General features: G+C 42.4%; 1 protein-coding gene across 1 annotated transcript; it reads right to left on the bottom strand.

Annotated features, from left to right (window-relative positions):
* Nucleotides 1-35306: 35306 nt before the first annotated feature.
* On the bottom strand, nucleotides 35307-62355 carry Qpct (glutaminyl-peptide cyclotransferase). The gene is made up of 7 exons (XM_006988339.4): nucleotides 62121-62355; nucleotides 54600-54746; nucleotides 49346-49624; nucleotides 42993-43169; nucleotides 41146-41245; nucleotides 39397-39513; nucleotides 35307-35944 (listed from the first exon to the last, which is right to left on the bottom strand). The coding sequence occupies exons 1-7, from the start codon at nucleotides 62250-62252 to the stop codon at nucleotides 35799-35801; spliced, it is 1098 nt and encodes a 365-aa protein (XP_006988401.1). The 5' UTR covers nucleotides 62253-62355; the 3' UTR covers nucleotides 35307-35798.
* Nucleotides 62356-72089: the final 9734 nt, after the last annotated feature.

Here is a 72089-nt window from a genome sequence, read left to right as displayed (position 1 = left end):
TGCCTCCTGCAGATAGAATATAGTGTCTTCAGAAGTAAGATCTTATTATGTAGCCAGCTCTCTATAATTTTTTAAGTATGACTGAAACTTTGCTATGTAAAGCAAACCTTAACAAATTCCCAAGATTCCATATATATTCTCTGTATGCCAGTATATAAAAGTATAATTTTCCAAAAATTTAAAAATATGACTCATAAAAATGTAGAATGAACATGAGCTAAAATGGCAACATGTAAAATGCTAAAGTTGGCTCTTAAAGCATTCAGAAACTGGGTATTAACAATCATTTCTTAATAGAATGTTATAATGGGATTGCTGGATTAGATGCAAAAATCATGAATGACCTATAGAGTGATAAAACTATAACTTTTTCCATTTTCTTTGCTGCTGAATAATATATATAAATTAGCACATAATAATGATGTGTGTGCTTTTTTAAAAAAAAGAATTACAGACCAATCTCCCTCATGAACATTGATGCAAAAATACTCAATAAAATACTGGCAAACTGAATCCAAGAACACATCAAAAAAAATCATCCACCATGATCAAGTAGGCTTCATCTCAGAGATGCAGGGATGGTTCCACATATAAAAATCTATTAATGCAACCCATCATATAAACAAACTGAAAAAAAACCCACATGATCATCTCATCAGATGCTGAAAAAGCCTTTGAAAAAATCCAACACCCCTTCATAATAAAGGTCTTGTAGAGATCAGGAATACAAGGAACATGCTTAAACCTAATAAAGGCAATTTAGAGCAAGCCAACAGCCAACATCAAATTAAATGGAGAGAAACGTGAAGCGATTCCACTAAAACCAGGAACAAGACAAGACTGTCCACTCTCCCCATATCTATTAAATATAGTACTTGAAGTTCTAACTAGAGCAAAAAGACAACAAAAGGAAATAAAGAGGATACAAATTGGAAAGGAAAAACTTTCACTGTTTGCAGATGATACGATAGTATATATATATATATATATATATATATATATATATATATATATATATATATATATATATGTGACATCAAAAATTCTACCAGGGAACTCCTACAGCTGATAAACACCTTCAGTAATATGTCAGGATACAAGATTTTAAAAAATCAGTAGCCCTCCTATATATGAATGATAAATGGTCTGAGAAAGAAATCAGAGAAACATCACCCTTTACAATAGCCACAAACAATATAAAATAACTAAACAAGTGAAAGACCTGTATGGCAAGAACTTTAAGTCCTTGAAGAAAGAAACTAAAAAGGATGTCAGAAAATGGAAAGATCTCCCATGCTCATGGGTAGGTAGAACCAACATAATAAAAATGGCAATCTTACCAAAAAGCAACCTACAGATTCAATGCAAACTCCAAAATCCCAACACAATTCTTCATAGACCTTGAAAGAATACTCAACTTCATAAGGAAAAACAGAAAACCTAGGATATCTAAAACAATCCTTTACAATAAAGCAACTTTAGGAGGCATCACCATCCCTGACCTCAAGCTCTACTATAGAGCTATAGTAATAAAAACAGCTTGATATTGGCATAAAAGCCAACATGTGGGCCAATGAAATTGAATTGAAGACCCTGACATTAATCCGCACACCTATGAACACCTGATTTTTGGCAAAGAAGCCAAAACTGTACCATTGAAAAAAGAAAGAATCTTCAACAAATGGTGTTGGCATAACTGGATGTCGACATGTAGAAGATTACAAATAGATCCATATCTATCACCATGCACAAAACTCAAATCCAAGTGGATCAAAGACCTCAATATAAATGCAGCTGCACTGAACCTAATAGAGGAGAAAGTAGGAAACAGCCTAGAAAGCATTGGCACAGGAGACCACTTCCTAAATATAGCACCAGAAGCATAGACACTGAGGGCAACAATTAATAAACAGGACCTCCTGAAACTTTGCTTCTGTAAAGCAAAGGACACAGTAAATAAGACAAAACAACAGCCTACAGAATGGGACAAGATCTTCACCAACCCCACATCTGACAGAGGGTTGATATGCAAAATATATAAAGAACTCAAAAAACTAGACAGCAAAATACCCAACAATCCAATTAAAAAATGGGCTACAGATCTAAACAGAGATTTCTCAACAGAAGAATACCAAATGGCCAAAAGACATTTAAGAAATTCCTCAACATCATTAGTCATCAGGGAAATGCAAATCAAAATAACTCTGAGATATCATCTTACACCTGTCAGAATGGCTAAGATATAAAAACCACTATGACGGCTTATGTTGGAGAGGACGAGCAACAAGGGGAACACTCCCCCACTGTTGGTGGGAATGTAAACTTGTACAGCCACTTTCAAAATTAGTATGGCGGTTTCTCAGAAAATTGGGAATCAATCTACCTCAAGACCCAATGATATCACTTTTGGGCATATACCCAAGGGATGCTCAGCCATACAACAAAGACACTTGCTCAACTATGTTCATAGCACCATTATCCATAATAGCCAGAACCTGGAAACAACCTAGATGCCCCTCAACTGAAGAATAAATAAAGAAAATGTGGTACATATACACAATGGAGTATTACTCAGATGTAAAAAACAATGACATCATGAAATTTGCAGGCAAATGGATGGAACTAGAAAATATCCTGAGTGAGGTAATCCACACTCAGAAAGACAAACATGATATGTACTCACTCATAAGTGGATACCAGATGTAAAGTGATTATACGTGATTACTAGATGTAATCAGACTACAACCCCCAGCTCCAGAGAAGCTAGGAAACAAGGAGGACTCTAAGAGGGACTTATGGATCACCTTGGGAAGGGGAAACAGAGGAGATCTCCATGAGTAAACTGGGAATGAGGGGGGTGGGCAATAGAGGGATAGGGATGGGGCATGAGAACATGAGGGATTGGAATGGTCGAGCTGGGGGAGGGAAGGAGTGGGAGAGCAATGAAAGAGATGTCTTGGTAGAGGGAGACATTATGGGGATAGGGAGAAACCTGGTGCCAGAAAAATTCCCAGGAATCCACAATGATGACCCCAGATTAGAGTACTAGCAATAGTGGAGAGGGTGCCTAAACTGACCTACCCCGGTAATCAGATTGGTGAATACCCTAACTGTCATCATAGAGCCTTCATCCAGTAACAGATGGAAGCAGATACAGAGATCCACACCAGGCCAAGCTCCGGGAGTCCAGTCAAAGAGAGGGTAGAGCATTGGGGGGGGGGCGGGCCAAGACCATGATGAGGAAATCTACCGAGACAACTGAACCAACCTCATAGGAACTTACGAACTTTAGATGGACAGCTGTGGAATCTGCATGGGACCGGACTAGACCCTCTGCATATGGGAGACAGTTGTGTAGCTGGGTCTGTTTGAGGGGCCCCTGGCAGTGTGGTCAGGATCTACCTCTGGTGCATGAGCTAGTTTTCTGGATCCCATTACCTATGGATGGACATTTTGCTCACTCTTGAGGCAGAGGGGAAGGACTTGGTCTTGCCTCAACTGAATGTACCAGGCTCTGCTGTTCCCCCATGGGAAAACTTACCCTCTTGGAGGAGGGGATGAGGGGTGAGTTGAGGGAATTAGGTGGGGGTGGGAGAGCAGGAGGAGGGATGAGAGGGGAATCTGTGGTTGATATGTAAAATGAACAAAAAAAATTTAAATAAAAAACAAAAAAACAATGATATGTGTGCTTTTGACCAAGAGAAAACAGGAAGTTAAATGCAGATGTGTTCCTCTAGAGCAGTGGTTCTCAACCTTCCTAACGCTGAGACCCTTTACTACAGTTCCTCATGTTGTGGACCATAAAATTATTTCTGCTACTTCATAACTGTAATTTCACTGCTATTATGAATCATAATATAAATTATCTGTGCTTTCTGATGGTCATAGGTAACTCCTGTGAAAGGGTCATTTGACCTGAAGGGGTCACGACCCACAGGTTGAGAACCACTGCTCTAGATGATCCGATAGTCCCTGACCATTAGACAATGCTGTGCTATGATATAAAGAGAACATGCTTCCTTTGCTCATCTTATTGCTAAGTTCCAGATCATTTTTCTTGACATGTGTTAGCTTTGTTGGTTTATATGGGATTTCTTCTAGGCAAGCGAACTTACAGTAGTGGGAATAAAATTAGAACCTTCAGTGAAAAAGAAAAGGCCCTCAGTTTCACTGTGGTATTGGCAATCCCATAGTCTAAACATTTTAAAAATAAACTATAGAAGATCTCCTCTGCTGTGAAGTAAACTCCTAGGCTCCCCTGGTTCTTGGTTAGTAGAAGGTTACACCCAAGCCCCCCATTACTTCAGCCTCAGCCCCACTGACCCACACACTCCTCACATCTGGAGCCAGTCATGCCTTAATTAAAGGCTTGCTGATATTGTCATCCTTTTTTATCATACATATTTATATGTCCTGTATCAGCTTGTCTTGCTGGTAGTATACAATCAATACCAGTTATCGATTGGGTAAGTGCACTTCAGAAAGTTGCCTAAGTATTGAGAGATCTACCCTAAACATGTTTTTCCCATAAGCCCTAGTATTTGGTGCGTAACGTTTTAGTGTGTAATGGCTATGGTGTGGAAGGCCTTCAGGAATATGCATCACATTGAAGGAGAAAGCCTTTATTATAGAACGTGCTAGAAATAGCGGAAGGCATTTTTAAGGTTGTGGCAAAATTTGTGCAAGGGTTCCCCCAAGACTCAGGGGACACTACAGAAGAGTAGACAGAAAGAATGGAGGAGCCGAAGGAGAGGGGCGTGCTTGGTGAAACACTGTTTTCCAGATACAACGTGGGCCACTGGACCCATGAGCTCCCAGTGGCGATGGTTACCTGCACGAGAGCTGACCAAGACTGGATCCATTAACATCCCAGCATGGCTGGTGGAGGGACTCGCAAGGCCCTATCACCAGCTGAGGAACCATTGACAAGTGATGGGTTGCCGAGGGAGAAGTCATTTTTCGCAGGGAAGTGTGGCCACGAGCAGGTCACCTGTGTTCTGAAGCCCGCCACCCACTCAGGTGCATATGGGCAGAACTAATTGGACTCTGTGTTATAAGAACTTTTTAAAAGAAAAAGGACATTGATGGCATAATAGTGCACACCTTTAGTTTCAGAGGTAAGTGGACTCTTGTGAGTTTGATGTCAGCATGGTCTACATAGAAAATTCCAGAAGAGCCAGGGCTACATAGTGAAACCCTGTCTCAAAAAAAAGAAAAGAAAAGAAAAGAAAAGAAAAAAGAAAGAAGGAAGGAAGGAAGGAAGGAAGGAAGGAAGGAAGGAAGGAAGGAAGAAAGAAAGAAAGAAAGAAAGAAAGAAAGAAAGAAAGAAAGAAAGAAAGAAAGAAAGAAAGAAAGAAAGACAACAAGAGAAGAGAAGGAGAGAGAATGAGAGAGGGAGGGAGGGAGGGGGAGGGAAGGAAGAGAAGGACATAAAGATGGGACAGAAATGTTTGGTGGGGGTCTAGACAGGGTGGGAAGAGGGAACTGGAGGAGGAAGGAATGGATATGATCAATATACATTGTACGCATGTATGAAATTGTTAAATAAAATGCCATTATTTTGCTGGGTGGTGGTGGTGGCGGCGGCGGCGGCGGCGGCGGCGGCGGCGGCAGCGCACGCCTTTAATCCCAGCAATCGGGAGGCAGAGGCAGGTGGATCTCTGTGAGTTCGAGGCCAGCCTGATCTACAGAGTGAGGTCCAGGACAGCCAGGGCTACACAGAGAAACCTTGTCTCAAAAAAAACAAAAAAAAGTGTCATTATTTTAAAAATTATGAGAGGTAAGGGATATACCTAACAAAAAGATGATAGGCATAGCAAACAACTGGTCTACTATTGTAGAAAAGACGGTGGCATTACAGGTATGGTTGTGGTAAAGAATGCTTAAGACTATAACTTAGAATAGAATTTTATTCCTTTAATGGGAGTGGAAACAAGAAGCTCCTTTGAGAACAGAAAGCTGCATCTATGGTGATATTTTATTTGTACTGAAATGTGATTTTATTTGTATGTTAATAAATAAAGTTGCCCGGGAGTCAGAGCTATTAGTAAGCCATAGGAAAGCTGGGCGGTGGTGGTGCACACCTTTAATCCCAGCACTTGGTAGGCAGAGCTAGGTAGATCTCTGTGTGTTCAAGGATTCAGCCAGCATTGGAGACACATGCCTTTAATCTCAATACCAACCATAGAAGACCTGGAGGTCTGTACAGACAGGCAGTGGTTGGGTTTACAACCAATGAGAAGGCAAAACAGAAAGTCTTTATAAAGACTTTATAAAGACAGACACACAGGAAGTAGCTCTCTTTTGGAGAGGTAGGACCACCGCGAGAGGAAGGGTAAGGTTTTTAGCTCAGCTCTGGTCTCTTGGTTTTTCTTCTTTGCATTGGTTCTATGTTTCTTATTTAATAAGACAGTTGGTTACATCTACATGCATCTATCTGTAGCTAAAAGGATACATATTTATAATACAGTTAAAGGGTATATTAATTTAGGAAAGCAGCAGTTTCTAGCGCCACTGACCTCTCCAACCACAGTACCAGGCATGATTCTGCCTATTAAGCGGGTCTTAAATTTAATTATGTACCTATTAGTTACCCCTAGATGCAAGTGCTACTATTTCATCACTGGGGATATCTTGATATCTTGTCACTGTTATGGTTTTATGCTTTTCAGCTGGGTAGAACTACTGATTGCTTTCCTTAGTTATCTCCTTCCAGTGCTATGAGAGCTTGTCCTTAGGAAGAAGGCTTCTGAGTCAGTTATAGCCAGATTCCTCCAGGTCCTGTTTCCTAAGTGTGCACTGTCTTATGCAATAGGGTCTTACCTTCAAGATCCAGGAGGTAGCCAAGGGCAACAGCAACAGCCTGTATTATTTTGGAGGTCTCCTAGATCCTCTCAACCAACAGCTCAGAAGGAGGTTCTCTTTCTTGGCACTGGGAGGCAAAACTATATTTTATGTGTAGAAAGTGCTAAGGAACTACCAACAATTTGAGTTGGAAGTTCCCTACATATTCCTATTTTGAACATTCATTCCCCAGCTTGTGCCAATGTTTTGAAGGCTGCAGAGTCTTTAGGAGATGTGGTCTAGGTGATAGTAACTCCCCAAGGACAGGCCTTCAAAGGTTATGCCTCCGCCACAAGCTCCTTCTGCCAGTCACCTTGTCTTGTCCACTATAATGGCTGAAATCCCTCCGAAACTATGAGTTATGATCCATCTTTTCTCCATATGTTGTCTATTAGGTATTCTATCACAACAATGCAAAAGTAAACTAGTCAAAACATTTGTGTCAGAGAAAAGGACAGACCTATGTGGTTCTTGGGCTTTGGGGGAACTGGTTTGTGGAAGGATTGCAGAAGAGTTTGGAGACATTGACGAACAAAGCTATAGAATGTCGTTAGCAGAGCCTGAAGGGCCATTCTTCTGAGAGGCTGGAAGAGAATAATAAGGACAGTAAAGACTATGTTCTTGAGATTTTAAAGAGAAGCAAGAATTCCAGAAAGAACTGGACTTGATGGGGGACATTTGTGTTGCCTACTGGCCAAGAATCTAGCTACACTTTGTCCGTGTCCTGAAATTTTGCATAAGCCTGAAATGAAAGTAGTAGCCCTTTTTTGGCAGAGGGAATTTCAGGTAGCATAGCACTGACTTGTGATGTCTGGTTATTGCTCGCTGCTTTTAGCCAGATTTTTTTTTTTTTTTTTTTTTTTTTTTTTTTTTTTTTTGGTTTTTCGAGACAGGGTTTCTCTGTGTAGCTTTGCGCCTTTCCTGGAGCTCACTTGGTAGCCCAGGCTGGCCTCGAACTCACAGAGATCCGCCTGGCTCTGCCTCCCGAGTGCTGGGATTAAAGGCGTGCGCCACCATCGCCCGGCTTAGCCAGATTTATAACAAGAATTCAGAGCAAAAAGTTAGCCAGAAGAGAGAATGTGAAGGGAGGTTGAGATACAAACATAGTTAAAGGTGTAGATAAAGTTCTAAATCAAGTGGCCCAAGGCTGTCACCCCAGATACTTGGAAGGCAACATTTGAATGCTTACACAGTGTGCATGAAGCCCTTGGTTCAAACCCCAGAACTCAAAATCTCCTTTTTTTTTTTATTAAAAACATAAGGTGTAGAGTGAGTGCTAAAAACAAAGCAGGGTTACTTGTTAAAGAGACCGGTGCTATTAGAGGGTAACCCAACACTGCGCACTGAGATAATAGTAAAGAGCAAGACCCTCTCTATCAAAGGTTGAAGGATGCAAAAATGCAAGCTCACATATAAGACTTTGATTTGAAAAGAAAGTGCCTTAAAAAAAAAATGCCTGGCTCAAGAGAGCCTTCATCATGCCCTGTTGTAACAAGACTACTTTGGGGAGTATTTTTTTGTGTTCCACTAACTAGGCATTCAGAGGCAAGCAAAGCCATGGCAAAAGAGGGCCTGGGAACTGCCCAAACTGTCAGCAGAACTTATTATCATCTGCACGGGTGCAAGTTTTGCAGACACACAGAATGCAAGAGCTACAGGTTCATGGGAGTTACACCAAGGCTCACAGGGGGAAAAGCCAATGAGCCAGACAATATGTAGCAGGGTCAGATTCTCTGCAGAGAGTCTCTGAAAGGCCAGTGAGTTGAGCTAATAGAAGTGACTCTTAAGCTGAAAGGGAGATCTGGGATGTGTGAGATGCCCGGAACGTGGAACATCTGATGCTGAGGAATGCTGCTTACCAAGTGAATCCGGCCCAAGAAAGAGGCCATGTGTGCTGCAAATGACAGAACTGTAGAACTGGTGTTGGGATGGGAATGTTTGCTCTGTGCTATTGTGGATTTGAATTGTATAACCATAATTATTAAAATAACAAAGCTCTAAATAAAATATAGGGGTAATGTTTATAACCTTGAATTTGGTAATAGATTCTCAGGGCACTGCATGAGTTACTTCTCCATTGTGATAAAATACCATGCCCAAGGCAACTGATAGAAGAGGAGCCAGAGTGTATCATAGCAGGAAGGCACACCAGCAAGTGGCCGACATAGCAGCGGGAACAGGGAGTAGAGAGTTTCTGTCTTCGATAGCCATCATAAAGCAGATAGAGATAACTGGATATAGGACAAGGCTTTAAGCTCTCAAGGCCTAATTTCAGTGACATGCTTCCTTCAGCAAGACTTCATCTCCTAAACCTCTCAAAGCAATGCCATGAGGTGGGCACCAAGTATTCAAATACAGGAGCCTTTAGGGGCCATTTCTCATTTAAACCACCAAAGGCACTAAAATCGCAAACAAGAAAAATACGTAGGTTAGCCTTCAGATTCAAATTTAAAAACCTTATTATTTCAAGTATTAGCCATAAGGTGAAAGGGGGTTGGCTGGGGAGTGACTCGGTTGGTAAAGTGCTTTGCCTGCAAGCATGAAAACCTGAGTTCGATTCCCATCACCCACATCAAAAATGCTGGGCACAGTAACACATGACTATAATCTCAGTACTGGGGAAGCAGAGAGAGGAAGATCCCTAGGGCTTGCTGACCAGATAGTCTATCCAAATCACAAGTTCCAGGGTTAGTGAGAGATCCTATCTCAAAAAACATACAGTGAGAAATGATAAAGGAAGGCATGCACATCAACCTCTGGCCCCCATACCCCATTCACATGACACATACACACATACACCACACAAAAACAATTAATTATAATTGGGTAAAAAAAAATTCAAAGATGTGGGGAGTATTTGCAACTCATATCAGTTTCAGAAAATATATTCAGAGTAAATAAGGAACACATAACTGAACAATATAAAGACACATAGCCCAATTAAAACACAGGCAAATAGGTGCTGCGCATCTTTAATCCCATCATTCAGGAGGCAAAGGCAGGAGGATCTCTGTGAGTTTGAGTCTGTGGATATATGGAGAGTATCAGGACAGCCAGGGCTACATAGCAAGACCCTGTATCATAAATGGAGGAGGAGGAGGAGGAGGAGGAGGAGAAGGAAGGAAGGAAGGAAGGAAGGAAGGAAGGAAGGAAGGAAGGAAGGAAGGAAGGAAGGAAGGAAGGAAGGAAGAAAAAGAAAAAGAAAGAAACAGGCAAATAAATTAGGCAGTTTTACAAAGAAGATACGAACATATGAAGAATATGAAGACACCCGACAACCCGACATCACAGGGAAATACTATTCCTGATCCACTAGAACAGCTGTCACTAAAATGATAGATAAGAACAAGTGTTAATAAAAGTGTGGAGAAACTAAGATGTTGTGTGTTTGGAAAACAGTTTCTTAATTTCTCAAAAACTCTCAGCTATTAACCATATTATCCAGTAGTTTTAGGTATGTTCAAGAAAACTGAAAACATGTATTATGGAAAAACTCAGAGCAAATGTGCAGGACAATATTATTCATAATGGACAAAGAGTAAAAATTATCCAATGTCCGTCAACTGGTGAGTGGATAGACAATGTATTATATCCATACAAGGGGTCATTGTTCAACAATAAAAAGGAAAGAGCCACTGATCCATACTACAAAATGGACAAACCTTACAACCGTATGCTTAGTAGAGAAGTCAGACATTAAAGGCTGCATATTTTACCATCTTGTACATATGAAATGTCCAGAAATGGAATATCTTTGGAAACAGAAAAAAAAAAAGATCTGTTGTGTAAGGGATGACCATAAGTGATGACTGACTGACAGCAAACAGCAGAAGAGAACTCTTGGGGGTTATAGAAATGTCCCTAAAACAAGAATTGAGCTGCTTCTGGTGGCCTGTTTCCATCAGCCAGGCCCGACCGCCTACCTTCACAGCCTTCAAAACATGAGCCTGTGGGGCCATTTCAGAGTCAAACCACAACATTCCACCCCAGGGCCCCAAACCTCATGGCTACCTCATAATGGAAAATGCATTCAGTCTAACTCTAAAAGTATTAACAGCCCCGACATTGTTCAGAGAGTCCAGAGTCTTTTCTGAGACTCAAAGCAATCTCTTAGAGCCTGTTAAGGGCTCTGTGTCCTTGTAAAATCAAAAAGAAAGTTACACGCTTCAGATCTACAGTAGCATAGAGCAAGCATGCCCATTCTAAAGGCAGGAATGAGAGACTAAAAAGGAAAGATCAGACCACAGCACACTAGTTGCACAAATGAACAAAAATACACTAAGATATAAACTGTACAGCTGCCATGGGCGAACTTTGGCTATATATATAGATTATTTACAAATAGTTAGAAAGACATCTAGGTTTATAATAACATTGTCTCCTTGCTATTTAATTGAATGTTATTTTTTTTTCTGTCTGACACCAATTATGACACAGGATATATAGCCTACTGTTAACACCTCACATATTCAGTTCTGTGAAGGAGGTGTAGTTATACCCAGCTTTTGGAAGAAAAACTGAGGCATGAAGCTTAAGTAACCTGGTCAATCTCAAAGTAGAAGTCAATCCCAGGTCTGACTCACCCTAAAGCCCAGAGTTGGCTCTGAACCCCCTGCTGCTAGGCTAAAGAATCAACCAGGTATTGGCTAATAAAGTGTTTCAAGCACAAGAAAGAAGAGTGGTTGCCTAGCAACAAAGCTCCCAATTTCAAAACAAGTTGCCTGGTCTCTGTAAGGCTGGTCCCAGGGTTTGAAGACCTTTGTTGCTGTCACAGATGAGTAAAAACAAGTGACTTGGAGGACACTCATATCACACAGGTCAACCTACCCTCTCTAGCCATGGCACTGGGACCAGTCTGTCCCAGTGCAAATGAAATGCATTTTGTCCACAGTTAGTACTGCCCACGCAAGTCTCCAAGGAAGGTCTTATAAACACAGTTATTAGGACCCTTGTCCAGGTGGTTAGGAGGCTTCAGACAGAGTCTTAGTATCATAGTTTTGTCGTTGCTGTTGTTGTTTTGTTTTGTTTTTTAACAAAACATGGGGAAATTGTTAAAGTCACAGGCTTCAAAGATAAGTGTGCTTGGATCTGAATTCTGCTTCAACATAGTGCGTACTTGTTAACTGTCTCATTACTGTGACCAAATACCATAAAGAAACAAGTGAAGAGAGAAAAGATGTGTTGGACTCGGGGTTTCAGAGGTGGAGGTTCACCCTGGCAGGGAGGGCGTGGGAAAAGCAGAGTAGACACACTGTGGCAGGCCAGGAATGTCAGCCACAGCTTGGCTGGCTTCCTCTTCCTTCCTCCTTTACTCCTAGGCCACAGGATGATGTCACCCACGTTCAAGGTGCGCCGCTCCCTCCCCACTAAGCCCCCCTGGAAATGTCTTTGCAGACACACTCAGAGGTGTGCCTCAGTCTCCCTGGTGACTCTAAACCTAGTCAGATTGACAATGATGACTAACTGTCTCGCTAGTTGTACCATCTTAAGTTAACCTCTCCAAGTCTCGGTTTCCTTATCCAGAAAGGGCTTGTCTAAAATAAATATCTCTTAGGGTGCTTATGAACTTTTAATCATAGGGTGCTTCAAAAACTCACCCAATAAACAAGAGCTTGTATCTCCCCCACTGTGTGTGTGTGTGTGTGTATGTGTGTGTGTGTGTGTGTGTGTGTGTGAGAGAGAGAGAGAGAGAGAGAAAGAGAGAGAGAGAGAGAGAGAGAGAGAGAGAGAGAGAGAGGCATGTGCACAGTTCCTAAAGACTCTCAGATGATGGAGTCATGCTAGCTGTGCTGAATGACCATATTTCTCTCAGTATCAGGTCAGCAGCGAACACGCTCCTGGGTTGGATAAAATCAACATCACACAGGAAAGATAAATACCCAGGCCCTCCGGCACTGCGAGTTGTGACCCCTGGGAGAGACTTTAACATTTGGAAGTGAACTCTATCCCAGGCCTTCAAACACAATCCTGAGACTAAATGGGTAAGAAGCTGCAAGAGGAAACATGAAACAAAGATGCCACCTACTGGCAGCCTGAGGTCCCACGCAGAAGGCATTCCTCCCGTCGTTCAGTGGCCCTGACCCATATAAACCTCTGAAGCCCTGAAGCCTAGTACATCAACTGTCACCCACTTATGTATGTCACCCTCTTACACATGAAATCCTGTCAAGGAAACAGAGATCTGGACAAAGGCTTATAGGCAACATTTTTATCAAGTATTGCTTATTTATGAAATGCAGTGAGAGATCAAATAAACACATTTTGATACAGTCATACAATGGACTATCATGGAGCCATTAAAGGTTGTTTTCAAATCATTTTATTAACGTAAAAAATGTTCTTTAAAACAATTAAACAGAGCAAAGCATATTATGATTTCTATGAATAGTGAAAAATTATGCATGTACATAGTCACAGAAAGAAGTCTAAGAGGGCCAGAAGCTCAGTGGTAGACTGCTTGCTTGACATGCACAAGGCCTGGGTTCAATGTCCAGCACTACAAAAGAGAAGGAGAAGAAGAGAGGGAGGGAGGGAGGGAGAGAGAGAGAGAGAGAGAGAGAGAGAGAGAGAGAGAGAGAGAGAGAGAGAGACTATCTCTAATATTACTGTTGCTCATTTATGCACTTCTGTACTTTTTAACTCTGCTGTAGTAAGTGCATTGGATTAGAAAAACTTAAAAAGCAATCAAAACGAGCCTTTTTGTGAAGCAAATGATTTCAACGACTTAAAAAAAAAGAACAGTAGCCGTAAAATGACAATAAAGAGAATGTATTGGAGATCGGCAACGACTGCCGCAACTCAGGAAGCACATCAGAGAGACCCATGAGAAGCAGAATCTGGTCCTCATGGTGATGTTAACAGCATCAGCACCCAAAGCTGCAGGCCAGGAGGAACGAAAGAACAGCACCAAGAACAGAAGGATGGGGTGGCATCGTTCCTAGGAAGCAGGCGGCTGCGTAAGCATGCCCTGGTGATGTCCTCAGATGCAGACAACCGCCTCTCTACTGTGCCATCCGTGTGGAGGGTTTTCTTCTGGGCGCGGCTGTGATGCTAAAGCCTGCTCCACTGAGTAGCTATCTCTTGGCTTATTTCCTGAGTGATAGACTCGTTTCCCTCGGGGAGTGTGTCCAGGTTCTGGTTATTTCACACACCGGGAGATCACTCGACTCCTCCTCTGAGCTTTTCTCTTCTTGCTGTTAAATGTGACAAGAGCTTTGTAGCTGACCTTCTGCAACTGCCACTTTGAAAGTAACCCCATCCCGAACTACACTGTGATGGGGGAATGTCTTCCTGTGGGCTGTGAAAATATGTTGCTCTGATTGGTTGATAAATAGAGCCATTTGGCCTATGGCAAGGCAGCTTAGAGGCAGGCAAGAAATTCAAAGAGAGAGACAGGAAGAAGGGAGGGGGAGACACCAGTGAGTGGCTCAAGGAACAAAGTGTAATGGGACACAGGTAAAGCCACGGAACATGTGGTGGGCGATACATAGATTTCTTTTTTCCTTTTTCTTTTTTTCCCCAAGACAGGGTTTCTCTGTGTAGCTTTGAGCCTTTCCTGGAGCTCACTCTGTAGTCCAGGGTGGCCTCGAACTCACAGAGATCCGCCTGCCTCTGCCTCCTGAGTGCTGGGATTAAAGGCGTGCGCCACCACCTGCGGCGACAGCAATACATAGATTAATAGTTGTGGGCTATTTAAGATATAAGCGCTAGCTAGCCAAAGGCTTGAGCCATGGCCATGTAGTTGTAATTAATATATTAATTAAGCCTCGGTGTGTTTACTTAGGGGACGCGAGTGGGAGAGATTTGTTCTGACCACCGGCCACCGGCAGGCTGGGACGCGGGGAAAACTTCCAGCTACAAATGGCGCCAAATATAAGATAGATAAAATATTTTCTTTAATTTTACAAAATACAAATAGAGTAGATATTGTAACTGTAATTCTTGCTTGATATATGTAATTTTACTAGGTTAAAGTTAAAACCTTCCTTTTGTTTAGAAAAAAAGGGAAATGATGGGACAATGTCTTTTTGTACGCTTGTAAAAATGTGTTACTCTGATTGGTTAATAAATAAAGCTGTTTGGCCAGTGGTGAAGCAGAACAGGGTTAGGTGGGGCATTCTAACTAGAGAGGAGGAAGGAGAAAGACAGAGAGCTGAGGAGACGCTGCTAGCCGCTGCCATGAGAAGCAAGATGTAAAGATAGCAGTAAGCCACAAGCCACGTGGCAAAGTATGAATTTATAGAAATGGGTTAATTTAAGATGTAAGCTCTAGCTAGCGAGAATCCTGAGCCAACAGGCCATATAGTTCATAATTAATATAAGCCTCTGTGTGTTCATCTGGGTCTGAGTGGCAGCAGGACTGGGAGGAAGCGGGAGCCAGGTGGGCACAGGAACACTTTCAGCTACAACACTGAGATTCTATGTCACCCCTGTCTGAATGGTTATCATTAAAATAACTGTAGAACCTGGGAAGCATGGCAGACAGGGGACCCTTGTACATCAGTAGGGGGAATGTTAAGTGGTGTGGCTAATGTAGAAGTCAGGGTGGTGGTTCCTCCATAATTCCTAATACAGAATTAATGTATGATCCCAGCTGTGCTTTTGCTAGGAATACACCCAAAGAAATATAAATTAGCATACTACAGAAACACTTATTCATCAGTGTTTATTGCAACAGTATTTAGTACAGCCAAGTTATAGAACCAGTCTACCTGTGCACCAATAGGTGAATGTTTAAAAAAAATAGATGCCATACATATATACAGTTTTATTCAGCCATAAAGAATGCAGTCTTGACATTTTCAGAAAGAATGGGTGGAACTAGAGATCGTTATATTAAGTGAAATAAGTCAGTTGCAGAATCGTGATAAATATTGCATGTTCTCTATCATATTCAGAATTTGTATGTGTGGCAGGGAAGGGAGGAGAAAGAGAGAAAAGGCCAGGAGAGGGAAGGAGAGAGAGATAAAGAAGACAGTGGTAGATGAATAATGGCAAGGGATGTAATATACTTATAAAATTCACATTGAAACCTCTTGCTTTGTTATGACATGAAAATTAACAAAAAAGAAAAGAAAGTAGCCTCGTGCAAGGGCATCGCAACAAGCATCCTTCCTACATGATGAAGGGGCAGGTGCCTACACAAGCTGTTTTTAAAAATGTTACTTCACTTAATTAATAAGAATCCTGAGAGTAAATTCCCCAAATAGCCACACGAGAAAAATAAAATATAGCATGCTCAAATTTCAACATGGTTGGTGAGTGTGTGCGTGTGCACGTGTGTGCATGTGTGTGTGTGTGTGTGTGTGTATGTGTGTGTGTGTGTGTGTGTGTGTGTGTGTGGTTTTTTTTGGTGGTGGTGGTAGTTTTATTTTTGTTTCTTGATGTTCCAGACAGGATTTCTCTGTGTAGCCCTAGCTGTCCTGGAACTCACTCTGTATACCAGGCTGGCCTTGAACTCACAGAGATCCATGCTATGGGATGTTCTGTATGTCCTGTGGGAGCCCATTCTTGGGTTCCTCGTGGCTTTACCCAGCAGGTCCACATAGAGGATGATTAGGACCAAGGGCCTGAGTGCAGGTGTCTGAGATGGTCTGCACTTGGCTGTGCTGTGGGATGGTCTGTATGTCAAGTTGCTCTGATTGGTCAATAAATAAAACCTGATTGGTCAGTGGTTAGGCAGGAAGTATAGGCGGGACTAACAGAGAGGAGAAAAGAAAGAACAGGAAGGCAGAAAGAGTCACTGCCAGCCACCACCCTGACAAGCAGCATGAAAAGATACCAGTAAGCCACGAGCCGTGTGGCAGGGTATAGATTTGTGGAAATGGACTAATTTAAGCTATAAGAACAGTTAGCAAGAAGCCTGCCACGGCCATACTGTTTGTAAACAATATAAGTCTCTGTGTTTACTTGGTTGGGTTTGAGCAGCTGTGGGACTGGCGGGTGACAAAGATTTGTCCTGACTGTGGGCCAGGCAGGAAAACTCTAGCTACAGATCCACCTGCCGCTCCCTCCCAAGTGCTGGGATTAAAGGCGTGCGCCACCACACTCAGCCCGAGAATGTGTTTTATATTGCAGGATCCAGATTTGAATTCAGCCCCAAGTCCAAAGGTAAAGCCCTTGAACAATACCTCTGAGTGGCCACGTGGCTCTTAGGCTCACAGGAGCCCTGGAGATCCTGAGGCTGAGTCCTATGCCATTTGCATCTGAGGACAGAGAGACCCAGAAAACCACCATGATCAACCCAGACAACGAGCAAGAAACACCACAAACTTCACTTCCAAGGACAGTGAGATCCATTGTCCACTTGTTAAGTCAGTGTGGTTCCTGGTTCTGGGGACGGCACTGGGTTTCTGTTCCCACTTAACACCGCTTCCCCTTCTCTGGTAACCAGAAACTGGAAGTCCACCCTGTCATTCAATGGCCAAATTACATCTTCTGAGCTGTCCCTGGTGAACCTTTGAACTTCTGGGGAAAGTGAATGTCCACACAATCGAGTTTCCACCGCTGCAGGGAGCAGAGATGTGGGAGGCAGAGACATCTCATGTGTGATGAACACAAGATCATGAGATAAATCCCCAAGACACAGGCAGTCCCAACGTCACCGTCTTCACGAGAACTCCTGACCCCCCTTTTCTCCGCAGCCCCCATATCCGTAAGGCAAAATTTTACCTGAAACATGGAGATGGGGAAGTCAGCAGGGGGATAGAGTGGCCGGAATTTAAGTCAAAGAGTCTGAGACCAGAAGCAGAAAGATGAAGGCAAGTCTGATCGTTCCTGAAGGTTATAGTCTTGAAACCATCCGATGATAATCTCTGCACTGATAACTAAAAGCCCTGTCTCTGCTGCTGTCTCTGCCCATTGGTGGGAGTGTGTGTGTCTATGTGTATGTGTGTATGTGACCAGGCAAAGACCAGAATGAATTCGCCAACACATTTTTTTCACTTGACTCAGGCTGACTCCACCTCCCACTCAGCTTGGCTAAAATATTTCTCCTGGAACTTGTCACTTTTCCTTCCATTTTTCAAAAAAAAATGTCTGCATCAGTGGAAAATTCAAGTATCTTTCATTATGAACTCTGGTTATCCTCAATAACTAAGGCAAGGAAAAACAAAGCACACTAAGTCACGTCTAGTCACAAGGTCTACCTAAGAGGGTTTCTGACTGTCAGTCCGTGCAATTGCCTTTTTACCAATGACAACACCACAGACCCCAGAAGGATGCTGAACTGGCCATTATGGCCTACAGTGTCAGTTCCAAGTCAAATGCCCACATGCCTCTGTCATCCACCTTTCATTTGGACCCCCTTGTAAGAATGTCCCTGGTTCCATTGCAATTAATTCATTCATTGGGCAAAGCTCTCAAATGAGCAAAGCAAAGACTGCCTTCATTGTGTTTCCATTTTGAAAAAGGAAAGCAGATAATAAAAATTAGAAATAATTAAATAAATCACACAGCATTTTAGAGCATGATTAAAGAAAGGATACAACACAGTGAAATCAAGATTTTAGTTTTAAACAGAAGGCTCAATGAATATTTCACAGCAAGATTACAGTTTAATAATCAGAAGAAAAGAAATAAATAAATTAGTCAAAAAACTATCTTGCTGGGAAGGGGACTTCTCCAGGCAGAAGAAATAGCTTGTGCAAAGTGTTGCATCATGAGGAATGGAATCATTTTTATAGCGTGGTCTAGCAAAGTTTTTAAAGACACCACTTTGATGGTCTGAATAAATTCCCCAAACTGTGAATTTGATGACAGAGTATCTCCTAGCCTCCTATAATTATGGAATGTGAGTGGTTAGGGTGTGGACCCTGGAATTAGCTTTTGCTAAGAGGAAGAATTGAAAGCAGGATAGAGAACATAGCCAGCTGAACTAGCATGTCATCAGTCAGGTGGTAGGCTTAGGGACAATTGTTCCAGTTCACAGCATCCTCACGGAGGGCAGAGTAATTGCTCTTTGCCTCTCTGTTGTTTGAGACATTAGGATGTGGGTGTAGACTCTAAGATCCTCCTCAAGGCAAGAGAATCCATCTTCCTGTCGTGTGAGACACTAGGATTCATTTATCTCCCCTATAGATAAGGAGGATTTTTTGTTCTTGGTTTGGCCTACAGAGCCAGAGCTGGTCAGGTCTATACAGAGACAGGAGCAGCAGACCTTTGGCAAGTCTTATTTTCCCATGCATTCTTATCCTGAAATGAGGCTAGCATGCAACTTACCCTAGTTGGATTGTGCTTCATTCAAGGGAACCACTTGAGCTTGGGGGACATCCTGCCATGTAGGTGTATTATAAATTGAGCCCATTTTACTCAAGTATTTATTTTTATACCAGTTTTCTGATATACCTTATTTTGAATATTATTTTACATTAAACAAGCTTTAAGTTTACTTTAAACTTGTTTTGAGTTATTTGCTTCAGGCTTAACTTTGACAACATATATAGAAGAGTACAAGATATAAATTGGTCTCTCTCTCCAATCTTGTCTCTGAAAATGAATCATATTTGTATTTAGTATGGCTACATAGTTTTCAGTACATTAAAATTTTTGATCATTTATAAGGGGACTTGTGTGTCCTAACTATCTCTAATAGTTTACAATAAGTAATTTTTGCAAGAGTAGGATTTCATAATTTTGTTTCTTGAGCCAAGCATGGTGGTGCACATGTTTAATCCCAGCACTGAGGAAGCAGAGGCAGGTGGATTTCTGTGAGTTTGGAGCCAGCCTGGTCTATAGAGTGAGTTCTAGGACGGCCAGGACTGTTATACAGAGAAACCCTGTCTCAAAAAAACAAAGAAAAAATTAAAATTTTGGAAGAGTGGTGGTGGCGCATCCCTTTAATCCCAGCACTCAGGAGGCAGAGACAGGCAAATCTCTGAGTTCTAAGCCAGCCTGGTCTACAGAGCAAATTCCAGGACAAAAAAAAAAATTAACAATTTTGGACTGAGGCTCTTTTAGCATCAAAATAAACTTTAAACCATAGATAGAGTTTATGGGGAGACTTGGAACCTCATTTGTTTTATCTTTATAGTATATTTTTATAAACTATTACAGATTTATATATTATTTAGTTTTTCTAAATAGCTAAAGCTTAACAAAGTTAAAGATATAAATGATTAGACATACATCTGTAAGTCATATTTTGTTAACATGAACAGACCATTTTAACTTTAGGAATTTATACATGGCATGTGTAGAAAATTAAGATTGCCTATATATGGATTTTTAACTATTAACTCTTTTGTTGAACCAAGAAGGTGGGGATAGTATTTAGAGAGGTAGACACCCATAATTATATGTAGCCATTTTAACATCTCTCTTGACTAAAATAAATAAATAAATAATGCCAGGAGACATAACAGTAACAAATAAACATTATTTGTTGTAAGAAATTTTTCTAAAGGGTGGTGTTTAGGCAATATTTGGGGCCTTTACTCATACACAGAACAGTTTTCTATTGTTGTATAGGTGAACCTCCTCTCCATTTCTGTTTTTAGCCTGTATTCCCAGAAAACCTTGACATCTCATATAATTAGGGCCTAATTGCATACAAGGAGAGGCTGAATACTCAGGTGATGGTCCAATGACTCCTTGTGTGAAGGAGTATCATCATCTAACAAGTCCAGCTGTAATTGTTCTAAGGAGGTATGGCTGGAGTTTTGACGATGGTGATTATTTAGCTCAGAAGGTATTGTGCAACATCACTTTAGTAAGGGAGGATTGAGTCCAAATTACACACATAGAGTGGCACAACAAATTAATATTACCTGTGTACTGTGTACATACCTTAAAACCATTAGGCCTTGTAAGTTTCCAGGTAAACCTTATAGAAAACATAAGACAGCACTTATAACTTATGTAGCATGTAGAGGTAGGTTTTTTACATCATAATAATCATTTACATCATAATAAATTTATGTTTACATTATCTAACAGAATTTAGCCGAAAGGTCTCTGCTAAAACTATGATGTTGGAGTTCTTTTTTTTTTTTTTTTGGTTTTTTGAGACAGGGTTTCTCCGTGTAACTTTGTGCCTTTCCTGGATCTCGCTCTGTAGACCAGGCTGGCCTCAAACTCACAGAGATCTGCCTGGCTCTGCCTCCCGAGTGCTGGGATTAAAGGTGTGCGCCACCACCACCTGGCTGATATTGGAGTTCTTATTGAAAGATTTGGACAGAGGGTCCTTTTTAGCCTTCCCATGTATCAGTATCCTGCTGACTGGTTTTATTATAGACACCTTCATACCAGCAGATACATAGTAGTCTCTACTGGAAACGGTTTCCCTTTTAGCTGGTTTTAAGCACATGGTATCTTTTCTCCTGGGCTTTCCAGTGAATTAAAACAGACAATTTTTCAATATTATCCTTACCCGAAAGACATCTGAAACTCCGTAAGACTGAAGCCAGTGATCTACACATCAATAGCCACTCTGTGTGTGTCTGCAGATGGGGATACACAACCCAAAAATCCTGAGAGGTAAAGGAAAAGTCAAACTCAAAGCAAGAGTGGGGGATTGATGGGACAGAAACAATGGCAGACCAAAGGCATGAGGTAAAGAAGTCCCCCAAACTAAAAGTCTATCCTATCTCAGTCAGGGGAAGCAGGCTTGGCGACCTAATACAAACAGCAGGCACCAAGCTTGAGGTGTATAAGTAATGGCAGGCAGTCCAGTGTAGCTAGTGAAGAGGGAACAGTAAGAAAGGCTTGAAGTCAGAGCCCATGAAGGGACAGATCTCAAAGGGTCACGGAGGTCACTATAAGGACACTGGCATTTACTCTGAGCATATATGAACCTAGAGGCGGCAGTTGGGAGAGCTGCTGCTGTCTGTAAACACGTGGTGGTGCTGTTTCAAGACTCGAAGCCGAGGGAGTCTGATCAGATTGTACCCCCATGCAACACCATCAAAATGCATGCAGAACAGCAGAATGCTTCGGCATGCTGCTCTGACAAAATATAAGAGAGTCAGCAGTGTCGAGGAGCTCCGTCACATGTCAGAGATGAAGAGACCCGCACTCGACTCAGGGAAGAGACCTACAAATCACAATCTAGAGCATCCACCAATTTGAGATGAGAAGCCTATTGCCCTTAGACAGGTCCCGTCCTACCTCCATATGGGAGTTACTCTAAATGGGTTTCGATGTGTAGGAATCAAGAACACAGGAATAGCTTTAAAGTTTTCAGCTCTACAGTTCAACTTGTAAACTGGGATTTTAACATTATCAAACTTGAATCTCTTGATTAAAAAGTGGCTTGCTGTGGATATTAATCACTCTGTATGCTGTGAATGTGTTGCTCTGATTGATTGATAAATAAAATGCTGATTGGCCAGTAGCCAGGCAGGAAGGATAGTGTAAGCAGGATAGGGAGAGAGAATTCTGCAAAGTGGAAGGCTGAGTCAGGAGATGCTGCCAGCCGCTGCCCTGAGAAGTAAGATGTAAAGTACCGGTAAGCCACAAGCCATGTGGCAACTTATAGATTAATAGAAATGGGTTAATTTAAGATATAAGAACTGGATAGCAAGGAGCCTGCCACGGCCATACAGTTTAAATAATACAGGTCTCTGTGTGTTTACTTGGGTCTGAGTGGCGGCAGGAGCTGGGCGGACTGGAGAAAACTCCAGCTACAGTGGCTTTTAATTGGGCAGGATAGCATGTGCCTGCTATCCTGGTACTTGGGAGGCTAAAGAAGGAGGACCCTGTGGAGGTACACTGACTACAGAGGGTACTGTAGGCCTCGTCTCTGTTCTGTAGTGAGATCCTGGCTTTTTGTTTTTTGAGTTGGGAATTTTTTTTTAAATATGTATGGATGTTTTGCCTGTATGTATGACTGTGTACCACATACATTCCCTGGAACTGGAGTTATAGACTGTTGTGGGCCATCATGTGGGTGCTAAGGAACTGAACTCAAGTCCCCCGGAAGAGCAGCAAGCACTTTTATCCCTCCAATCTCAAGACCCTGCATTTGAAAGATGTTTTCAATATGACCTGTGATGCTTCCCTTTCAATTCCAAACAGATCTTTCTGGAAAAGGGAAGAGGAAGGCATGGAAGGGGATGATGAAGACAGAGAAAACCCACTTCCACTTCCATCCCACTCACAGGAAGGAAAATGGTCCAGAATCAGAAGGCGGACAACGTAGTCTCCACCCTGGGAGTTTCCTCACTGAGAGCTAGCTGTGGGAGGGAGGGAGGGAGATGAGTCAGAAAGCCTCCACTTGAGGTTTAACAGATGCCTACGCAAAGCTTCTTAGGCCGAGTTCTTCGCCACCAGAGGAAACGGTCTAAGCCCAAAGGCCTCGCTGATACGCAGAAGCCAAAAGGAGGCCAAGTGTGCCTTTGATGGGGAACTGAGGGCAGGATTCTTGCTCAGAGCCCGAAGATGCTTTGACTCCCCCCCCCACACACACACACAGGCACACTTCCTCCCTCCTCTGCGAACTTTTGACCTTTGGCTCCTACCCAAGTGTGTGTTTCATCCAGAAACTTCTCCAGCACTGAGCAGAAATCAGAACTGTGTTCTTCTTCGCATGCTGTCTTTGTTTGTTTGTTTGTTTGTTTGTTTGTTTGTTTGTTTGTTTTTAAACAGGTTCTTATGTAGCCCGGGTTAGCCACAAACTCAGTATGTGGCTAAGAATGACTTTGAACCCCCTATTCCTCCTTGTCTCCATTTCCCAAGTTCGGGGCTTACAGGTATGCACGACCATGCCCAATTCTACATTATTTCTTCACACAGATATTTTTCATCTCTCTTCCCTGACATTTCTTAAATTGCCATCCTCCTGAAAGAATGAGCTGAGAAGAGACAAGGGGAATACGTAGGGAATCCTCCACCTACCAAACCTTATGACCACCACTGTAAGTTAGATAGGTTTCTGCTGGAGGACTCCCAAACGCAATTCGAAACCGAAGGCCAGATCCAAAGCCTGGAGCTTGAAGTCAGGAGGTCAGGCAAAGTCACCTGACAACCCAACATTCTCTGCTGGGTAGCCTTGCTCTGTGGCTGCATCTGGTCCCTGGTACCTCATTTCAACCATGTTGGTGAACTTGACCTCTGTTGTTAGATGCTTCAAGCTTGGTCTGTCTAGTCAGAAGCCAAAATCTTGTTTCTTTTCATTTCTAAAAACTGTAGGTTATTTCTAATAACTTGTAATAACTGAAGCCCCAAAGTGAGTCAGTTTGATATGAAATGGAAATGCAAGACACAGTGAAAAAGGACCAACCTGGATGCAATTCTCCAAGCCTGATGTATGGTCCCAAGTCATCATATTATATAAATTTAGTTGAGTTTTTATGGTTCAATCTTGGCACAGGACAAGACTCCATTGAGGATAGAGACCATGACAATTGGAACTGGGTCAGATTGATGCCCAAGGCAGCTAGTAGACCAAAACAACAGAGAACAAGACATCTTCTAACAGATCATCAAAGGCCCAGACTAAGGATTGTGAATTTCTCATCAAGAGTTCAAAACCAGGAAAAAATTGTTATATTTTCTATAAGGTGACTTCTGATACTGGGCTGGGCCATTTTTAAAAGCCCTAAAGGCAACAAATTGGAAGCTAGATGAATACATGAATATTTGTTCAATCACCAAATATTATTAAACATCTGATATATACTCATATTTCTATAAGTCACAAGGAATAAGATAATGAATATAAGAATGGCCTTGTCCAGAGCTGGAGAGATGGCTCAGCCATTAAAGGCTAGGCTCACAACCAAAAATATAAAAATGACCTGTCCTCCTTGCTTTTATAATATGATGATTCTTGAGAAAGATTTCCCCAAAAAGTGAGGACAATTTGAAATAAATGTAAGAAAGGAAATGGCCTAAATGTCAAGAGATGCATATATATGCATGATATATATGCATAAGGACATATGAAAGAAGACTTCTGTGAAAAGACAAAGAAACTGAGTTGGGAGTGAAGGATAATTGTGTATACAGGACAACAATGTCCATAAACCTCACTGCATCAGGTCAGAGCTGAGCAAGTTCAAGAACAGCAAAGAAGCGTGTGGAGCTATAACGGATGGAGGATGGGAGAAAGTGATTTTTGAGTGAAACTATATTACAAAATCCCTATTAATTCTTAGTGCCGTTCAGTGGCATCAGGAATGCCAAGCAGAACAGTGATGAGGCTCTATGGCATTGGTGACTTTGAAAGTTGTCTCTGATTGTTGCATGGAGTGCAGATGAAGGAGGGCAGAGTGTCCACAAGTCCCGCTGGGAGGATGCTCTTGCTGCAGGTGACAGATGCAGAGAAAGAAAACAAGATCAAGGGCAGATCAAAAGCAAGACATGCCAGGATGATTGACACTAATAAGACCAAAGATTAGTGTGTCACTTACAAGTGGATCGTCCTGGTTAAAGGTCCAGGATTGGGAAAGACACATTTCCTCACATGTAAAATTCATCCAACAAGTATTTAATAAGTATCTATTATGTGCCAAGTGCTGAGCTGCTCACCAAGGCTTCAGAAGGCAATTCAACAAAGTCCCTGCTCTTCTTGTGAGCTTACATTCTAGAGGAGAAAGAAATACTATACGCCGAGTGGTGGTGGCTCATGCCTTTAATCCCAGCACTTGGGAGGCAGAGCCAGGTGGATCTCAGTGAGTTCAAGACCAGCCTGGTCTACAGAGCAAGATCCAGGACAGGCACTAAAACTACACGGAGAAACCCTGTCTCGAAAAACCAAAAAAAAAAAAAAAAAAAAAAAAAAAAAAAAAAAAAAAAAAAAAAAAAAGAGAGAGAGAGAAGAAAGAAAGAAAAGAAAAGAAAAAGAAAAAAGAAATACCATGCAAATTAGCAAAGAGATAACATCCACAAGTGTTATTTTTAAAAGAACAAGAAGGGACTCACTTGGCATGAGAAACCTCCATTTCAATTATTGATTAGGGTAGCCCAAGTGACTCCCAAAACAATATAGACTATTGCTGTTAGCCTTAGTTGCTTCTCAGAGGTTAAAGAAAGGGCCCTTTTGTTGAAGACACAATGCACTTTAGACCTAGGACTCTGAAGATTCAAGCTGGATTTATCCTGAAAGCCTCCTTTCCGTGTTCTAGCTTTCATAGACCAGAACATGCTGTGTAAGCTGCCCAGGGTGGGAGGCAATAGTCCTATCCAGCTGTGGCATAACAGCACAACACTGAAATCACAACAATGACCAGCATAGCAAGTTATCCCTAAAAGTGCAACAGTGGCACTCATAGCTTGGTGGTAACCAACAGCTATCTAATTGGACCTAAGACACACTCAATGGTAGGGAAATCATTCCAGATATTAGAAAGTTTTCCAACTGCATGTATCTTAGAGGAGGATCTACAACTACCACTTTAGTAGGCCAGCATTACTCCTAAGTGCATTCTAAAATTTAACCTTCTACCCACAGGTAAGTGTAACTCACTCCCATCAAAGAAGTTACTCCTTACAGCAAAACAGAAATCACTAGAGAAAACCACAACTAGTCATAAAGCAAAAAAAAAAAGATGGCCTGTAGGGACATCTACAACACAACTCCTAGACCTAAGGCTCTACCCCCACTCACAGAATGTGCAAGTGGGGTGGTAGAATGTTTATAAGAGCTAGAAGACCAGGAAGTCTGCTGTGAGCTCTTATCTCCTAGAAATGACAAGGAAAATATAACCATGATACCTCAATAACACGGCTCCTTAAATGAGACCTAAACAATGGCAATATCTATAGACATGCTAACAAAGAAAGGGAGAATCTCACAGGCTCCCACCCCTAGACAAAGAACTACAGAACTGCTAGTGACTGCTGACAGAGCAAGAGTTAACCTCTCCCAGGGATGAGTCCCCTAGTCGGTTATCCAGTACAAAGTGGTCAGCCCTGAAATTATAGACACACGAGCAATAAAAATGGACTCAGCGGGTTGTATGCATCTATTTACACACATGTATATCATTACATATGTAATTACTACATATATATAATAATCAAAGAGAAGGGCCCATTACTTTGAAAGGGAATGAAGGGGGACATGGGAGAGATTGGGGGAAGAAAGGAAAAGAAGGAAGTGATGTCCTTGTATTTTAGTTTTAAAAATAAGGAACTGGCTCACAGGTTTGGGTTTCCAAGAAACCAGAGCTTAAGAAAAACCCTTATGGCTAATGTTTTGTAAGAGGGGGTGCAATTTCAGGGAAGTAAAAATGAAGGGAGCAGGAAGCTGGGTAGGAAAGAGAGGAAGGCCAATGCAAGGGATGTCTCCAAGGTGACCAGCTTTGCATCCGATGACACCTGGCTCTCCAAACCTGTCTCTTCTAGAGACACCGCTTCTCAGAGGAGACCATGGGGGAGAGGTCAGTAGCTAAGCCCTGGTCTCTTTGTATAGCTCATCCTTTTAAGTGCTTTATACAAGGCCTGCATTTCTGAGTTGTGTCACCTGGACCCTCCAGGCAGCCTCTGAAGGAACCAGATCCTTCTTGAGTCCAGCTGGGTCAAACTTGGAGCACACTGTGTCACTGAGAATGTGAAATGAAAATGCCTAAAGCTGAAGACAAAATTCATGGTGTTGATGATTTCAGGGGTTTCTTTTATTAAATTTTTTATTTATTTTACATACCAACCACAGTTTCCCCTTCCTCCTCACATCCCATTCTCTCCCCCTACCTCCTTCCTATCCCCCCAACCCACTCCTCAGAAAGGGTAAGGCCTCCCATGGGAGTCAACAAAACATGGCATACCAAGTTAAGGCAGGACCAAGCCTCCCTGCATCAAGGCTGAGCAAGGCATCTCACTTTAGGGAGTAGGTTCCAAAAAGCCAACTCATGCACCAGGGTCAGATCCTGGTCCCGCTGCTAGGAGCCCCACAAATAAACCAAGCTACACAACTATCACCCACATGCAGAGGGCTTAGGTCGGTCCCATGCAGGCTCCCCAGCTGTCGGTCTAAAGTCCCTGAGCTCCCACAAGCTCAGTTCACCTGTCTCTGTGGGTTTCCCTGTCATGATCTTGACCTCCCTTGCTCACATAATCCCTCCTTTCTTTCTTCAACTTGATTCTTGGAGCTCGGTCCAGTGCTTGGCTATGGTGTTGATGATTTCTAAGGCCAGCTTTCAATTTCAACAATGCTCTGTTCATGCAGTGGTCTGACAATGACCTTGACAGACACTTATGACCTAGCTCACCCTTTACATTGGCCTGATAACAATTGTGGACATCTGAGGACTGGTATAAGAAGTAGATGTTTTTTGAGGTTAAGAGGCAAAGTAATGACTGAAATAGGATTTTGAGCAGAACTTCTGGACTAAAACACTCATAGTCTATAAGCCTTTCCCCCTCGAGTTGACCTCAGTCTTCAGCTTTCCAGTCTTCCTGACCTCAATGAACCAGATCTCCTCCATCACTGTGGCAGGGAAGTTCACCTTTCTGGGTACACTCTTGAGGGTCATAAATTTTTCTTGGTTCCTGATATGGTGTGATTTCTCCATCTTCTGTCAAATTGAAATGTTAATAAGTTTGACCTTCTTCCCTTAGATCAGTGGTTCTCAACCTTGTGGTGATATTGTGTTCCCCAAAATATTGTGAACCCTAATAAACTTATCTGGGGTCAGAGAACAGAACAGCCACTAGGAACTAGGCTGGTTAAGCTTTTAGGCTTTTGAGCAGCACAGTTCAGCTGAGAGGCATCCAGTCTGAGGAAACAGAATCAGCTGAGGAATTGGCAAGGTGAGGTGGTTGTGTCTTGTTCTGCTTCTCTGATCTTTCAGCATTCACCCCAATACCTGGCCCTGGGTTTGTTTTTATTAATAAGAACTTTTAAGATTCCTGCTACACAACCTTCCTGATGCTGTGAGCCTTTAATACAGTTCCTCTTGTTATGGTGAGCCCCAACCATAAAATTAATTTTGTTTCTACTTCATAACTGTAATTTTGCTAGTGTTAAGAATTGTAAGGTAAATATTTTTGGAGATAGAGATTTGTCAGTGGCCCACAGGTTAAGAACTTCTGCCTTTTGAAGCTTTTCAAGCTTTTCAAATTCTTTCAAGAGAAATGAGAAAGGAAATAATTATCTTGAAGACATGAGAGTCCCATTGATGCAACTCTGTTTTCCTTTAACAAACACATTTCACTCCAGGAAACGGAATGATGAATGCAGGCAACTGAATTTAGGAATCTCCAATCCATATTTGCAATGTTTAAGCCAGTGTGCCCTACAACTCCTGTGGTGTTCTTCTAACACTCTGACCTCATGTTTTATAAGCTTTGATGAAATATCAAGTATGGTCTTATTCTCAAAGACCACATTGTAATACCGCATTGTTTGTATGATAAGAGAAGGACAAGATGGTACCCCATACCTTAGGATCTGCAGTGAGTTACCCAACTTGCTTGCTCTGATGGACATTTTGCTCTTGTTTATAAAGCATCATTTCCCTACACCTTTGGAACCATATCTTCTCCCACCTTTATCATTGCAGTTTGGTACAGGCTCCTTCCTGAGATGTACCCAAGTTCAATCAGTGTGTTTCATCCCCCATCCAAGACTGGATCACCAAAGGCCCTGGAACTCATTTGAATCTACAGTGATCAAGCCTAAGACTTTGTGGAATGTTGTTCAGAGGACAGACTCTCCTCTCATTAAAACTGAAGTTATGGGAATATGAACCTGGGCTACTAGCTAGCATCTGTCTTGCCTATGGGAAGAACTTGGAGCACACTCAGCAAAGGGCAGAGCAGGTGGATAAGAAGAAAAAAGGTTCGGCTTCTCTTGTTTGCCTGCAGCTTCCTATTTTGGTCAGATAAATTAGAATTGGTTGGTTGGTTTTATTTATTTTTTTTTTGAAAGGTTGTTTTGGTTTGGTTTCATCACTTGGAATCAAAAGAACCTTGAATGCTCATATCTAAATGTTGATATTTAAACATCTAAAATTAGGATATTGAAAACTAGTCAACATTTCCCACTGATGACATCAGGGGGCATAAAGGTTGAAAATTTTCTTGTTGTGTAAATTGTCCTGAAATCAAGTACCCTCGTGTTCCAACACACACACACACACACACATACACACACACACACACACACACACAAATGTTCCCTAGCCAAGTAGTTCTATCTCACGATGGAAATCAATAAACTGGAAACCCAGCCTGAAAGTAGCTACGCCATATATTGATAATTAAAGTCCTTAGAATTCTATCTTAGCACCAACAGTGAATAATCTAATTTCTGTGTTCCTTTCCTTATGAAATGAGGATAATAGTATCAACATCATGGATAAGTCTATCAAAAAGTGTGTCAATAAATACTTGACATGACATAACTCTAACATAATTAAAATGGATCACTAACATTCTCAAAAGAGATATCCTAAATACTTAACTACCTTTGTCTTAAATAATTTGCCCAATTAGACAGGGAAATAATATCTGAAATTTTAAAGTGATTTTAGAACCTTTAATTCTCCTTTTTTTTAAAAAAATTAAAACTGCTCACCATTAGCTCAGGCTAACTACTGACTAGCTCTTACATTTAAACTCAGTCCATTTCTGTTAATCTATATGTTGTCACGTGTTCCATGGCTTTACCTGTGTGCCATTACACGCTGCTTCCTAGATGTCAGGTTGGCATCTCCCCACTCAGCCTTCCTCTTCCCAGAACTCTCCTTGTCTGCTTATCCCACCTATTCTTCCTGCCTGGCTACTGGCCAATCAGCATTTTATTATTATTTTTATTTTTTTATTAAGAGATTTTATATTCATTTTATATACCAACCACAGATTCCCCTGTCCTCTCTCCTCCACCCCCCAGCCTTCCCCCTGAACCCACCCCCCCCCCCATTCCTACCTTCTCCAAGGCAAGGTCTCCCATGGGGAGTCAGCAGAGCCTGGTACATTCAGTTGAGGCAGGTTCAAGCTCCTCCTCCCTGCACCAAGGCTGCACACAGTGTCTCGCCATAGGCACTAGGTTCTTAAAAGCTGGTTCATGCACTAGGGACGGGTCCCGATCCCACTGCCTGGGGGCCCCCTACACAGTTCTATCAATAAAAGATGAAAATGAGTTTCATATCTAATGCATACATCCATTATTTTTATAGACTGTCTTAACTAAGTCTCCAGCAAGAGCAGTTAGCTTGGAGGATAGATGTGGAATTCATTTTAACAAGAAAATGGGCCCAAGTGCTCCTGCAAGCCTCATCAGAACAGCAGTGAAATTGGTGGCTAGGAGTCAGCTCCCCTCATTCACATCTCTACATTGATCGCGCCAGCGACATAATTCACTACATGTCAGTCTTGCTTAGCCAAACCCACAAATATTAAATCCATGCACACCAAGGGCCTTTTGTAGCCACAGTGCTAAGTGGGTGAGAGATAGAAACATTTCCAGGGCTATTTGTAAGTAGTGTTATTTATACTTCATCGGTTTTCAACTTTTGTTACCTTTGTGCCGTTTGTGATGTTGAGTGTTTCGCTTTAAGCCACTTTGCTTTCTCTTCTTGGCAAGTGTGTGATCTTAGTATTAATTCTCAAAGAGTCTAAGCCCTCCACTGGCAAATTTGGAGACGGAGGGAGGTTGGACCGCGTTCCATGCATTGCCTTTGAAATATGAGCATAATGCGATGACTTCACTTTGCGTGAGCATGCAAACCAAGTTGAGGCTGAGAGATCCAGCCACGACACAGGCAGTCCTTTCATCCAGCGTGCTTCAAAACGGTCGTAAATTATGGCTGTTGGATGTACTGCCAGGATTCTGGAGCCAATTTTCATGGGTAAGAGGACTTGAGGAGTATCCGCTACCACCCTACTACTCAATTAGTTAACCAATATCACTCCTCTCTGCGATGGTGGCTTTCTACCATGGCTTCTGCCCCCCTACAGCAGAACAGTCATTTTGCTTTTTGAAGACTGAAAAAGATAAAAGTGTGGGTGTCAGAGAATTAATACTCAAGGCGGAAGTAAGGCAAACCACTTCAAAACTACTTTTAGAGTTTCAGGCTACGTGCACAGTAGCCCTGAAACTGAGAGAAACCTCGATTTTCTTACATTCATCTTTGAAAGCTAACGTAGGCAGGAAGAGTGCCTCTGAAGAATATCCATACCTTCATGGATAGAAAATTTAAGGAACGCCCCATATTAGCTTGGCTTTGGGTAAGTGAATAGCTACCTCGTCTTCTCTTTACTTCCATGATCCCCACGCCTTCATTCATCAGGTTTAGATCTTCCAAAGACACTGAGATGTTATATTTGTCAGAGCAGAATATGGTGAACTTTAGTAGCACCTCACTCAGTGCTCTTACAGCATGGAATAATCTAGAGTCCTGGCCGTACCTCCTTTGAAGTAATCTCCAGCTGGACTGGCTAGATGGGGCAAATGTTCAGCTTTTCACATGATTTTTTTTCCTGAGGAACCATAATCCATGTGTTTCTTTGGTGAACAAAAGAAGCTTCACAAAACACAGTGTTTAAGGAGCCGTAGCTAGGGCTACAAACATGGTCTGCTTTGTTCTTCTGGGAACTGGTTCCTGCCTAAACCATTTCTCCATTGTAAGGATCTGTCTTTTCTCCTCCAGCCACAGCCCTCAAGCTCCAATAACAGGCTCGTGACATTTTTTTTTAGATACCAAAGTTATGAATACTCTTTTATGAATATCTTCCTTTGAACTCACATCTTGAAGAAGAAAAATAGCCCTACACATTGCCGGGTTGACACTCGTAGGCAAAGCATACAAATTGTTCTCTTAGGGGCTGTAAAATGCTCCCAAATGCACAATGAAAAATTCCTGGTGCAGGATAATGTGTATGAGCCCTGCCTCTGCAGCTGTAATTCTAAATAAATAAATAAATAAATAAATAAATAAATAAATAAATAATGTTTCTGACTGGTGTGAATTACACAAAACGCATTTCAGAGCAAAATTCATGCTGCCCCCGAGTGTCTCCCTCCCCTTATGACATCATGATTGCTTCCTTCGGGTTCACACAGGCTCTTCATGATAGGAAACGTTGCCCTGATGCAAAGCAAGGAAGCCTTCGTTGTATTAAGCTGCTTATGTTTTCACTTTCCCCCCATATCCCATTTCAACACATCCTCCAACCTCCTCTAAAAATAATTCCACGAATGCCAACTCAACAGATTACAGCAGATCGCCTATTAACTTCACTCTCCCTCCCTCAAAAGGAGCTTATCGTTTCGGTTTATAATTCTGTCTACAGCACTGTCAAGCTGCAGTCAGATTCCTGACTTTCCTGCCACTTCTTATCACTTAAACCATGCATCATCAACACAGCTCCTTCTTTTCTGGTGTTAAAAGGAGTGTATCTTCCACAAACTTGTTTTAATTATTTTCTGTGTATACAAAAAAAAAAATTAATCTGGAAAACCTAGCTCCCTTTAATCCCACTTGGTGGCTTAGATTCTTTAGGCCTGGGGCCACTTGCGTTCATTTCTGTCATCCTCAGCCTGATGCAAAAAGAGCCTTTGGTAGAGCAGAGAAATTAATCTGCATAGAGGTGACGTGCTTTTGATCCCGAACACCGTGAAGTGAATCTTAGCGACAAAGGTTCGAGAATGTGACCCAGACTGAGGGAATGACCTGGGAAACGTTCAATATGCAGCTGTCACTTTGTTTTTAACATTAACAATATCACGGAAAGTTCTAGACCACAGAATATGTGTGAGCTTTAAGGCCAGACTCTAAAATTCTGGGTTCAGATTCCACTTTTGTCTTACATTGGTTACACGATTTTGAAGAATACAGTGAACTATTCTGTACGCCGTAAAATACGGGCAGCATATATACCACCTACCTCCTGAGGTGGTGTGAGGACTGCACTGGAAAAGAATATACAAGACACTTCTAGTATTGCCTGCACTCAGCATTATCGTTCAGTAAGTACTTGCTCTTGGAAGAGAGGTAGCTCAGCCCATAGAGTACTTGCCTAGCATGCATGAAGCCCTGGTGTTCCATCCCTGGGACCTCAGAAACTGCAGGCAATGGCATGTCTATAATCTCACATGGAAAAGGGATAACCAGAAGTTCAAAGTAGTCTCACCTACGTCATGAGTTCAAGGCCAGAATGGCATAAATGAGACTATGTTTCAAAAAAAGGAAAAAAAAAAGTTAAGTGGAGCTGGTGAGATGGCTCAGTGGTTATGAACACTTGTCCTTGCAGAGGACCCAGGTTTGGTTCCCAGCACCCACATGGTGGCTCACAACCCTCTGTTACAGTTCCAGATGTCTTCTTTTGACCTCCCAGGGCATCGGGCACATGCATGGTACGCATGTATACATACCGGCAAAACAGTCATACAGATAAAACAAAGCAAATGCGTGTTTAAAAAGCTTTAAAGTTAAGTTCCAAAGACACAACTTCCTTATACACTTAGAAACAGTATTGTAAAATAAGATGAAATCCTAGAACAATCTAATTGCATAAAATATGCCATTGCAATGTTTTATATAGTACAGTGACTATACCATTGTACATAATGATGCAATCACATCATTAAAATTAAATATTTTCCTTTTCCTGTCTAGAACTTACGTTTTAGCAAGTAAATTACATTCCATTGCTTCCACTGTTATTAAACTTAAAGCCAACAATGTTTTACAACTAGCCTGGCTTAGGTCACTCTCTACCTACCCTCAGAAAAATAACTGAATATTTACTTCATGTCTGTCCTGAACACAGAACCTATAGAGAGTAGTTGCTGTGGAATAATGCTTTTGTACACTGGTTTAACAAAACACTAATTGGCCAGTAGCAAGGCAGGAGGAAGAATAGGCAGGATAAACAGACAAGAAGAATTCTGGGAAGAAGAAGGCTGAGTCAGGAGACACCAGCCCACCATCCAGGGAGCAGCATGTAATGGCACACAGGTAAAGCCATGGAACACGTGGCAACACATAGATTCACAGAAATGAGCTGAGTTTAAGTGTAAGAGCTAGTCAGTAGTTAGCCTGAGCTAATGGTAAAGCCAATTTCCCTAAGTGTTCATTTGATCAAGATTGTTATTTATAGATAAGTGTTTCCTATCTCTAAAGATAATCCAGGATGCCTAAGTGTCTCCAGAAAAAATGCTATACTCTACCAAACCCAAGAAAATTATCAGTTTATGTGCTACTGTTATGATACCTCAACATCAGCTCTTGAGGATGCACTTAGGGGTCCTTTTCTGTCTTTATCTCAACCCAAGATCCAAACAGCAAATGTGTATCTTATAATTACATTAATGGGAAAGCCCTCCAAAATTAGAGATATGGTTTGATTATATTTATATAAGAAATATGTCCAATAAAAACTGAGACCCACTAAAGAGGCCATAGTGATTCTGTTAATATAATGTGATTATATTTTTGTATCCTTTTTCAATTGTTTTGTTACCGACCATATCACTTTTACAAAAAAAAAAAATTTAAGGTGTAAAACTCTAGAAAACTGGATCATGCATTAAAACACACACTTTCTCACTTATGGACATGGAAAACAAACTCACTATATAACATTTAATTCAAACTTTAATTTCCAAGAAATAAACTCCACAAATCTTTCTTGAAGAAATTTAAGGGCTGTCAAAATACATGTCTGGTTATACTACATAACATAGTATATAAGACACTATATAACATAACATATAAAACTACAGCTATATATTGTACACCATCATCATGTTTAAGTAGTATATAAACATCCATGATTTTGATAAGTAAATCTAGTGTCATTTTAAAGTTTTCATCTAAAAGAGTTTCAAAAGTTATTTATTTTTTATTTCTTTGCATGTTCCTTTCTCATCTCTAGATGAAAACTAATGAGCAATTAAAGGCATCATAGAATTCTATGGTTCACTGATCACATATTCAAAAACACCTACAGGATGAACCTATAGGATGGAAGTTTTACAAACAACATTTATCTGGAATCAGATTATTTAAACACCAATTTGACTTTTGAATTTGATACAGAAGCAATCACCACGAACTAAACTCAGATATTTACAAATGAAGGTATTCCAACACGAAGACTTGAATGATTTTGTTTAGGTTGTCAATGGTTGACTCATTCAGATTTTCTTCATTGTCATCCATGGTGTGCCAGACTTCAGGGAAAGGAGAAGCTATCAAATGAAGAACTGGAACACCTAGTACGAGAGAAGCAACTTGTAAGTTAGTGCAAGTTTCCAGTGGTCAACTAGAAAGTGATATTTGTAAGCAAAGAAAGCTCCGTATCTTATAAGACACTTGATAATTCATTGTCTTGCACGCACATCTTTATGTCTTACTTCAAGACGTCTTTTATGAATACTTCAAGGCTTGTCAAACAAACGTCAATCAATACAATAAGGGATGATAAGCCACCTATTGCCTGCAAGCTCTTGTTCTAGGAGTGAAAAGGCAAGACCTTGCCTATGTGGAGTTTCTATCCTAGTGGAGAAACAAGCAGGCACATATAAGATGCAATCGTAAGCAGGGCTAAAGCTTTTCAACAATAACTAATCAAGGTATGGGAATTAAGGATGGGGGGGCAGGGGGACTGAACGAAGAGCTATTTAAAGCCAAAGACTTTCTCCAGAAGCTAATATTTAAATAGAAGCACAAAAGCCAAGAGAAAGCAAGCCAGGCAAAGATCTAGAAATGAGTACTGTGGGCAACAATATTCCCAAGTGCAAAGGTCATGAGGCTTGCCCTGAGCAGGGAACAGCAAGACGCCCGGTGTGGCCAAATCACAGAAAGAAGTGAGAAGAGAAGTCGGAGATGATTTGGAAACAGAATCAGAAAATGCAAGCCCTTCTAGGCCACGATAAAGACTTTCCATCTTACTTTATAAGACACCAAACCACGGGCCCTTTAAAACAGAAAGTATTAGCATAATTTGATTTACATTTTTAAAAGATGGTCCTATTTTATGTGCAAAAAAAAAAAAAAAATTGAGAAGCATTAGTGAAATTCAGAGACCCGTGGGGAGGCGACTTAAGAGTCACTGAGTTGATTTAGCTTTGTCACCTCTTGACACAGTAGATCTTTCTTATTAGTCAGGCCACATCAAAGTTGCACAAAGGGCAAGAACATAGCTTAACTTTATACAAGACAAGGCAGGATGTCAGTGGGTGCTGGGTTGTTTTTTTTTAAATGTATTATGGGTTAGGAGAAACAAAGACATCATCAAGAACTTAGAATGTCTTTCATGAGAAAAAAAAAGAAGCCATGAATGAATGACATAATGGCTGAACTAATCGATTTATTATATCTGGTGACTCAATCACTTTTAGATTGTTTCAGATCAGGGGAAATGGGAATTAGTGTGTAAGTTCAGTGCTGTATATAAGGGTCGACTTAGATATCGTCTTGAAGATTTAAACACACGTGTGTGTAAGATAGAGAGGCGGAACTCAGACAAAGGGCAGAAGTAAGGACAGCCTCCAGCACTCGGACTTGAGCAACTGGATAAATGTAGATCATTTACTGAAAAGGGCTAGAACATTCCATACAACTCATTCTTCCATGTCAATGAACAATAATGGGCTCTATCATTTCATCTGATAATCCAAGAGAGAGGACTGGCCAAGGGAAGGTCTTCTTGTTTCATTTTCTTTCATCTGTATTTACTGTCTTTAATTTTCTCCATACAATATGTTTTGATCATATTCTTTCCCCTTCCCCAGCATCACCAAGATCTTCCCCACCTCCCTGCTCTCCCAATTTCATGTTCTTTCCTCTCTCTAAAAAAAAAAAAAACCAAAACAAATAAACAAAAAGCCAAAAAATATACCAAAACAAAACAAGCAAACAAAAAGCACACACACACACACACACACACACACACACACACACACACACACACACACACCAAAACAAAAAAAAAAAAAAAAATGGAGTCCATTTTATGTTGACCAATAGTGCCTGCCCTGGAGTACAGTTAACATACTGTCACTCTGTTGATGGAAAAAAATATTTTCCCTCTCCCAGTGGGTAAAAATTAATAGCGGGCTGGAGAGATGGCTCAGAGGTTAAGAGCACTGACTGCTCTTCTAGAGGTCCTGAGTTCAATTCCCAGCAACCACACGGTGGCTCACAACCATCTGTAATGAGATCTGGTGCCCTCCTCTGTATACATAATAAAAATAAATAAATAAATAAATAAATAAATAAATAAATAAATAAATAAATAAATAAAATTGCAAATAGCTTTTCAGTTATGGGTGAGACTATGTGTCCAATTACCTGGTAAGGGGATGTCAAACTATTACAAGCTGCATCTAAATAGTACCCGGCATCAATATAGACCAGGTGAGAGTGTGTCTAGATGTCTCCTTATCATTTATTTTGGTTTAATTATCTAACGTCTATCTTGTAGCTATATAACCTGAAGACACATGTTGGTCAAAAATCTTTTATAGCAAAATATGTATGTTTCCTTTTAAAGATAAACTCTCAAATTAATTTTAATGGCTATTTTAGATCTTTTAAAACATTTTTATATTTGTCAAAACATTAATATATAAATTTAATTTGATCACCCTAGAGGAAGCATGGGCTTAGTGATTCAAAGTGCACCAATCTTACTCACATTTAATTTGTTTCTCAAATATATGCAGTAGTTGGAGACCTGGAAACCTTCACCTTTAAAGAAAAGCTATTTAGCCAGGTGACTGTGGCCCATGCCTTTAATCCCAGCACTCGGGAGGCAGAGGCAGGTGGATCTCTGTGAGTTTGAGGCCAGCCTGGTCTACAGAGCGAGTTCTAAGAAAGGCTCCAAAGCTACGCAGAGAAACCCTGTCTCAAAACAAACAAAAACAAACAAAGCTATTTAATGGCACCAGGTAGCTAAAATAAAGTTTGGGAGGATAGGGAGGTTCTTTTTTGCATTAGGCAACCGTAACTGCAGAGACCCATAACTGGTTAAGATGAGGAGAATAAATGACTGTTGAACGTTAAGCCATCGATTAGACATCTCTATCATCTAAGGCTCAGTGACCATCAAAGATGAGGGGTGGGAAGGTTGGCGGACACAGGGAGGAACGGTATGAAATGCAAGCACGGTATGGTCACTCGACTCTTGAGCTCACGACATCTGTGACCATTCCAAGATCTTCCTAAGATTGAGCCCACAACATCATGTCATGGAAGATGGAAGATCCCAAGAGGTCTCACCCCTCTCTCAGGTCTTACACATATTTATAGTGGTTGCTAGGGGAGGGAGAGACAGATACATTAGTGGTGTAGGTACTGGTAAGATGCCGGCAAATAACCTCTCTTCCTCTCTCTTGAAAGAAACCCTAACAAAACCCACTGGGTCATTCAAAAATACATGAAAGGGGAAGGGTGATTAACTGGAAAAGGGGAAGGGAGTCACAAGAGAGGGAAGGGACAAGAGAGGGCAAAAGGAAGTGAATATGATCAAACTACATTTATACATATATGAAAATGTCATAATGAAACACACTACATACAATTAACATATAACAAAAATAAAAGATAAAAAAGAATGTATAAGTGATGTTGTTTTAAAATTTCAAAATGCACATAAAATATAATAAATATGGTAGGCACAGAAGGGAAAATGCACATGCACAATAATACACACACAGTTTACCTTTTCTTAAAAATGGAATATGGTCATCCTGGATAATATTTCCATAGCCAAAATTCTGGAAATACTTCCTCTCCAAAGAATGATCCTTGAGCAAACCCAGTTCATAGAGTTCTTGTTCTGCAGACAACAACCAGACAGTAGATGAACATCTAGTTTTATCTCTTTGAGTCTCAGAATACATCCTTATTTAGGGAGCTTGAAATCTTATCACACATGGAATTCGTCTTTAGACACATAAGAGCGAACACAGCCACATCTATGACAGTAAATGTCTAGGCGTCACCTATGTAGACTTTGGAGTAGAGATTAGAGACAAGGAGTCACACGTGACTCTGGCTTTGCTGGTGAGGACCTCTTTAAGGGTAGAAGCTCAACAGAACAGTAAGAGATTGAGAAGGAGAAAATGAGTCAAAGGTGTTGGGAAAAATCAGGTGCAGATGCAAACAGGTCCAGATGGTGCATGGGGAATACCTACAGAGAGATGTTGGCCTTAAAAGTGGAATATTCAAAGAGAGTAGAATGAAGTATATCAGCTGGCCACTCTGAGGAAAAGACAGCTACTGTGACCTTATATCGGTGATTTCCAAGGTGTGGTTCCTGATCAGTGACCACCTGGGACTGACTTGAGAGATGCAAGTTAGCTGGTACTATCTCGGGTTTAATGAATCAGAATTTCTGGGATACAGCCCTGTAATCTATGCCTTAGCATGCCCTCGGGGGATTCTGATCTTCACTAAAGTTTGAGAACCACTGACCTACATAACCCATCACTCTTGTTATCTTGTAACATATTCATAACCCATGTGCTGTTTGTTACAAGATGATAAGAGATTATGAGATTATAAAACAAGGAAAAAGGGCTCTCTAGGATAGCTGTTCATTTTTGTGATTGTTAAATTTACAAGGGTAAAACTGTACCAACTAGTAAGCAAGCCTGTGCAGTGAGATTTTAAGAACATTGGGCAAAGTGTCCCAGCATAGGCCCCAGGCTCCAAAAAGCCAGCCCAGCCTTGGTTCTGAACCTGCCTCAGCTGAGTCTACCAGGCTGGGCTGACTCCCCAGGGGAGACCTTGGCTTGGAGAAGGTAGGAATGGGGAGGGTGGGTTGGGGGGAAGAGCTGGGGGGTGGGAGGAGGGAGGAGGGGGGAGTCTGTGGCTGATATGTGAAATTAAGATAATTATAAAATAAAAATACTATTAAAAAAGAACATCGAGAAAGCCCCAACTACCATCCAAAATAATATTCCTATTTATCAATATTTAGATTTTCTTAACCATAGGGTACATTTTTTCTTATACAATTAAAGACATAGTTAAAGATGCAAATCCCATGAAGGAGAACAGCACAGTGGATTTCAGTCTCAATATTGTACAATTTATTGATATGTGCACTTTGGAAAAGGAAAGAAGGGAAGCACACAGAGTCCTCGAAAATAAGACAAAGGAAGAAAATAGGAGACAAAAAGAGATGGAAAATTAAATTCAAGAGTATCTTTTGACATCATTTCTAAGAATCTAGAAATGTAGTGTTTTGATGTTTGCATTTCAAAATAGAATCCCATGCAGGAAAATAAATCAGGACTGTTGACAAATTAAGAACAATAAACTAATTGGTAGGGTAAGACAAAAGCCAGCCAAGTGTGTTAAATATTTAAAGAGCACACTTAAATCATAAATTCTGAATTTTAAAGCCTACTGCTTTTCAGTAGGAAGAAACAACATTTTGCTCTTTATTTACTGTGGTGCTTACCAATTGCTTGGAGTCTATTAAACCATCTGGTGGTTTTGGGGAAAAAATTGGGAAATGTTGGATTTGCAGCTCCAATTAAATCTAGTAAGACCAGCAGATCCTAAGGAAGAAAAAATATTACTTAATCACGGTCATCAAAGAATGTTTTAGAACCATTTATAGAGGAAAAGAGTCAAAACTAAATAATTTTAATACCTGAAAATCACAAGGAGAGCTATATAAATGAACAAAGGGTTTAGTAACATTATTTGCTAACTATTTTAGAGAACTTTTTAGATCTTGCTTATGCAACACGGATAAATGGTGATGTATTATACACCCAATGGACATAACTAAGGACAGGTCAGAAAGGCAGGTTTGACGCATATCTTATGAATTGAAAAAGGATATATTTGCTTTGCTTTCAGATGGGAGTTCAAGCATGTCTGGTCTTCTGTGCCATTATAGTTAGGCATCTTAACTTTAATCTGTAATGATAGGGGTGCATGTGGACAGAAGCTGTGACTCACGCAAGCATGCAAGAAAAATTCCTCCAAAGGAAACTGTATACATCATGCTGCTGGTTCGCCATTTCCTTGTGTAGCAAACAAGGTGCTCAACCCAGCTACTCTCTAAGGTCTCCTGATTCTAACCTTCCATAGTAAACCAGTGTTCGTTAGCTTATTTGAGCCGTAAAACATCAGCGAGCTTGAGGACTCCCTGAAGACCACATCTAGATTAAGTCCTCCCAATTTAGATAAGTGAAATAATGTGTGGGTAACTACCTAGAGTGAAACCTACCATATACTGAATAAATATTTTCAAACTTCACGATTCCAAAGACACAGTATGCCCAAGTGATACATACCTACACACACATATAACTGATATTCATTCATTTGAAAAAACTGCTTGTTTGAAATAGGAACATATTCGTGAGATTGGATAAGTCTCTGTCTGAGAAGTCAATGGTCCTTTCCATCACTGTGGATCATATATCTGGATGGATAAATAACTACTAGTTATCTAGGTCTCTCCTCCTTTTCCTGAACCCTTCTGAGCCACTCAGGCACTAGTGAAGGAGTGGAGTCCTGACCGCATGTCTTTGACCCATGACAAACTGTCAATGTACCTGAGAAAGTCATGTTCACTTTGAGGGAAACTCAAAGATGACACTGATTGTTCATTTGATTCATAGGGTGAAGGTCGGTAACATGAGAAACAACGGGGATGCGTGCCGGCAGAGTGGAGGGGTCAGGGAGAGTGTCGGGGATTTGTGGAGAACCCTGGGAGGAAGGAGGTCCCAAGTGTAGAACAAGGTCTTAAGCGGGAGTCAGTGAGGATTGGTGACAAGTTGAAGATCAAGTATGGGAAGAGAGTCACAGGAGAGGATTTACTGGCAGAGCACAGAATGAGGATGAATTGAGGTTGGATGCTGAACCCACTACTTAGTAATAGCAGCGGGATTTTAAGGCAGCCTTAAAATGTCTCTTCTCTCATATCAAAAATGCCGCCCTCTGAGCTCCCTTCCCTGGGGTTCCGGTCCTCCTCTGCCTGAAAAAGGCTTTCCCTTTCCATACCACACAGTATTGGGGAGAGTGGGTGAGCTCTCATACTGAATCCAATGGTTCTTCAACCTGATTCTCACATCATTTTAATTAAGCCCGGCCGAACACAGCTCCTCACACAGAATCATTCTTTTTAGCTCTGGGATTCCTCAAAACTCCAGCGCTTGCCAAGGAATGTTCTACAATAAACAGTGCTCCGAGGATTTCGTGGCACTTTTAGGCCTTTACTTGGTCTTCTCGGCCTTGCCTTTCCTCTGGAGACAGGGACGGAGCTAGAGAGCCAAGGTGACTGAAACTAACCATGCCATGCAGTTGGTTAGTGCCTCTCGATCCAGGAGGGTGTGGGGTGGAAGCCATCTTCTGGGCCAAGTGCCGAGAGCCGTACAGAGAATCTTGAGGAGACCAGTGAAGAAAAGCCTCTTCTCCATCAAAGAAAATGAGCCGGAGCGAGAGATCTGGCTTGGAACCAGAGACATTCTGGTTAAAAAAAAAAAAAAAAAAAAAAAAGAACAATGTGAAAAATAAAACAAAACCAATGGAAACTCTAACTCCAACCAATCACAGACTCCCAGACTATGGTTTGTTTGTTTTTTTTTTTTTAAATCACTTAGTGAGGACATATTGACCTGGGATTGTCTTAGAGATATCTATGAAAACTCTATCTTCAAGATGGGTTCATGGTGATCATCGGGAGGGAGGGGGTGGGGGAGGGAGAAAGGGCAAAAATGCCACAGTCAATTAAAACCCCACATTCTTTCCTAGTAACTGAGCAAAAAAGATGTTCCATGAAGCGAAGATGTCCAAGCAAGTGAAGAGATGCCAAAAGTTACTTCACACCGCTTCCGCTCCAAACATCGTCATACCACGCGAATCCCACTCCTTCTAAAGCTAAATGTCTTACATTTGGTCTTACACCCTAGGACACAGTCAGACCGTGGGGCTGCTGTAATGAACACGGTGGCATGCCACAGAGCTCCTGTTCCGGTGCATGCGTTGCCCCAGCCGCAGCCTCTCCTGGGCTGCACCTCCTGGGAGTGTCCTATATCCCATGACTACCTTCTTGGGGCACAGGGGCCTCTCTACAGGGCTACCGCCTCCACAGCTGCCCAGATTGGCTGAGGCTGCAGCGGTAAAACCTGCATGGCGGCTCCATTGCTCACTTCCTAATCCCTTTTCATCCCTCTCCTTGTGAGCCAAGGCCACTCCCTACTCACTGACCTGAATGCTCCTCAGATGATGTCCCGCCTGGGAAGGTGCTTCCTGGATACCCAACCTAAAGCAACTGGGTACCTTCTTTTCACCTTACTGAAGTCTGAAATGTGTGACTGAATTTTAGTTCAAGAGTCTACCCTAGGAATGACGTAGGGACAGAAACAAAATAATTAGAGTATTTTTCTTCAGGGCCTATACATGGGGTGAGTTAGGAGGGAGGAAACAAATCCATAAGCATGATATGTAATATGCCAAGGGACTCAAGTATAAAACATTCATCCACTGAAGATCGGGAGAGGTGAGAGATGGAGTCTTGCTTGGGGTCATCAAGCAAGGCTTTGTGAGAGAAACAGTGTTTGAGCCAACTAAAAAGGTTTACATTTTTTATTGTCTGGCCATGGCTCTCCTGTACAGATCAATCCTTTGGGTATTCAAATCCCTAAGTCCTTCAATCTCACCAGAATCCCCAAACTCGCTTAATCTCACCTCTCCACAGCTACACTCCCGTAATGACCCAATTTATTCCATGTTTGGCCAAATGTCTGGCAATCATTCCAATCCTTCCCTTATATATTATACACTATCATTCCTTTGCCTCTCCATAGTCCGTTTCCTGGAAAAGTAATAATAATCACATGGAGTACCAGTCTCTGCCTATTCTGTGACTATTCTCAAGATGCTGAACATGGCCAGAACAAAATAAACAACCATGCCAGTTGCTGGCTTAAAATCCATGACCAGAAGCTAGGCAGTGGTGGTGCACGCCTTTAATCCCACCACTTGGAAGGCAGAGGCAGGTTACTGTCTTTGAGTTTCAGGCCAGCCTGGTCTACAAAGCGAGTTCCAGAACAGCTAGGGCTGTTATACTGTGAAAACCTGTCTCAGGGGTGAAAAAAAAAATCCATGACCAGAAATTTTGCTATTGCCTTTTGTGTTTACTAGAAGTCATATGTACTGTCTGGGTCTGTTCACTCTCAAACTGAGTATTTCCCTAATCTACAGTTCCTCACTCCCAAGTGATGGCCTTGACTTCCCCTTGTCAGTCCAATTAGACACCAATCTCTCCATATACGGACTAAATCCCATCTCCTCTGGTCTGCTATAGGGCATTGCCTTAACAAACGCTACTCCTCCTATATCAAGTTTTCTGTCTTTGCTGGGCTTACTATCTCCACTAACTGTTGACCTTCCCCCTATTCATAGAAAAACTTGCTGGAAGAGTTCTGTATTTGCACTGTGTCAGAGTCCTGTGCTTGAGGTCCACTTTTTTTTTCTTTTTAATGCTGGGGATTGAACCAAGGACCTCATGCATTGTAAGGCCAGTACTCTACCGACTGAATCATGTCCCCCAGGCTTTCTGTGAGTTCTGTTCTTAAGTCTATCCCTTCAGGCTTCCTATTCTCCATCTCCTGAAACTGATCTTGTCAAGAACACCTAGGACCTGTACGTTGCTAAACCCAAAGGTCAACTCTCAGTCTTCACCATTCTTGACTTACTGACCGCATCCAGCATAGCTGTGTGCTCCATCCTGGGTGAAATTCTTCCATTTGCCTCCTAGGACACCACCTTCTTCCTCCCTCAGTCAGGAGATGGACTTTTTAGTGCATATGTAGAGAGACTGGCATCTAATGATACTGGCAAGGGGAAATCAAGGCCACTGAGTGGGAGTGAGGATGGGCAAGCTAAGGAACTGCAGTTACGGGAAAGGAAGAGTGTGAAATACTCGGTCTGAGAGTGAACAGACCCAGACATCCTTCCTGTCTCTTCCCTCTTAACATCAAAGAGTACTGGGACTTGCTCCCTCGTTCTCCTCTCATCTCTGCACTATAGTATCTATCCATCTGATACCTCTTCTGAATAGTGTGTGTGTGTGTGTGTGTGTGTGTGTGTGTGTGTGTTCTCATACCTCATCTCCAGACCAACGTATCAGTTGGCAAATTAACACCTCCACACAGATGTTTAATCAACACCTCCTACACATGTGCGTGTGCGTGCGATACCACAAGTTTTTAAAACAGACATCTCAGACATAATTGTCAAAAGTCAACTCTTTGGGCCGGGTGGTGGTGGCGGCGGCGGCGGCGGCGGCGGCGGCGGCGGCGGCGGCGGCGGCGGCGCACGCCTTAAATCCCAGCACTCAGGAGGCAGAGGCAGGCGGATCTCGGAGAGTTCAAGGCCAGCCTGGGCTACAGAGTGAGTTCCAGGAAAGGAGCAAAGCTACACAGAGAAACCCTGTCTCGAAAAACAAAAAACAAAAAAACAAAAAAACAAAACAAAAAAAAAAAGTCAACAACTCCTTGTACTCCCGGAATTGCATTATTGATAATCTTCGCCCAGGTAAATTGACAGCAACACTCTCCCTAGCAGTTACTCAGAGCAAAAGCCAGACTGGGAGGCTCCTCCTTCGGCCTTCCTGGTTTCTACATGAAGACGGCCAGATGGGCAGAACAGTTACACTCTCAAACATCTTGAATACTTTCGATCTTCATCAGTCAAGCTGGTTTTATTTTGTACGGATGCACACTTCCCAGAGCCTTGGCCCTCTGCTTGTTCCATCCAGCCTGAGCTGGATGCTCGCTTGCCCTGAGGCTCACTTGCCCTGAGGCTCGCTTGCCTGCTGCTCACTGGCTCTGGTCCCCTTTTACCCCTTTTACCCCTTTTACCCCTTGGCCTCTCTCTCTTCTTCTCCTATACCTACAACCCCAGGACTTTATCTTCTGTGGTTTCCTGTTTTTTTGTTTTTTGTTTTTTTTTAACGTTAAGTTTTCTGCAGCAAATTTAGATAACACTTCTAAAATGAAACAGTGCATAAGAGTGAAAATTACTGATATTTTACACATGTAATAAAAAGGTCTTCATTCTGTGATTCCATGTGGCAAATGATTTTTTAAAAATTTTAAGGCATATGTCATTGTTTTGTAGCTCCCAAGATTCCTATTGAGAAGTCCAGTGTCATAGTCATTCTTACTCCTTTTTATATGACCTGGAATGATCCCACAAAAGAACTCATCATCATTTTATTTTTTTTCCTTCTTTCTAGAAAAGATATTTCCTCTACTTCAGAATCCTGTGTTCTTAATGTCTTTTTGAAAATAATACTTTTAATTTAAAATTTCCAAGATCTCTTTGGTATGGTATGATTACTGTTACCGAATACTCTGTTTTGTTTCATGAATACAAAGTCTCTCGTCTCTAAGGATTTTTAAGTAGTGTCTAGCTATCTCCTGCCCCCTGCTCTCTTCTATTGCCTCCAACTTCATGTTTCAATTTTGCATAATTAGTTTTTCTTGCTTTCTTCCCCCTGTGGAAACTGTTCTGCAACATCTGGCCACACCTGGTGTTCATTTGTATTGAAGAACACGGCACTAAAATGTTCACTGGAGACACACATTGGTTGGCTCTACTGAAGTCATTTCAGAGCAATCTGGTGTCTATTCCACGTGCTCATGTAAGATTGCCAAATGTCCCCCCTTGGCATCCTTTACTGTGGCGTCTGCATTCTCTGGAGAAAGATCCTCCAGTCCTCTGTCTGCTGCCGGTTTCCTGGTGCTGGAAATGGGAGAAAGCCTGAAGACCTCACTGTTCCACATGATGTTCATCTCAGCTCCTTGATCTCCTGGGGATGACAAGCACATCCCCACCTCACACCCCTACCATCTCATTGTCCAAGATAAAGACGTCCACAGTCAAGGGACATGGACGTGTAACTGGCCACAGTGGGAGCCACAGCAAAGGTACAAGATGTCAACTTCTGATGACTGTCCTATACCTGGAAATGGGCAGGAAGGGCTGCAGAGAGCTGGAACAGTAATTCCGTCTACTATCCAGACCACTTCCCACCACCACTTGCCCAATTTATGATAGCTAAAGAATGTACATCCCACAAAATCAGTTAAAATCGACCTAAATAAATCTGATACAGTTTGCATTCAAAATCAGCCCATTCTAAAAACTGCTCACATCACCACTTACCTCTAACAGAAAAGGTAATTCAGAGAAGGTATACATTGACTCAAATAATTTAATGAGGATTCCCATTCAGCAACCCAGTCCTTTCTATTTCCTTTCTTTTTGCTATTACTGGTACTACTATTATAATCATTGATACTTTTGCCGGACAGGGTCTCACTATGCAGCCCTAGCTCACCTGGAACTTATTATGTAGTCCAAGATGGCCTCCAAGTGATGGCAATCCTCTTACCTCAGCTTCACAAGAGCTGGGATTACAGAAATATACCACAACGCCCACCTTGGCCCTGTCCATTTCCCATACCAAAAGCAGGTGTGTGCTGTGTGGAAAGAAGGCCAAGTGGGTCACTAAGAGAAACGTTGGTGCCCAGCAGAACTATGCCTTTAAGTCACACCTCGTTCATTCCATGTCTTTCTGTTAGAAATGTACATATGAAAAATTAACATGGCACGTCTGCTTATGGATTCCCTCACTCATGGCTAGAGATAGTTACCAGTTCAAAGCAGGGCAGGGCAGAACAAAGGCATTATAGAAGTCTCGGAAAACAAAACAAAATGTGAAAAGGGTATTAAGAGGGTATAAACAATCCTTGCTTTCTTCGAGTTCCGCATATCCAGCAAAAACAGAACCAAATATCTCTATTACTTCCATTACAAGATAAACCTTTCATTTCTTTCCTCTCATTGTATCAAAGGCTGGATCCTTCATAATGCCCAGGGAAGCGGGAAAGCATTTGTTGCCTGTGAACAGAGTTTTTGTATTCACTTTGCCGTGTTTACTGTTATGAACAGTATCAGAATAAAATGTCTTCATCTAGTTTAGCACTTTCCCCACCCCAAGACACCCTTAAGAGCACAGAGGCTGAAATAAAATCGGAGAGTCCCAGAAGCACTCCGAGCTTCGGGCGTAACAAAAGCTCTGCTATGCTGTGTAAAACGAAGCCCTGATCCGCAGATGCAACAATAACACATTTCTGTCTTGTGTTTTTCGTCTCGGTGTGTCTGAACTACCCACACGCTGGAGAAGATCCCCCGCAGCCCTCCCCAACTCCAGAGCCACCCTCTCTCCCGCAGAAGGTTGTGTGATGCATCACGGCTGTGCAAACAAGGAGAAATAAGCACTGTTCACTATAAAACACAATCCGCGCACTTAAGCCTGCTCCATCCTTCCTTTTGCTTTGTTATTTACAAAGAAATGTTGTGCTCAAGTGAATATATGTTCAAGTCTAAGATTTCAGTTAATGAACACACTATCATCTATCTGTGAATTACTGCCCATGGTAGACATTTCAAAGCATGGCATCTTCCAAATACCACTCCTTTGATCTCATATTTTTTTAACAAATTATTTTAAAATGTACCCCAAAGTTTTGATTTCCAAATGACCTTCCCCTCCAAGGGTTCTAGAATTCACAGAGTTGCTGCTGATTTTTTTTTTTTATCCTAGGAGTCAACAAAAAGAAAGCAGATACCTTCAAGGAATGGAGTTTCTTGTCTAAGGCACGAGCTAGTTCCAACATCATTGCACACGGTACAGCTGAATCCGTGGCTCCCACGAACACTCTGCTGTTCCATCCAGGGAAATACTTGGAGTCGTAGTGGCAGGCAAGGACCAAGTGTCGTTTAGCTTCTGGGTTAAGAGTGCTGATGATATTCGAGAAGGTCCGGTACCCATAGGGCGTCTTACTCAAGAAGGTGTCGACTTCCACAACCCACTCAGCCTGAAGTCTCTGAATTCGTTGCATGATGTGCTGCTCAAAACAAATGGTTTTCATTGGTTAGCTGTGTCTCTATAAGCCTATGTGATGCCTTTTTTGGTTGTTCTTGGAAACAGAGTCTCACTCTGTAGCCCAGGCTGGACTGAAACTAAGGCTGGCATTGAATTTATGCCCCTGCCTTATCATTCCAAACACTGGAATTACTGGCATACATGCTTTGCATGCTTACTGGTAGTAATAACATTGCTACTAGTTGTTATTTTAGCTAATAGCAATTTCTCATTGAAAGAAGAGGCCTCTCTCCCTCACTTCTAACCTTTTGCCTAATTACCCATCCCATTCGGTTGTCAATATTTACCAACACTAGCAAGCTGATGTAGAACTTTCTACAGACTTCTCCTTGATTGCACAAACCTCACCACCATACGAGTGCTCCAAGTCCTACAAATGCTTCCTGTGTAGGGAACACTAGGAGAAGATACTGGCATCCACCAGCTGAGGGCTGTAGAGAAAGTTCCCATAGCAACGGACGGCTGGGGATCTGGTCAGGCCCTGCCTAAAGTAAGAGTCAAATCAGCAGCTCGGACCCAAGCTTTCTCTCTGTATCCAAGGTAGGTCCAGACCTGCATCTCTCAGCATCACCTCGGGGCCACTTTGGGCCTTCTGAGCAGTACAGTGACTGAGGCAGGAAGTGGAGATAGGAACAGCATGCCAGGGACTCAAAGTGTCTTTCTTAAGAACCTAAAATGTACACTATGACAAGTTACGGCTGAGTTCATCACTAGTTCATCTTGCCTTTTCCCCATCCTTATTTTTCCTTGGCCTCATTTCTCTCTTTGTATTTCTTTATTCCCCTCCAGTATTGTGTTCATCTTTGTAAGGTGCCTTATTTTAAAAAAAAAAAATTAATCCTCAAACACAAATTAGCCATTATAAAAACTGGCAACTCGTCCCACAATTAACATCTAGAAAGGAGGGACCTTGAGGTAATGAACAAAAAAACTCACAATAGCTGGAAACAAATGGGAGGGAATTTTTTTCCTCCCAAGGAAATACAGGATTTTCTATTCTGGCCAAGTCTTGTGTGGCCGACAGCCTGCTGATGTGTAACATGACACACAGGCAAAAAGAGCTTTGGACAGAGTAGGGCTGGAAGCTTCCAGGGAGAGGGGAACTTAAACAGAGGGGTGGAGGCTCGAGGGCATATCATCGATCTTGAAAAAGCCAAATAAACAGCCGGGTCCCTTTGGTCTGTGCAATCGTTAAGTTAGTCTTTAACCTAAACAGCACTGCGCATCCCTCACCTTCCTCTTCTCCACTGCTCTCCATGCTCTCTTCCTTCCAAGCCATCAAAAGAAACGTCTAAAACCTTCTCACAAGCATCTTTAGATTGCACTGATTTTGTTATGCCCCACAGTTTCCTATACGATGCTTTGCTCACGGTGGTCTGTCATCCGGAACAGGGGCTGGCTGTAGCGGTAAATGTGGGTTAATGTCATGCGAACTACGTAAAAATCGCCTGATAGAGAACATCAGTTGTCTGGCTAGAGAGAGAGAAATCCCTGAGCATCTCAGTTTTTCCAAAGCAGATGAAAATGAGTTATCCCTAGACTTTGTTTGACTCCAGAACATCTGGTGTCCAGATGACAAGCCACTCCATAAAATGGCTTCTTGACACCAATAGTAGCCTGAGAAGCAAATTGGGATTTTAAAGCATCCGTTAAAGGTTATCTGTTAGCATTGTTCAGAAGCCTCATCCAGAACCTCATTTCTCCTATCAGTTTCCCCTCCCTTGGCTGTGATGCCTAACACCTATATGCATACTAACATCCACAAAAATGATCAGCAAGAGCCCCAGATAGCTGTCCCTGACGGAACCTTTCTATATGCAACATACATATTTTTAGCTATCTTAGTAACTAAGATGAAATTAGGATACCAATACTTGTGATGTTTTCAGCTTTCAAATTAATTTAGTCTCCGAGTGTCCCCCAGAAGTCTCCGAAGGAGGTTCCCCAAACCACTGCTTTTATTGCAATATCCCTAAGGTTTAAACATCAGTGTCTCCCTGACTCCAAGGGATCAAAGGCTGGCCCTCCAAGAGTGATGAGGGGTGAGGGCTGGATAGTCTATTATCCGGCATTCTGATTCTGGGTGAGCCAATGGGGAAAGTCATTCTAGGCTAACATTAGTAAATGGTCCTAAGTCTAATTTAATTCAACTAAAATTCTAATTTTGAGTATCTGAGGAACTGTGACATCATTAGTAGACCAAGGTAGCTTGGAGGAAGTGGATTCCCCAGTACTTGCAGTAAGTCTGCAAATGTATAGTTGTCAGGGTTCTGACCCTGACATGGTAGAGATGTAGTTAACTTTTCTCTAGGTTCCTCCTCCCTACGCAGGCTCTGGGGATCCAAACTGAAGATACTCCACACAGGGTCCTCAAAGCAGACGGTACACCAGCAACAGGCTATACCTTTCACTGAAGTTCAGTTTTGACTTCCCACACTCACTATGACTCCCTGATTTCTTAGGTTTCTCTCTCTCTCTCTCTCTCTCTCTCTCTCTCTCTCTCTCTCTCTCTCTCTCTCTCTCTCTTTCTCTCTCTCTCTTGGTTTTTTGAGACAGGGTTTCTCTGTGTTGCTTTGGTGCCTGTCCTGGATCTCGCTCTGTAGCCCAGGCTGGCCTCGAAACTCACTGAGATCCGCCTGGCTCTGCCTCCTGAGTGCTGGGATTAAAGGCGTGCACCACCACCACCACCACCACCACCACCACCACCACCACCACCATGCTGGATATTTACTTTTGAACATTCTTTTTTTTCATTTTTATTTTGTGTATGTGTCTGTGGGGGTGGGTGGGTGTGCCTGTGAGGCCAGAGAGGTTGCGTTTCCCTAGAGCTGGAGTTATAAGCAGTTGCAAGCCACTCAGTGTGGGTGTTAGGAACCGTATTTGGTCCTCTGCAAGAGCAGTATGCTCTCTTAACTGCTGAGTCAGCTCTGCAGCCCCTGAATGTATGTCTTTTAAATCATAACAATACTTGTATATTCTATTTATGGCATATATTGCGTACAAGACAGAGTTTCAACAACGGTCATTATGTTTATGGCCTCCCTGAGTCCATAAACAAGGAGCTTGGGCCTCAAGTCTACATATATGTATCTGAGTGTAGACGGTCTTCTGAGTGAATAGCATGAGAAAAATGGGAAAGGTTTAATCAAGTGAGTGTCATAGACATGGGTTGTTTCCTAATGAGGAGCTGAGGACTTTGGAAAACAAGAATTTGGACCTTTTAAGAAAATTCTTGCCAGGCCGTGATGGCATATGTCTTTAATGCCAACACTCAGGAGGCAGAAGCAGGTAAATCTCTGGGAGTTAGAGGCCAGCCTGGTCTACAGAGTGAGTCCTTGGACACCAAGGACTGCACAGAGAAACCTTGTCTCAAAAAAAAAAAGAAATCCAAAAAGAAGGAAGGAGAAGAAAGAAAGAAGGAAAATCCTTAGGACATGGGGCCTTAGAAGACTGTGAAGTAAATATGTACCCCTCACTCTCCAGTGTGCCACCAGCTGATGCTATTGGGGTTCACTTGTCAATGATCTAATTTCTCCCAAACCTCCAGTTACAGAAAATCAGGCAGATCTGAGTTCAAATTGCTAGTACAACTTAACTGCAAATAACACATCCTGGGAGAGTGAGGCAGGAGGACTACCTCAAGTTTAAGTCCAGCCTGGGCTACATGGTAGGTTCTAGGCCAGCCTGGATTGCAGATTGATATTGTGTATCAAAAAAGATATATAAATAAAAAGAAAGGAAAGAAGGAAGTGAGGGAGGGAAGGATGGAAGTTGGCCATCATCATCATCATCATCATCATCATCATCATCATCATCCTGCAGTGTTCCTGAAGGCTTAAAGAACTGAGTTTGTTAGGGTCTCTTTAGAGGAGCTATTCAAACAGGAAGCAGGAGGCTAAAAGGCCAACAAACATGTCTGTCAAAGCTACTGTTGGGAGAGATGGAAACTACGCCATAGAGAAAGAAGAGCTATGAGCTGGGTAGAGGAAACATGCAGGTCTCTCTAGGCACGGCAGTAGTTGCCAAGGTTTTTGTCTAAGAAGTTGAGAAAGTAGAATATTCAGTAAGAGGCTTTGAGAGGCCAGACTCATTCCTCCCAAGCTGTCCCCTGAATGGGATGAGTTCGAAAAAGCAGACATGGAGAGGAAGGATTTCATGGTGCTCAGGCAGATTGGCACAACACAGAGAAACTCAACGTCTAGCCTAGCTTACAGCTTATTCTACCCTCTATGGCAGTGTCATCCGAACTGCAGCAGGACCATCAACAAACCTAGAAATCGGTTTAGTGGGCCACCATGAGCACTTCCTTCAGTTCACAAAACAGAATTTACAATATCCAAGCAAAGCACAGGTAATTACCATGAGCGGTTTGCCAAATACTTTCATTACAGCTAAACATATTGTTATACATCCTTGTCTGTGAAATACACAATAGGTTTCTACTGTGGGTCAAAGCAAAGGTTTGAGAACTCTAGACAGAAGCTAATCACTGTACATACCCCCCAGAGGGGGAAAAACACAATTTCCCACAAGAAGAAAGGAACTAGCAGCTCAGTGATCCACTCTTGCCTCAGAACTGCCAAGCAAGCACTATGAAAAGCTGTTGAAGTTTGGATTCTAGGGTCCACCAAGGTTGGTTGTCAAGCCAGGAGTGTGTTATTGAAGTGACCAAGCGTGGAGGAGTTAGTATCCCGTATTATTGCTGCTGTAGCCAAGACAGTGGTTTTCACACACAAACTGATCTTCAGTCCATGGGTATCACTCAATCCAGAATAGACACTTACTCTCAGGTGTTCAACTTTCTTGATCACATCTGATATCTAGATGATGTATCCAGATATTACACATCTCCAAACTTTAGCCATCTTCTTTATCATCCCCCACGGTAAAGCAAAGCTTTCATTTAAAGCCTTTGGGCGTATGTGCTGTGTTCTCACCTGACGGGCAGAATAGCTTCCGGGTGACCCTGGATAGCGTTCTATCAGCAATGGTCTCAGGTCATTTTGCCACATTGCAGAAATACTGGTGCCTTCTGCAACTTGCTGAAGAGATGAAGAATTCAAATGTGCCGGTTGGTGGTGGTTCTGCAATTAAATAAAATTATTTAGCCTGAATTGCATGTGTTTAAGACAACATGACACATCTGCGATCAGTAGCTCTAAAACCTCAAAATAAAAGGAACAAGGTTTATTTCATATGAGGTAAAGGACTCAACTACACAACTGGCCCCTTGGATCTTCTAGAATTTGGCAAGTTGTTTTAAAAAACAAAATTGACAGTATTCTTTCATTGTGAGAATATTTCACACACTTACAATCTGCATAACTTAAAATTATTTTTTTTGGTTAATTGCATTGTAAAACTAAGGTTTAAAAATAACAGTTATGGATTGGTGAGATGACTCGGTGGTCAACAAGCATGGAAACCTGAGTTCTCTCTGGGACTCACATGGTGGATGGAGAGATCTGACTTGAGCAAGTTGTCATCTGAGCTACACATACACACCATGGTATACACACACACACACACACACACACACACACACACACACACCATGGTTTATATATACACACACACCATGGTATACACACACACACACACACACACACACACCATGGTTTATATATACACACACACCATGGTATACACACACACACACACACACACACACACACACCATGGTTTATATATACACACACACCATGGTATACATGTACATATACACATAAATAATTGTAATTTTAAAAAAGTTAATAACAGCTATATGTAGTACCAACACTTAGGAATCAGAAGCATGAAGATCATAAATTCAAGGCTAGCCTAGGCTATACAGATGACCCTTATGTTAAAACACCAACACAACAAAACCAACCATTATGACACTATTATCTGAAGAAAATGTAAAACTTAAGAAGCTGCCTAATTGACTGTGGTCATTTTGCTTTAAGTGTTCTTCAAGAGCTAGGAAGTTTGTTATTTGTTTGGAATTCAAAACAGAAATTGAGGGATAAAAGATTCAACTGGAGACTCTACAGTCACATAAACTCATATGATGCCATGAAAGTAGAAACAAACCCAGGATACAAGGGGAACTAATGAGTGTGTATAGAAGGCAAGGCTGCAGAGCACAGGAGACCGACTATGTCTAAAGCACATTACACACTTGGGTGAAAACGGCCTTATGGAGCCCTACACGACAGACAAGTGTATTCCCTAAGCAAATTTGTTATTGAAGCCTTTAAATCCCTTAGCACCCGCAGGATCTAAGTCCTCATGGTAGAACTTAAACAGCACTGGAAGAAGAAGAAGAGGAGGAGGAGGAGGAGGAGGAGGAGGAGGAGGAGGAGGAAGAAGAGGAAGAAGGCGGCTGAAGCTAAAAGACGAAAACAACTGAAATGTGAAGTGAACTCCATCACCATGGTTGTTCCTTAACCATCCAAGAAAAACCTGTCTATCTCTCCGGCTGCCTTGCAAGCTCCATGGCGTGCTGCTGGCTCCCACTCATCATGCTTTGGCCATCTAGCATCCAAAGTACCAAGCATCCAGTACCTAGCATCCGGGTACTTTGAGGTCGTATCTCTTAGGGTCATGGCATCCCAGCAAGGCAATCTGCCCTTCAGACTGTTTCCCTTTCTCTTCACCGTCAAAACTCCTTTAGTCTGAAGGCCATTTCTCAGGGGTTGTATTTAATGTCTGCATTTCCTATAAGTCACAAGCTCTAGGAGGGCTAGAATTGTCTCCTAGTAATCTGTCTCTCCCGAGTGTCACAAGGGCGTGGTTCACATGGAGCATCCAGTAACTGCTGGGTAATTTCAAGTCATGGACATATAAACTAAGCATTTTTTTTTAAACTATCTTGGCTATAAACACATTTACATAGTAGAAAAGTAAAATTCACATCTCTGTCTTCATAAATACTAAGCCAGCTGAATGCATATGCAGCTACAGAAGTCCAAAGAGGCATGTGGCTATGTCCCAGTTCCGGTGGTTACCTGTTCAAAGGGACAAGACATGTCCTAGTTCCGTGTTTGTGAGCTTTATTCTCTTTTTAGTTTCTGCTCGATGCTTCCGGCAATTCACAGCTCATTGGCCCGGGGCAGCCACCGTGACAAATGAGAACTCCATGTCAAATTCTGTGTCAGGGTCCAGCAAGATGTGCCCGTGGTTAAAGGTGTTTGCTGCCAAGCCGGATGACCTGAGTCCAATCCCCAGATTCTATATTATAGGAGAGAACTGATTCCAGCAAGTTGTCCTTTCACACACACACACACACACACACACACACACACACACACACAGTACATAAATAAATGGATAGACATTCTTATTCACACAACTATTTTATCAGTGGCTCCTTTTCTAGTCATTGTACATTGCTCCACCCCAGAGCCAACCTAGTCACTGTGGCCAGAGTTCTTCACGTCATGTGCACAGTGAAAAGAAATCAAAGTTATGTTTAAATGCATGCTTTATAGACGCTTGAAAAAAGAAAAATCTCGAAAAACAAGAATAAAATAAACATCCCTCCAGCATCTCTATATTGGTTCCTGTTCACAACGCTGTGGCACAAAACCGAACAAAAGCAATTTAAGAAACGAAGGTTTCGGTTTGCTCAGTCTGAAGGCCCTCAATGCAGAGAAAACATGGCGGCTGGCTGGCCCATGGGACAGTGGGTCACATATCCACAGTCAGGAAGCAGAGGGAGGTGAAGGCTGCTACTTCGCTTGTTTTAATCTTTTCGTCCAGTCTAGGACTCCAGCCTGTGGAATGGTGCCACTCACATTTAGGATGTATCTTCCCACCTTGGCTAACCCAATCTAGGAACTCCTCCACAGACCGGCACGGAGGCTTGTCTCCTACGTGGATCTACGCTCTGTCCAATTGTTGATCCCCATTTAAGCATCACACCCTCGCACTGCAGAAGAAACTGTGTATGAAAGCTACCTGACAAGTAACTCTTAGTAGCTGATAGTAAGGTCAGCAGACAGACCCGCGGATGCTCCTGAATACGGAGACTTTCAAGTACTCATCGGCTCCTCAACGCAAAAATGGTTGATTTTCTTAAGTGCGCTTCAACAAAGAACTCTTTTTTTCCCCGTTTTTTCTGGGACCAGATGCATCTGCAGAATCACAGAAATAACAAACTTCCTAGCTCTTGAAGAACACTTAAAGCAAAATGACCACCTCGATTCACAAAAAGCCGCCTCAGGAAAACCATGCAGCTCGCCCATGCTAAACAGTGCACCTCCGACCTAAGTAGCGATTCTCAACCTTTGGGGCTCGAATGACCCCTTCACGGCGGGGGGGGGGGGGGGGGGTCGCCTAAAACCATCAGAAAGCACTTACATTACGGTTCATAACCGTAGCAAAAATTACAGTTATGAAGTAGCAACAAAAATAAATTTTATGCTTGGGGGTCACCGCCACACGAGGAACTGTATTAAAGGGTCACAGCATTAGGAAGGTGGAGAACCACTGGACTAAAGGAATCTTACTCTGAGAACTCACTAGCTACAAAAACTTGTTTGGAAACAAGAATAAGTAAGAAGAGGAAAGTGGGAAGAAAGGGTAGACTCAGAGGACAGAAGCTGAACCCAATGCCATGTTGAAGCTAGGTGTGGAGGTGCACACCTGTGACCCCAGGACTCGCATGCCAGAGACAGGAGAATCACTACAAGTCTGAAGCCAGCCTGATCAACACCGGTGAGTTCCAGGCCTGTGGCAGGGCTGTACAGTGATAACTCTGCCCCCAACCAAACAACCAAAACCAAACAGCATTAAGCCCAATGGCAAATACAAACTCCAAGCTTATCCTAGGTTTATTTCAATGGAAAGGTACTTTGGCAGTTTCTGTTGGTGCCAACATTCTCAGAGGGGCCAGGCTCTGTTACAGCCCTGGCCTTGTCTTTTCATCCAGGCAGAAAGGACAATGAAGTCTGCTCTAGGTGACAAGAGTCTTTCAGCTGAAAACAAAACTGTGAAGCCGATAGCCAGAAACATCTCCTGTCTAATCACACGGTCCCAGGCCAGAGGGTTTCGTTACATAATTTGGAGAGGTGGCCTAGCTCGAGGAGGGAATGAAAGTTTTAAAACACTGAGTGTGAAGGAGATCGTTACAGAAATACAGCCAATTCAGGCTTCTGCTTTTATGAGCATTCCAGACAGTCTTCAGATTAAACTTTTGCTACCTGTAAGTTCCATTCAGCCAGCACTTAGGAAATGTGTGTGGGAGCCACAGATGGTGAAAATGCAGAAGGAAAGGAAAGGAGGTGGACACTGACCAAGATACTGCCTTTTTGTCCAGTGTTCTTAAAATCAGAACAGAGAGGGAACTACAACAACCAAGGGACCAGTCCCAGCTCCTCCTTTGGTAGTTATGCCTAAGAAAAGTTTCCTAGTGTGTAAAACGGACACCACAGTCCTTATCCTCCGGACAGTAGAGACTCCAAGACGACAGTTGTTTGTTTTTCTCATCTGCTAACACCCAGGTCCTCACTGACCCCTCTGTCCCTGCCTTGAAGTCTCCTGCTTCCAGAAAAGTCACATAGATGGAAAGGTGGATGGGTAAAAGAGCTTAGAGCCATGGAGAAGGGGAACTCCTTTTAGAATAAGATGTGGTGCAGAAGCAGAAGCATGGGAAATGTTTCAGAGAGCAGATCAGTTTTTGAGAGCCTACTCTGGGTACTTCAAAACCTTTACCTCTCCACCTCTAACATGGCTTGAATGTTCCTGCCTCACCTTTGTCAAAATACAGGACGATTCTCCCTGTTAAAATACATTGCATCTCAGCTTGATTTGACAGAGATTTGCAAGCAACCTCAGCATTCAAGGCAAAGAAATAAATTATCAACTGAAGATGGTTTCGCCATCATCAAGTTATGCTTTCCGCCAATTTTATCAGCTTACCGCAAGATTCAGGACATGCTATTAATCATATTAAACCGTGTGTACAATTAGGAACTCTGCAGCAAAATACTTAGGTATACTTATTTTAAAACAATTAAAATGTGTTGAGCCTTTAAGGTAAGCTAGCCACTGTGCTGTTGCATAGCATACTCATTCAATCCTTTTAACAACCTGAAATGTAACATTGTTACTCATCTCTATAAATGTATATCTGTGTGTGTGTGTGTGTGTGTGTGTGTGTGTGTGTGTGTGTGTACATAAAGGGGCAATAAAAACACCCAAAAGATTAAAAGGAATTATCTAAAGAATGAGATTGTGGGTGATATTTGTTTTCTTTTTAGAATACTTTTTCTTGTATTTTTGAAGTTTTCTAGTATGAGCGTGTGTTACGTTCACAACTAGGGACACTTCAAGGGAAGCGCCACTGCTTAGCTCCTTGAACCTAACATTCCTTTTAAAACATAGGAAGCCCTTCAACAGCCAGCAGTTCCCGTCTAAAGGAGACCTGATTCGATGAGATTATCTTTTTTGACAACTAAGCCAAAAGAAAGGGTCTGGAGTTGATATCAAAACAGGGCTGGGGGTGGGGGAGGGGTGGGGCTCAGGAACAGTCCTTCTAGATATGCATCAGCCTTCGGCATGAAGATGACTTTAAAACTGGAGGAGGGAGGTCCAGGAACTGGAGTCTAGGGGTGGGAGAAGAAAAGATGCCCCAAACGTGCTTCCGGATTCAGAATGCCACTTGGGGTCCACTTGGCCCAGAGAGGTAGGGTTAGGGGTACCCTCCCGTCAATACCCTTTAATACACATACATACACATATGGCCCCAGCTGGGGGTGTAATCATTTATAATGTCTCTGTGAAAGGTTTCCAGGCTTCAAATCATTAAATCATGGTTCTAAACCCAGCCATAAACTAGGGTTGATCTGCTTTTGCCCATTAGATGCCCACTAAAAGAGACACACCTTTATTCCCAAACAAAGGCAATGGATTTCGAAACGGATGCTTTCCTTATCACGGGTCTCTTGTTAGCAGACCTGTGTGCACCAAGAGCACACCTCACCTGATTAAAACAGTCGACTGTCATAAAAGGCAGGAAGGCATGTATTCTAGTGTGGCCTGACTCATCTCCCACGCTACGGAGTGTGGCTGGCTGCCCGGAAGACTTTATGAACAGGAGCAGGAGGAGCTATTAACCGAGAAATGTCATGGCTGACTGTCACTTGTGTCTTTCGAGTGTTTACTTTCCCAGTGAAACTGTCCCTAGAAGCTTCTTAAAATAAAGGAGATGGAAATTCACATCTCAAGAGACATTTCTCAAAAGTTCAGCTCTCATTAGTTCAAAATATTTTAAGGATCACAGAACAGTCTCCCACCTAGAAACACCCCTGCCTACCACTCGTGTCCACAGACAGACAGACCCTGGGTGTGGCTCGGCTCCTTCTAACCCATTTAGATCTGTCTTAAAGACACATTTGGCCTGATGCCATATTCTGGTTTTAATATCCCCTTCCCAGTGCTTGACCTCCCAAGTACTCCAAAACGGCTGAAGAAGAGGATTTTGCTCAATTGCTTGGGCAGCCCTTTGGAGCCTCTGTGGGAAATTGTTTTTTTGCTCATCCTGGAGTGACTGGTGTAAATGGGGGTCTGTCGGGAGTCCTGAGGGAAGCTGGCTAAGCCCGAGCTCACCTGAAGTGGGCCATTCATATACATGTGCATGAGACTAACTGGGAGTGAACATTTCAGACGTTCAGGAACACTGAGCGCTTTTAAAACAGTCATTTAAGTAATGTTGTCGAAAGTTTCTATCCCTAGACTGCTGCCGCTCATGGTTTCTTTAAAGGCATCCCATTTCACTCCCAAACCATCAACATTGGCACAGCCCTTAGCAATTTCATGGCTTCAAAACTGTTGAGCAAACGAAGGAAGTAATTGTGAATCTATTTTCTACACACAGAGGAGACTTGGCAAATCATTTGTATTCTGAATCCCTTAAATGAGATTTCCACAACTCCATCCATTTATCCGAAAACACCATGCGCCTCTTTTAAATTTAAATATCTAACACTACGTTGGCGCTGAGTCCACAAGGAAAGTCCATCCCCACGGAGCATCCATGAATGCAGTAGTTGGGGATTCGCGGGCACACCCCTCACTAGTCCAGGCACCCAGGAGCTCGGCGGGCGAGTGAGCGCAGGGATCGCTGGCCTCCAGGGTCTCGAGGGGGTGGTGGCGCCCCCACGCCCCTGTTCTTGCACAGCCGGCGAGACACACTTCCTATGCTTATCAGCACCCCCATCAGAGCGCTGCCAAAGGGAGGCGGGTGACATCACCCAGCCCCCAGGCGTCTCCAGCGCAGCCCGGAGACCTGCTCTGGGGGGTTGGGAAAGAGAGCGCTAGCTCCCAGGTGCCGGGTGGGGACTGGACCCTAGGCAGGGGGACAGCATCCCTGACCCCCCGCCCCCCCCTAGTGCAGGAAGAGATGGCCCAGTCCCGGGTCTTGGCACCCTCCAAGAGCCACTCAAGTACGGCATGCTGAAGCGGCCCCTCACCTTCTCCTCCGTCCAGGGATGGGTGTCGGGACTCTGGGTCCCGGCTGTCAGAGACAAGACAGCCGCCAGCAGCAGCAGCAGCAGCAGCAGGTGGAGGGTGCCCACGACGCGCCGGCTGTCGCCGCCTGCCATCTCTGCAAGAGTGTGTGGGCGCGGATTCCCCGGGCCGCCGGCGGTCACGAGCCCGGGAACGCGCGCCGGTCGCCTTCCCCCTTCTCCACCCTTGGGTTGACTGTGCCCGCCTCCCCATCGCCTCCGGTGGCCTCCCGCTGCGCTGCGCCGGCAGAAGCCAGCAGCAGCCCTCCGCCCCCCCCAAGACGCCAGCAGGCCAGGGGACTGGGCTGCCCCGGGTGACACGAGCTTCGGAATCCAAGGAACAAAGAAGGCCACTTCCTTTTCTTGGAGAGGATGAAAGGAAGGAAGAGCATAGGAAAGCCTTTTCTGTGATTCCCCCAGCGCCGTACGAGGGAGTAATAGAGAGGAAAGGAGTTTTAACGGGCCCTGGGGGCTGTCAGTGGTTTGGGGCATCTCTTCACAGAGTCGGTATTTGTACAAGGCTCTGTACCAGGCACCGTCCCAGGTTCCTTCTAGGCGCCCCTATCTGATCTGCTCACCCCATTCAACACTTGTGGAAACTGGGACCTCCCTGGAGAAAGCCTGGAGTGGGAGCCCCCAGGAAACATGTTTCCTCCAGAAGCTACTACCATTTCCATCTTGTGTGTCTTTTCCCCGCAAATAGGAACCGTTCCTTTAAGAGAGAGACCACCGTATCCCCAAATTGACAAGCAAGGCTGAAGTAATTACTGAAATATAAGAGATTTAAAATATTATAGTGGCTCCAGGGGCAATTACTTCTAATGACTGTCTCCAAAAGAAAAGGCCCAAGTCAAATTTTAGGTAGCCCTCTACTTCCGCAGGGTCTACACCGGGCATTCAACTAACCACAAATTGAAAATAATGGGTTTTTTTTTGGGGGGGGGGGGTTGGTTTTATTGTTTGTTTTGTTTTTTGAGACAAGGTTTCTCCGTGTAACAGCTCTGACTGTTGTGGAAGTCACGCTGTAGACCAGGCTGGCTTCAAACTTACAAAGACCCATCTGCCTCTCTCTTCCTCCTGAGTGCTGCCGCTGTGGCCACCACCACTACCACCCCACCCCCTCACCCCAGCAAATAACAGGGGTTTGGATCTGCACTGTATGTGAACAGCCCCCCATATTCCTTAAAGAATGTAATACTTATTTGCCTGGCATTAACTGTTATAAGCAAGCTATGGCTGATTTAAAGTCTATGGAAGGATTCCGTTTTATATGCAAAGGTTATGTCATTTGAATGCAAGGGATTGCACACCTGTGGATTAGGATATATAGAGAGTAATTCTAGAAGCAATTGCCTGAAGACACTGGGGGGGGGGGTGATTTTTTTTCTTCATAAGTCATTACTATCCAGATACTCCCATTTTAAATATAAAAACAAACAAGCAACCTGGCTGGCTATGGTTTCAGTGTAAAGCACATGTGTTCAGTCCCCAATACACGGGAGAAGGGGAACAGGACTGGCAGAACAGTTTAGTGGGAGAGTACTTTGAACCTTGGCTCAGTTCGCAGTCCTGCAGAAAAGAAAGACGGGGGTGGGGTGTATGTTGTCTGTAAGTTTCTGGCCTAAAGTGTGAGGGTGCTTTCTTCTTCCACAGTGAAGATAAGAGTCCCTTCTGTCCCTACCTGGCTCCCAGCTACACAGAGCTCCTAGAAAAACCAGAACAAAGACATGAGGAAGTATTTCCTAGCGATCAAAGTTGATGGTAATGAAATCTGTCAGAAGCACACACATGCAGAGAGAGAGAGAGAGAGAGAGAGAGAGAGAGAGAGAGAGAGGCACAGACAGACAGACAGACACACACACACCCTCCTTGGCTGTAGGGTGTTTTTAAGAAGAGGACAAGCTAGGGACACAGTCCTGCCACTGTCTGGAGCTGCAGGAGAAAACAGAATGGAGGTGTCTCTTTGCTCATCTACAAGATTGCTGTAACTATATTCCAGCCTGGGGTTTGAGCGGCAGTTTAAATATCCAGGCCTGACTAATGGGAGGCAGTTTCCTTGGGACCTCCAAGGACAGTTCTCATAATCAGACCACCTTAGAAGCTTCTTTTGGTTGAGTTTTCGGAACACTACCACTACCAACAGCTCCTAGTTTATTTCCTCTCCATGACTAAGCCAACTGAGAAATAGTAGGTTTCTTAAATGGTTGAGAAGTGAAGAAATGGTTTGCTTACCTTACTGCCTTCTGTTTTAACAATATGACTCCTTTGAGAAAGAGAATGTAGAAATGCCAAGTTTCTATATGAAAGAAAATGTGAACCACCATGGCATGCTAAGGAAAAGCCATTCAAAATAAAACTGTGGAATGACTTCAGCTAAAACGTTAACACATCACTTGGCAATGGTCCCTTCTCCCTGGAGTTCTCTGATTTGGGTTCTATTTTTTCAGTCAAGTTCTCTTGCAGTTTGGCATCCCCAGGAAGCAGACTCTGAAACAGTTTAGAAAGCGGGATGTGTTTAGGGAGTGCCCTTGGGACAAACCCTCCTGGGAGGAACAGAAGAGGGCAGGGGAAGAAGTCCAAGCGGGACCCTGGCACCGTTAGGGAGCCACAGGGCTGCAATAGCAGTCGTGGTGGTCCTGTGATGGGCCAAAATGGCTGGGGCTTTATCGCCCCACCTCCGTGGAGGGAATTCTGCAAGGGCCTCGCTGCCGAGAGAGCTGCAGCCAGCAGCACTCCCAACAGCTGGAGCAGCCCTTCCCTGAAGCAGTGCATGTCTCTACAGCCAAATGTACTCAGGCGCGTTGGAAACAAATGTCGGAACTTGTACGTGCTTTAGATATTTCATGTTGTGACTGATTTCGATCAGTTGTGAGTTTTCGCTCCTTTAAAAACTTTCCTTGCAACCTCCCACAAATCTACAAATCCCCTACCTCCCTCATTCACACTTCTTGATTCTTTTGTGGGGGTGAGGGAGGGGCGGTGGAGTTTATTGATGGCTCCCTAAGCCCCTCCCCCTTCTCCTGGAGATGTGGGATGGACACTGGTGAGGGGGGGGATGCTCAGTGTGTTAGGGGCTGAGTTGGGACAGGGTGGCCCGGGACTTCTTGCTCCTTGGAAATCATGTGGGCCATGAGGTCCATCACCCTGTTGCGGTAGCTATACTCATTGCCATTATCAGGAAATGAACTTTAAAACGTTGTCGTGGAGAGCAATACCAGCCCCAGCAACAAAGGCGGAAGAGTAGGTATCACTCATAGGAGACAAAGGAGACAAGCTGGTCCTCACTGTAGCCCAGGATGCCCTTTAGTGGGCCCTCTGTCTCACCACCTTGATATCTTCATCCTTGACGGCTTTCTCCACACGGCACGTCATATCCATCATGGACACATTGGGGACAGGAACATGGAAGGCCATGCCAGTGAGCTTCCTGTTCAGATCTTGGATGGCATTGCCCACAGCTTGCACAGAGTCAGTGGATGTAACCCCAGAGCCATCATGCCACAGCTTCCCAGAGAGGTCACTTCTGGGGTGGCAGTGATCTCAAGGTCTAGGGTCATGAGTCCCTCCCTGATGCCGAAGTCATGAATGACCTTGGGGGGGGGCGGGGCGTGCTAAATTGTTGGTAGGGAGGAGGCAATGCTGATAATCTTGAGTGAGTGAGTGAGTGATCTGCCACACCTCTTGTCACACATCCATCACAAACATGGGGGCATCCATCGGCAGAGGGGGCACAGACGATGGATAACCTTTTTGGCTCTACCCCTTGAAGTGGACCTTGGCCTTCTCTGTGGTGGTGAAGATGCCACCATTACCCCTATCTGACGTTGGTGGGATCTCACTCCTAGAAGACGGGGATGGTCTTCCTGTTGATGGCAAGGATCCTGTTCGCAGCCTTGACTGTGCTGTGGATCTTGCTGTAGGGGGAATCATACAGGAACATATAGACCATATAGTTGAGGTCAATGAAGGGGCTACTGATGGCAACAGCATCCATTCTGAAAGAGCTGAAGGCGTCCTGGTGACCAGGCAGCCAGTACAGCCCAATCCATCCACTCCTACCTTCACCACCACGTATCAGGGAGGAGTCTGGCTCCACACAAGGATGTGTCTGTCTCCGGAATGGAGGGACGGGGAGCAGGGAGCCTCTCTTGACTCTTACATACCCAAAATACCCTTCTTTCACCTCTCTTCACTCATTCTTCCTTTTCTCCTTCATTCTGGAACCTTCTGGAAATTCTTGATATTTGCTTTTTTTTTTTTCTCTTTTGAAACTTTTCCTGTTTTCAAATTCTTCCCATGGAAAATAATTAATAAACTTCACATTTTAGACGTTGAAGATGCTGTACATAATGGTACCTTGTCTGAAAAAAAGGAATAAAAATAAAATTAAAAACACATAAATATTTGAATATATAAATGAAGATGAAAAGAGATGCTTGTAGTTGTATTTTTTTTTTTTACTGCAGTGCACAGAGTAGAAAACATAAGAGGAAGAGAAAAGAAAAGAAAAAATGGCTGGTATCACTTAAGGATTCACCAATAGAGCCTAAAGAGATGGCCCAGTGGTTAAGAGTGCTTGCTCTACAATCATGAGGACCAGAGATCGAATCCCAGCAACCATGTAACAAGCAGGTACCTCCAAGTGTTTTAATCCTACATCTGGGGGAGTGGAGTCAGGAGGATTGTTAGGGTTTGTTCAGAGAGAGACAATTCCTCAAGTGAATAGGAGAGACTCATATCATGTTCCTTGTGTGAAGGTCAAGGGACTATCTCCTGGAATCAGTTCTTGCCTTTCACCACAAACTAAGGTCATCAAGTTTGGCAACTAGCACCAGTATCCACGGAGCCATCTTTTTTTTTAAAGACAGGGTTTCTCTGTGTAGTTCTGGCTGTCCTGGATCTCACTCTGTAGACCAGGCTGGCCTTGAACTCACAGAGATCTGCCTGCCTCTGCCTCCCAAGTGCTGGGATGAAAGGTGTGTACCACCACTGCCCAGCCCACTGAGTCATCTTACCCAACCCATTTTTACATTAAAAATGAATTTAATATAGACAACATACTGATAAGTCTTGCTTTTTTTTTTTTTTTTTTTTTTTTTTTTTTTTTGGTTTTTTGAGACAGGGTTTCTCTGTGTAGCTTTGCGCCTTTCCTGGAACTCGCTTTGGAGACCAGGCTGGCCTCGAACTTACAGAGATCCGCCTGCCTCTGCCTCCCAAGTGCTGGGATTAAAGGTGTGCACCACCACTGCCCGGCTTAAGTCTTACTTTTTTATATAATTGGACTATGGACGGTTTTTAAAAGAGGTGTTTATCTTTAATGTGGTTATTGATACAATCAGATCTATATATTACTTTACTACTTATTTTTATGTATTCTATTGGGTTTTGGTTCATTTTTACTACTTTTTATGATTACCATGGTCAATTGACTTTTTAAGAATATTTCGTGTTTTTATCTCTTTTGTGGATTTGTCCACTCAGGGTTTGTGACTTTTGTTTTGGGGGAGTTGGGGATGTTTATTGGCATTTGGAAATATATGTTTGTCTTAGGATTTATAGTATACATTTTTTACTGTATCAAAATCTTAAAGAATCACTTACCGGGTTATATGTGGACCACAACAGACTTCTGCTGTTCCTTTCTTGGGTCTTTGCATTATTTTAGCCATATGTTAGGTAACCCACAACAGGTTGTCTTTTCACTAAACAATGACATTTAAAGAGAGTGTTAAAATGAGTATGTCTAACTCTCTTATAAACATATTGACAATTTCTGGTTTTCTTCTTCTCTTTGTATAGATACACATAGTCATCTGGTACAGTTTTCTTTGTGCCTGAAATATATTTTTAGTGCTTCTTGTGTTTTAGGTATGGTAGAGGCTTGTTCTCTCTATTTCTGTGTGCAGAAAACATCTTCTTTATCATCATTACTTTTTAGTTATTTTTATAGCATCTATGTTGACAGACACTTTTCAGTGCCTTAAATATGTCATCTTGGTAGTTTTACTTCTGAGAAGTCTGCTATCATCCTTATTTTTCTGCCTCTGTATATGATGTCTTTTAAAAACACCATTCGGCTCTTTTGATTTTTTTACGTTGATGCTGATGCTACTGGTAGTGGTTTTTTTGTTTTTGTTTTTGTTTTTATTACTGTTGTGACAGGGCCTCTCTATATAGATCTGGTTGACCTGGAACCCTGCAACTCTCTGTAAACCAGGTTGGCCTTGTATGCCGAGAAATCCCTCTGTGTCGGCCTCCTGAATTCTGGAATTAAAGGACAGATGCGCACCACCATGTGCAGCTTGTAATCCTCTCTTTTTAAAACAGATATTTTTAAATTATGTACGTGTATGTCTGTGTGTCTGCAGGCATGTGTATACAAGAGCATGCAGGTGCCCAAGGAAGTCAGAAGAGGGCGCTAGATCCCACTGGAGCTGGAGTTATGGGTGGCACCTATGTAGTTGCGGGGAACCTAACCCCAATGCCCTGGAAGAACAGCAAGCATTCTCAACCGCTGAGACACCTCCCTGGCCCTATGACTGCCTTTTTAATCATGAGTTTTATATCTAATTGTGTAACTCATTAGTAGAATTCTCTTTATGTCCTTGTGTTTCTGACATACTGTGTTTCATTGGTCAAGGGGTTTTAAGTTTATGTAAAGTTTGGAACTTTTTTAGCTATAGCCTCTTCAAGTACGTCTGTTCTCTCCCTGTTCCTGTCCATATTTACACACTCCTTTGGGATCTCCACTCACACATGCAGACATTTCTTTAAAGTTTTCCAGTGGGTTATGGGGTGCTGGTTGCTATTTGGTTTTGTTGTTGTTATTGTTATTATTGGTTTTTGTCTCTTTTACTTTTCTTTTATTTCTCTCCAAGTTTACCACCCTTTTCTTTTGTAGTATTTAATCTGCTCCTAGTCTCATTAATGTTTTTTTTTTTTTGTCATCTCAGACATTCCTTTACATGATTGGTTTAGATCCTTTTCATGCCATCATATCTTTCCCTGTATGTTCATATATTTTCTTCTGCCTTCTTAGATACATGGGATCTAGTTATAAGAACTGTTTATCCTCATCTGCTCACGTATCAATAGTGTCTTTTTCTATTGATAGTTTTTTTTCCTTATTACGGATTGAATATGCCTATTCCTATGCATTCCTAAGAATTTTAATAAATAATAGACCTAGTAAAATTTAATGCTGGGAATTGATTTTGTACTTCTTTAAGTAGTCTTCATCCTTGGTTGATTAAGGTGGGAACATTTGGATCCTTTGGAGAACTGCTTTGAACTTTGGCTCGTCATTAGGCGCGCAGGCAGCCATCCAGGACTGATTTGAACCATCACTGGGCCAATGCTTTCTTCAACATCCTAACTCCGCCTTTGTATTTGGAGGTTTTCCCACTGACTGGCAGAAACATGAAATATTCCCGACTCCACCAATATCTCAGGACTTGTTCCTTCTGCTCCATCTTCAGAGTTCTTTCTCTTCCTCTGAACCCTTGCAGGAAAAAAAAAAAAGAAAGAAAAAATCCTTGCTGATTTCCATGAAGCTTTCTCTTCTCCCAAAGTTTCTTTTGCAAATCTGACCATGTTTCCATGTGCTCACCTCTGTCTTTACACTTTGGGGAGACCATTTGGCTCTGTGTAGAATCCCCTAACTGCACGATCTCCTAGACAGTTTCAATACAGTCACCTAGGGAAAGCATCTGGTTCATTTCATGTCATTTGGTTTTTTGTTGTTGTTGTTTTTCCTATCTCTTCCCTATGCTTATCTTCTAGAATTTAAGCATCATTTCTGGACAGCTTTTTCAAGATGAGATGATAAATCCAGTTACATCCTGACTGGAACTTTTCTATGCTGCATGACAAACGGGAAGTATAAATAAAGCATTTCTGGGACACACTGAAGGGCAATTGTTATCTCAGGGGAAAGGAGTTATGCCATTGTTTGAGATGCGTTATGAACTATTTGCTTTTTTCATGAAAAACCACTTTCTAATTGAAAGAACAATGGCCGATAAATTAGGACTACTCACACTTGGGCATTTGGCAGGCATTTGTTTTAAAACGAACAAAGGGCACCTCTACCCCCAGGACAATGACTGACAGTATCTGTTGCCAATGATAACATTGGATCTTGCAAGCAAAACTGCGATTTGGAGAGCTTTTTCTTTTGTTTCTGCCACTCTGACTTCCATAGTTTTCTTTTTTTTTTCACAGCAACTTTTCCCTGATGAAATCAGTGGTGTTTTTTTTTTTAAAGCATAACTATAATATGAAATGCTCAACCTTTGCAATGCTTGTATAATTCAGAGAATCAATATTTAGCAGATCCCCAGTCAACATGTTATAAAGTCACGAAGAAAAGATACATTCAAAGCAAATGAGACCAGGAGGGTTTACCTTTACCAGGGTAAAGACGTTTATCCATTTAGTTTGAAAGTCTAAACAACTGACTTTTAGGCCATATTTGTCATATTTCAGTTGAATAATGAAGATTTTCAACAGTTATCTGAAAGTTCTACTAAAATTTTTTCCCTCTTCTCACTATTGTGTGTGGAGCCAAGTTTTCTTTATCTACTTCAACCAATAATAGGTTGAATGTAAATACCAGAATCTAGCTGACTTCTAAGAAGTCAGACATTACAGATATTTTTTTAAAAACATATTCAACAATGTCAGTGCTCTTACAAAAATCTTTTTGTTTTGGAAATGTAGAGGTTTTTTTTTTTTCATAAAAAATGCTATGTAACATGTAATGCTTTCATTATCTTTAATAAATCCATAATATTTATAAAGTACTTGTTTCACTTTTTGATACAACTATTGACGGACATAATGCACATAAATAGAAACTACTTGTGGTCCTCCACAATTGTTATTAATGTGAGGGCTCTTGAGACCAAAATATTTAAGAATCATTGTTCTCAGAGCTATTTTACTTCAGAGAGATTATAAATTAACCCAACCGTTCTAACTGTACGTACACATTGGAGTGGTTTCTTGTGTGTGGTCTTGGCATGGGCTTGTCTAAAAGCTCCCCAGGTGATTCGAAGTGCAGCCAGGACTTAGAAGCGCTGGCACTGAGCCACATGCTTTGAGAAAGACATTAGCAGAAATCCTATCACATTAATATTAACATTAGAAATCATGGCACATAGTAGTTATTCAATAAGGCCCTGAGGGTAAAAGTAAAATGATTGGGAATGGGCCATTCGTAGACAAACTATGAAAGGAGCAATTTAGATTTGAAATTCCTGAGACACTGGGACTCTCCATTCCCCTCCTTTTTGGCGGATCCTGCTCACACCTGAAACTGAAGTATGTTTCTTTAATAGTCATGGAGTATGTTTCTTTAATAGTCATGGAGAATTAAAGAAGCCTACATCATATCTCTGCCCAAATCTGTCCACCATGGTTTTCAATCATGAAAGGGAAATTAAAATATTTCCTCCTACAGTCCAGTCAATTTCTTGCTATTTCTCTGAAACCTTATCTTAGGAATCCAGGTTTCATGTCAACCTTCCCAATGCCATTTGCAAAATCAGAGATCGGGCCAAGATGGAGACTGAAGGTGGGAAAACAGACTCTTCTCTGCTTTCCTGATTTCCTCTCTCCAATCTCTTAGAACAACGTTCACTCCTCTCTCAAAGAAGGGGAGAGTCCGACCCCAGAATCCTCCATTCCTTTTGTTTCTGTTTGGGGACAGGGTCTCACCATGCAGCCCGGCTAACTGACCTGGAACCTGCAAAATAGGCTAGGCTGGCCCATTTGCCAGTCTCTGCTTCCTGAGTTCTGGGACTAAAGGCATGTACCAGCATGCCTGACTTCACAGACACTAATCTTGTATTTCCAACAAACTTCCCTGCATCCTTTCATAACTGCTGCTTTTTTTTTTTTTAGTTAAATTTTCTCTGAGGGTTCTGAAAA

This window comes from Peromyscus maniculatus, chromosome 22 (assembly GCF_049852395.1).
Source record: "Peromyscus maniculatus bairdii isolate BWxNUB_F1_BW_parent chromosome 22, HU_Pman_BW_mat_3.1, whole genome shotgun sequence".
Taxonomy (NCBI): domain Eukaryota; kingdom Metazoa; phylum Chordata; class Mammalia; order Rodentia; family Cricetidae; genus Peromyscus; species Peromyscus maniculatus.
This window is presented reverse-complemented; position numbering and strand designations above follow the sequence as displayed.

Excerpts from the sequence above, each read along its gene's own strand:
- Qpct (XM_006988339.4), bottom strand. The coding sequence starts at position 62,252 with ATGGCAGGCGGCGACAGCCGGCGCGTCGTGGGCACCCTCCACCTGCTG. Across the intron at positions 49,625-54,599 it reads GAAGCTATTCTGCCCGTCAG|CACATCATGCAACGAATTCA; the intron begins GTGAGAACACAG and ends TGTTTTGAGCAG. Across the intron at positions 35,945-39,396 it reads TATTCCATTTTTAAGAAAAG|GTGTTCCAGTTCTTCATTTG; the intron begins GTAAACTGTGTG and ends CTCTCGTACTAG.